The sequence below is a fragment of the Canis lupus genome, chromosome 10 (assembly GCF_048164855.1).
Source record: "Canis lupus baileyi chromosome 10, mCanLup2.hap1, whole genome shotgun sequence".
Lineage (NCBI taxonomy): Eukaryota > Metazoa > Chordata > Mammalia > Carnivora > Canidae > Canis > Canis lupus.
Genome location: NC_132847.1, coordinates 61,167,552 through 61,239,640, shown reverse-complemented (window position 1 = coordinate 61,239,640; position 72,089 = coordinate 61,167,552). Strand labels below are relative to the sequence as shown.

Sequence of the window (72,089 nt, the reverse complement as noted above, 5' to 3'; positions counted from 1 at the left end):
TATCTCCATTCATCATTCTTCCCTTCAAATGGATAAAAGCTTGTGAGGCCACATACTTTTCCTAGTGATTCTTGAGTACCAGAAAGTTGTGTAATTATTATAAATTGCCAACATGATCTCAATTCAGTAATAAAAATGTTTTACTTATGTAATAAAAACTCTGAACTTCTCAGCACAGTCCTGCTGCAGGCTAGACTTCTTATTAATTGACAGTATATGTTGTCAATTAGTAAGGGTATAATTAGTACCCTTACTAGTTAAGTATATAATTATATACTAGTAAGTATATAATTCTCTCCTTCCTTAGTGTTTATGGGGAAATGGGAAGGAAATAGAAGTTAAAAAGGCAGAGAATTTCTTTATTAATGTTGTTGAACAATGCTTTCCTATGTCCAGGTTTAGCAGTTGTTTAAATCTCACTGTCACCCAAATGGGGAATTTTGTTGGTATTTTTGAGAAACTCCACCCTCTCCAAAACACACCTATCCAGTCTTTTGTTGGCAAATCATGTCCAGTGTTACAGTTGCTTACTCCTTTCTCATAGCCATACATTCGGTAGGCATCTTTTCCTTCTCATGACCATGTCAGCCTTTAGCTAGTTTGCAGAGCATGAATAGGACAGAGTGGGACTTGCTAAAAAAGAACAGGTTTTTTTTACAACTTTTTTCTTCTTCGACAACTTTCTCATTTTCTAGCCACACAATGTAAATGTTCATGAAAGTAAATAATCTAAATAACTCCCCCAATACTTTCTTTTGTCAGCCCTCAGGGAGATCTGCCATTGAGTTGCTTTGGAATTTGGTATCTGCTGAGAATTTGTATCTTATTCCAGTTTCAAATTTTAACATTCTATTGTGATAACATAGATCTACCTAATGTCTGCATTTGAGTGATGTTAGGCACATCCAAATTCATATGAAGGCAGGTAATTTGCACTTCCTCTTTCTTCCAAACTCCAGTACATATTTACATGTCCCATTTATCTAATTGTGAAGCAAATGACTTCAGGTAACAGTCTATATTCTTCTTCCTGTAACCCATTTGCTGTGTAACCTATCAGCAATTCTTATTCAGACTATCTTAAAAAGATGTAATGAAATCTACCCACTTCTCCATCAGCAGTGCTTTTACCTTAGTTCTCTTTCAGTGCTTCATTAAAAGACTATAATAACTTAAAAAAAACATTTATTTGTTTATTTTAGAGAGAGAGCATGAGCAAGAGGAGCAAAGAGAGAGGAAGAGAGGATCCCAAGCAGACTATACACTGAGCACAGATCCTACACAAGGCTTGATCTCACGATTTTGAGATCACGACCTGAGCTGAAACCAGGAGTCCAGCACTTAACTGATTGTTCCCCCCCACTCCCGCACCCCTATAATCAATTCTAAGGAGACGGTGGATTGTGCCAAAAGTAGAGACACAATCTTCTTAACTGACAGTCCCCCCCTCCGCACCCCTATAATCACTTTTTTTATTGGTCTCCTGGCCCCTATTTTTGGCACAATCCATTGTCTCCTTAGAATTGATTTAGATCATCTAGAATGACTTTTGAAAATAGCTCAGATTATGTAACTTCCCTGTTTAAAAACTATTGAGGTTTTCTCACTGTCCTTATGGGATAGCATAGTAAAATCAAAGACTGCCTTCTATGACTAAACATATGAACATCTCCTCAGCGTCATTTTCTAATTTTCAATCACACTGTCTTGTTTTCATTTCCATAAAAATGCCAAATAATTCCTATCTCAGAGCCTTTAGCCTATCATCTATCATCTTATACATTTCTGTCTGGACTACTATTATGCTGACCCCCATTTATTATTCATATCTTAGTTAAAATGATATCCCTTCTAAAAGGCCTTTTATTATCTGAAACAAAACACCTTCTCCAAAAGCAATTACTCCATTTTATGTCACTCTAATTTATTTTTCCTAATACATACTACACTTATAAGGAATTTTGTGTAATTTTGGTTTACCTTTTATTGTTTTCTTTCCCTATAAGTCAATGTTACATCTTCAAAGAAAAAAGCCAGTACTCTCTTATCTACAACTGCAATTCTAGTTGCAAACATTTCCAACAGGAAACACATATAATTTGTTCATACTATAAAGCTTTTTATGCATTCACAGATCTGTAATGATTATGTACTGTTCAATATTATACTAAGCATTTTAAGTACAAAATAACTTGGTAATTGCAATAAGAAAGATACATAGATGATATGACAATAATAAGTGTGTATATAATTGGTAGCCATGTGGCAGAGAGAATAAAACTAGGAGGTAGTGTTTAACCAGAGCTGATTTCTTTAGGATGAGCATCAAAACAAGATTGGGTGAAGAGCCCATAAGGCAAAAGAAACACAATAGATCAGAGGCTTGGGGCTAAATAAAGGCATGTGGATATATAAATATGAAAGGAGTTAAAATGATGATGGAAAAAAAATTAAAAAAATAAATAATTAAAAAAATGATGATGGACAGTTACAGCAGGAAATATATTTTAAGAATATTGAACTTAAAATGATAAATGTAATAAATTATGGAATGTTTAAATGCAAATTATATCTGATCATATTTACCTTCTGCAAAGATCTACTTTGAGGCATACAGAAACTTGTAGATAAGGTCCACAACTGGAGACTATTTCAGTAACTGAAGTAAGAAATGAGGAAGACACCAACTAAGGTGTGATTCTAGCTTATCCACATACTTGTTACTATCTGAGTGGTTTTTGTTTTTGTTTCTGTTTTTGTTAAAGCTGTGAAATAGTATCTAGTGATTTTAATTTGTATTTCCCTAAGGACTGTTGAAGTCTTATGTGCTTGTTGACCATTTTTTTTTTTTCCTGTATCTTCTTTGGAGAAATGTCTTTTCAAATCTTTTGTCCATATTTTAATTGTTTTGTTTTTGTTGTTATTGAGAATAGGACATCTTGCATGCTGCCAACAAAGGGGTTCACACAAAGGAGAGTAAAATGTTCTTTTTTTTAATATTTATTTATTTATTATTTATGATAGACATAGAGAGAGAGAGGCAGAGACACAGGAGGAGGGAGAAGCAGGCTCCATGCCAGGAGCCTGACGCGGGACTCGATCCCGAGACTCCAGGATCGCGCCCTGGGGCAAAGGCAGGTGCTAAACCACTGAGCCACCCAGGGATCCCCAAAATGTTCTTACCTAAATAAGATCATTGGATTTTTAACAACCAAATAAATCTGTGCCGTATTTTTAGCATTCCTGCCTCACTCAAGAGAGGATCTGTTTTGGCATTTATCGCATTGAATTTTTTTCTTTGAATTTAAGAGGTCTTAAAAGTGAGGGCCAGATATCCTTCATAGTTGTACTACATATAGCACAAGATTTATTGATTTATTTGTTTATTTAACAATGACTTGTTAATCCAGTTTGTTAATCACTGTATGTACCTTCCATAAAGCTTTTGTATCAAGTTGCTGAAATACTTCTATAATGTCTATTTATATGTTGATATAGTGGTTATATAGTAAGTCAGAAGTGAACACTTCCAGCAGATTAATGATTACACTTTAAAAATTAGTTATTGGCTATTGGTAGGATACACTTATTTGGAAGAGTTTTATTGGAAAAAATTGAGGGGTTAGGCATGATTTTTACATAGTCCACATAATAGAATTCAGGTAAACAAAGCACTGAGCTAGACATACTCCAACCACATCACTTACTGAGTTATTCTTGTAGCACTTAAAAGTGAATTATCATGGCCTATTTGGAATGAAGAATGTTTTAATAATGTACATTTATATTCATTCAGTAGGAAAGGCTTTGAAACGTCCATCTGTGACAAGCAGAGAAAATATAACATTTAAATGGACTCAAACATTTTTTACAATATAATTTGCAGAGTTTGTGAAACTGTTACATTTTAGTCACCCAGGAAGAGAATCCTTAATCCATTTGTTAGGCCTGTCTTTTTATTTACACTATCTATGATCTCTCAGTATAGATAAGTGGATGAAATAGACTTGCATGTTCCTTCTGTGGCTGTCATTATTAGTCTGAATATAACCAGGCTAATGAAAGCAATTTCATTTTTATTGTCAAAGTAAAATGTAACCGATGATGTAGTTTTGATACGCTTGTGGCTATTTAAAAAGGAGTATCTCTCAGTGAACCTTAAGATCCCAGCATATGATTGAAATAGAAACCATTTGTTTTATTCCCAACTCCATGTCTGACCTTAAATATGTTACAAATAATCCCAGCAACTGGATAATGCCTATGAACAAGTGGCTAATGTCCCTTACCAGTTGGTAAATTAGTATAGTGTGCTTGTGTGAAAATTCTTGCTTTCCACCTAAACATTTGTTTGTTCAAACAATTGTTTCTTAGTGATTATTAAGTAAAAACACTCTTACTCCCGGAAGGAAAAGGCAGCAATGAAAGAGCATGCTTTTTTGAGTGTGAGAGTTGTGCATTTGAATTCCCATTCTTATGTTCTTGTCACTTTGTAACTTTGACAGGTTATGTAATTTCCTTAGTCTTCTATTTTTATTCATTTGACTAGTAATTTAACTTTCTACCTATAAGATGTTAATAACTCCACTACTACTTATTATTCTTCTGTCTCAATTGCAAGGGCCAATTCATGATCTCTTAGTTTACATTTATGACTCAGATATTTACTATACCTGACTTTACGGTTTCTTATTCTAATGAATGTTTAATTGCCTTTGGTTTCACATTTACAACTATCAGGTTGGTTTTGATATTAGTCTGTTTCTCAAATATAAATCATTAGTTTCTTTTGTAAATGTTTGTTATTTTCTTTGCTGAGTATAGATTATTAGAAAGTCAACACATTTTTTTCCATTTCAATGAGAAATTGAGGGAATGGTCCTGTGTACTGGAAATTCTTCATTTACATCTTATCTATGAGAAGTAAAATGGCCATTAAAATGTATAAATTTATATTGATAACTAACATTTATTAAATGCTTTCTATGCCACACCAGGATCTAAAAGTTTTACATATTCTCTCACTTAATCTTTACAAATCTATGAGGTTAGTACTAATATAATTTACATTTTATAGACGGCATAGAAAGGTAGCCATCATGTTAGTGATAAGTTTTACTTTTCTGAGTAGTTTTACTCAGTAGTTAGTTAATTCCTTGTTATTGAATAGCTAAAAACAATATTTAAAAGTCTCTTGGGAGGCCTGGGTGGCTCAGCGGTTGAGCATCTGCCTTGGCTCAGGGCATGATCCTGGACTCTCCGGATCGAGTCCCACATCGGGCTCCCTGCATACAGCTTGCTTCTCCCTCTGCCTGTGTCTCTCCTCTCTCTCTGTGTCTCTCATATCCAATTTCTATAAATGCTTCTGAATATCATTTTCTATATTATAATGAGTTGTAATGCTACTTAACAGTAGAAGTGAGGTTCAACAGTTTAACCCAATTTTCAAGTTAGGAATGTCAGAGGAATTTATCTTTCATAGAAAATTAAGAAGTAGCTATACAGTATTTAATGACCTAAGAAACTTAAACTGTTTCCCAAATCACTTGACTTACTATCTAGGCTTTTTTCTTTCTTTCTTTCTTTCTTTCTTTCTTTCTTTCTTTCTTTCTTTCTTTCTTTCTTTCTTTCTTTCTTCTTTTTTTTTCCACTGAGGAATATCAAGTTCAATATCTTATCCCTGTAGACTTCAAATGAAATCAGATTGTCTTTTCTTTCTAACATAAATCCAATAATTAATATCTAGTCATCAGTCTCTTATATGGATTGTTTCTTGAAAACCAAAGACAATAATGGAGTTTAAAGTGCTGTGCTTAACATTTCAGGGTGATACATGGCAAATGCAGTGAAGAATCTTTTTCCATCACTGTGGATTTCGTAATGGAAATTCACTTAAGTGAGGGCCTATCAATTTGTAGTATATTATCTCACTCTAGTTAAGACCAAGCTTCATTGAACACATGCCTGCCCCCTACACAGAATAAATTACATCTTGGCAGTGCATTCCTTTAAATAAATATTTTCCCTCTTTTAATTTTAAATTAGACTTTACCATCTGTTCTGTCCTTTAGTTACAAATGCCAAAGAACATAACTTAACTATTGTGCCATTTACAAACTGTAGACAGAGAAGTGACTTAGTACTTGGCATGCCTTTGTCTTAATTCTATACAATATTTGTTTTCCTGTTTTCATGCCTCTAATATAATGGAAGATATTATTCTATACTGACATCTAGAAGTCTTTCCCAGCAAAAACAGAGTGCAGTAAAGGAAGAATGATTAATTTGAAAGACTTAACCAAAGCCATATCTGCAGAAATGTGATGTACCAGGATTGCAATCATATAGAGGGGTTGTTAAACATAACTGTATCAGGCAGATGCAATACAGATTGCATTATAGCCAAGACTCTTGGTAAAGAAAACTCAATTTGTCTTCTAAGGGGGACAAGAGATTTTTTCCAAAGAAACCAAGAATTGAAGCTTGCATTCATCCTGTCTACATCTTTGATAGGCTGCATATTCCAGAAGCAGAGCAAATATCACCTGGACATTAAAAAGGCATCAGAGCACTGAGTAGAAGAGTAGTATAAGAAGTTTAGGTAAAATGTAAAAGTTACAGTCAGTTTAATTTGTCATTCATCAAGCCCTTTCAGTGAACAAAGAACATGGTGAGGCACTTAGTTGAATAGATTAATAATGAAAATAAGAGCTGCTGATTAATTTTTAAATAAGCAACAATAGCAACGAAACTCCCAAACCTTTGTAAAATATTTATATTAAGATGTCATAAAGAACTGAAGTCAATAGGAATATGATGGAATTTTATAAAAACAGAGCACATGAACCTTCAAAGTCTTGGATTCCTTGCTCACACAGAATTCCTGGGTTGTGACTGAACACTTTCTTGAAATGTTTCTTCTGTATTGCTGTCTCAGGTTTATATTCCACAGCTGACAGAGACAGTGGAGTCATCTGTTTAGGATATTTACTGTACCCTGGCCAAGACTAGGCTGATCTGGGCCTCTTGGTCTATAATCAGGATCAGACACAGTTAGGATGATTAGTCTTATAAAATTAAGGACTTAGACATACCAAAGCCCTCTCAGGCCTTGTTGTCCATAGTTGTATCCATTGTTATTATAGTCCTTCCTTTAATTAAAATTATTTTTCACCTTTTATAATTTTTTGAATTGTCATTGACATACAATATTACGATATGATATTAATTTCAGATGTATAACATAGTGGTTCAGATTCTCCATACATTATGCTGTGCTCACCATGCAACACTATTACAATACCATTGAGTAAGTTCCCTATGCTGTGTCTTTTATCCTCATGACTTATTCATTCCAAAACCAGAAGCCCATACCTTCCACTCCTCTTCACCCATTTTGCCCATCCTTCCAACCCCTTCCCTCTGGCAGCCATCAGTTTGTTCTGTGTATTTATGTATCTGTTTTGTCTTTCTGTTTGCTTGTTCTATTTTTAGATTCACATATAAGTGAATAACATAATATTCATCTTTGTAGGTTCACTCATGTGTTACAAATAACAGGTTCTTATTTTTTTAATGGCTAAGTAAATTCCATTGTGTATGTGTGTGCTATACAACACATCTTCTATATCCATTTATCTATTGAGGGATACTTAGGTTACTTCCATATCCTGGCTATTATAAACAATGCTTCAATAAACACAGAAGTGCATATATCTTTCTGAATTAGTATTTTTTGTTTTCTCTGGGTGAATTATTTTAAACTCCACTTAGTAATAATCACCATAGGTCATTCCATGTACTCTAACTCTTTCCTTTGCCAAATCTGTTTCTCTCTTTCATAACAGATATGGTGGGAAGACTAACATTAATCTTTAAAACAAAATAAAACTAAAAGCTATAGGTAACCCCGGGCACTTAAGAGAAGTAAAATGATTCGTATAAGTTCTGAAATGAATAATGGCATGGAATTTGTCCCTCTCCTTTTTAAAACTCCCTATCATGTGTGAAACCAGAGTTGTATACAATACAATTCCTGAAATCAAGGGCTAGAAGAAATGAGTTTTATTTTTGATAGAACCAAATGCTACCTAACCCAGATTGAAGGTAAATTATTATGCTCATAATTCAAAAATTTCCCCAGTTGCTTCAAAGGCAATAGGAGAATAATTATCACTACTGATGTCAAAGACTCCTTAGGAAATTAAATAAATGACCAATAAGTGGTGGAAATGAGATTTGAATCTGGTTTGACTCCAAGGCTGCTAGTTTAATAACTGCTATGCATATACTTCATGTTTTGTGACTAGGTTATCATTTAATCCACATAAGAAATGAAAACAGTGGTCAGGCAGGAATCTTTCAAGGTCAATGCAGAACTAAAATGATATATAATGTCCAAATATACTTTTTACTTCTTATTTTAAAAAGCAGGAAATTAATGCTAAAAGTGATGTAATTATTTAACTACCACGCAAACCATTTCTTTCCTCTGCAGTGCTGTCTACCTACTGATGGGGAAGCTGTTTTCAATCCTCTATAGGTTCTGTACCCCATTTTTAAATTTCTATCCTGATTTTTTCTACACTTTATATCTAAAACTCTTCACTGAACACTAGGATATTTCTCATTCCACCTCTCTTCATTGGTGGCTATTAGAAATGACATGCACCAATCTACTCTGTTCTTTTACTGTCAATAGTAAAACTTTAAATATTTATCAGAGTTTATTATTTATTTTTTAAATTTAAAATATTGATTGGATTTGAACAAGGATACCTACCTACTATGATGGGTATATTTTGCATTCATCTATCTCCCAATTGACTATATTTGAATTCTATTTCATTTCAAATGGAAGATCCTATGAAGAGTCACCAAAGCATTCCTTTCACTTTCATCAAAATGTATTACCTGCCATATTCTGATAGCCAGAAATTAATTTATCAGTTGTTTTAATAAATTCTTTAGAAGGACCAACTCTGTACCCAGAACTACTTTAATCTGTTATTTTTAAGAAGTATAGAAATATGTAGTAACATACTCATCTAAAATAATGAAGTATGTGGATAACATATATTTCTAGGAGAAATCAGGTTTTGATTTTTAGCTGTTTGCTTCATTTAACTAATAAAATGAAAGTATTAGAATAATATTTTGAATAATTCTTCACAAAGAAGGAAGGAAGGGAGGAAGGAAGGAAGGAAGGGATGAAAAACATTGTTATTTGCTTAACCTCAACCCCATACTTTTAGATAAATACTAGTTTTTCTTGCCTTAATTTTTAGATAGGTATTGCTACTAATTGCCATTCTTATGTCATTATTATTTAAATTAGTGTTGAAAGAGGAATCGAAACAAGAAGATATAAACTACAAGAAGAATTATAAAGAGAGTGAATTAAGAACTTCTGAAGTAGAATTAAAGGGAAGAAAAACTATAGTAAAATGAAGTTTCCTCTCTGTTAGCAGAATCAGCAAATGATGGTCCAAAACCATGTAAAGAGCATGACAGACAACCAGGCACAAGTGCAAGATTGTATGATTTCCTAAAAAATGGCAAGGAGCTAATAATATTGAGGTAGATCAGAAACATGTTTTGAACTAACCTTAAATCGTGAACATTGTGTTCCAGGTTAATTCAATAAAATGGATACTTTTTATTAGTAGGGTTGTGGATTGGCAGGATCAAAGGAAATTTTAGGTATCTTTGAATTGAAAAAAAAAATCACAAAATTACAGTCTGTTCTAGGTAACAAATGTTTACCTATTAGTGAATGAATTTTGAATGTGAAAACATCTCAGAAATGTCTGGTGCATTTGTTCATTCTACACATTTCATATCAGCTCTATGCATGACATCTGATGTTGATTAAACTCAGTATAACCTGGACTCAATAGTGATCACATAGTTCAGATATTCTTAGTACCTCTGATAAATGGGAATATGACATCCAGAAATATTTCACACTACTGGTTACTTTGGAAATAATGCAATAAATTCTTATATTAATATGAAATAAGAATATATATAATTACTAATTCAATATTAAATATATTCTCTCCTAATATGAATTTTACTAATGATGTGAAACTAATGGTTATTTTTAGTTACAAACATTTATTATCAGTTCTTCCTGATAAAATATTCTTAGTAAATATTAGTAAATATTCTTAGTTTTGTTTTCTATGTAAGTCTTAAATTTTGTGATAAGTGTTTATGTTATTTATTTTCACAAACATTAAATTAGATACTATTCATAATTCAGGAAATCCTGAATTTACTCTGCTGCTCTAAAATATTTTCTTCTCTCTGAGAATATGAAGAGGTCTGTATTATAAGATTCTACTGTTTTGTCTCTAGCTATTTGTTGCAAAGATTTAGCTCTAGAAGGCCCCCTAAGAATACTGCTCCTTCTCTCTATCCATACTCACTTGCTTCTGTGTGGTCCTTAGTCCAACCCAGGTCTATTAGAATCCCAAGATTTTAAAGGAGGAACTGGAAAGAGTCTTCTCTCTGGGTAGGTAGCCATGTTTGTGAAATTAAGGAGCCCATGGTAATCATGTGGAAAAGTGTGCAATGCCCAAAACAACGCCTCTTCACAGAAAGAGCAAGCTGTGAGACTGAGAACAATAGCATACTAAGATGTTAATTACTTTACCATGTTTCTTTATATTTAATCAGTATTTGTATCATAAAAGTTCTAATTCAAAGTTACCCTTTTTAATCCTAAACACATAACATTCTCTACTCTCTAAAAGAGAATTTTACATTGTGCTTAAGAGCTTGAATGAAGACGTTAGACAAACATTGTCTTTGGGAATACAAATGATTTTTTACACAAATGATATCGTATGTAATGGATTGAGGGTATCATCAGGATAATTACTTGTTCAAAAATATTTCTTCAGTGCTATATTTGAGACATTGCATCCTAGTGGCTAAATGGGTTTGTCTAAAAGGCACTTTCCTGTCTGTTAATACTGCCAACTTCATTCTGCCATTGCCAAGGTAGAGAGTTTTTATTCAACCAGATAAGATCCTGTTTGATGCAAAAACCTACTTGGAAATATGCAGTACCAACTATGAAAGGAAGAACTGTAAGAAAAGGCACATTATTTAGGTATATTGAAGATATGTAGTGTAAAAAACTTTTCCACTTAATTTTTCTTTTCAACTTTTTTAATAAAAAAAAGGAAGCTGTGGAAATTACAAGGAAGAATGGTTGATGGGTTCTGAATTAGAGGATGAGACATGTGGCTTTATTTTTTTTTTTCATATTAAGTTAGTTATTTAGTATCTTCGAGTGTCAGGTAAGTGGAAACAATAATGTGCTCTACCAACAACAGGGGTTTGTTGTAAAATCTAATGAGAACAAATTTGGTGAAAAAATGTTGTAAGCTCTAAAAGATTGTAGTGGAATCTAATTTTACATGTTGAATTGAAATATATTATGAAATAAAACCATATCTCCCTTAACATATTTAATTCGTATTGAAATGTTACACAACAAATCCTGAAAATCACGGGTAGACATAATTGACTAATACAGTTGCTGTTATTATAGTCCTCAGCAGGAAGATTATGCATATTCAGAATTTATTTTTTTCCCAATTAAAAAATGATTTACAATGCCCATGTTCTTTTATTTGCTTTGCTATAAAAATATCAAACCCAACTGTTTAGCTTATTAAAGGAACTAATTGCTCTTTCAGTCCTTCATCTCTCATTTCTGCTCCCATGTAGCAATTCTTAAGTTTTTATTATTACATTAATGGTTTCTTGTTACCAATTGGGAAGGTTCCCAAAGATTACCTGAACCACGGTATATAGTAATATTTTAAGCATCTATGTATTTAGGACTTCTTGAGATTTTTAATTTTATAGATTGTGAAATGTAATTCAATAAAAATTATGAATCCATTTAATTTTACATTTCTCAGAAGTTTTTGGAGTATAAGTCATGCAGGGAATCAAAACTCAAAATCTTGCCTTAAGTGTTAATTATTTCTCACATTTGTCCTTTGAATGTACAAAGCACTGCAGAATATCTGAAGCCAACTAGGGAGTAATGAATTATTGTTTTATTTTGTTTTTCCTGATAGCAGAAGTTCAATTCCTCAGTTCCTGTGATTTGTCATGCTATTTCTTGTATGTGCTGTCTAGAAACTCTTCATTTTCACTACTACCTCATGGCGCCCCTAGGATTTATTTATCTCTTTCACTTGCTAGGTGACCTATCCAATATGAATCCAGATTGCATTTCTTTGTATATTGCTGACCAGTGTGACCCCTTAGCACTTACCATAATCCAGAGTTCAAAGAAGGCCCTCAAATAATATTTGTCAGAAAGATCAATTTGAACACAATTCTGATTAAGTGGGAAAAAAACAAATGAAATATAAGATGAAATATAAGAAAACAATTATCAACAGTGATCAAAGGAAAATACAGTATCTGGAAAACTATAAGTAATATATTTTTAAAATAACAGAATGAGCAAAAGAGTAAATGAATACATAGTAGGCTTAAAATTAAGCACCAACTTTAGGTTTTAAAATGGGAACTGACAATTCACTGTATTGCAAGTGAATTTGGTAACATGAGTATCGGGAAAATTGGAAGTTTTGTCACAGTTTATTTTCTGTTCCCTGCAGAAAAAACAAATATTTTTTTCCAGTGGTGTAAGGCTGACCCAACACAGTAACTTTCAAACATATGTCTTGATATGTTAATGTGCTGGTGATCAGAGGAAGAGAAAATAGTGGGAAAACAGTTCCTCTCCAGAAATACCATATAAGCTTGAAGTCTGACTGATTTGCACAGTAGTATGTAAAGAGCAGCTATTACAGATTAGAACATATTTCACAAGTAAACATAAAATCCAGGAAAGGCAAGGTGGTACAAAGAATTTTTTGAAAAGCAGATTAAAAACCTCATGCCCGGGATCCCTGTGTGGCACAGCGGTTTGGCGCCTGCCTTTGGCCCAGGGCACTATCCTGGAGACCCGGGATCGAATCCTGCGTCGGGCTCTCGGTGCATGGAGCCTGCTTCTCCCTCTGCCCGTGTCTCTGCCTCTCTCTCTCTCTCTCACTCTGTGACTATCATAAATAAATAAAAATTAAAAAAAAAAAACACCTCATGCCCAAACTGCTTAAAATCCAGCTTAATTCTCTTAAGTAATATAGCATTATTGAGTATCAGAATTTAGGAATATTATTTTTATCCTCAGCAAGCTGAAAGTTTTATGCAAATGCAATAAGTATGATTTCAGAGAAACTTCTCTAGAGACTCACTGAGAACGATTCAATGGGTATACATAAAACAGAGTGGTCTTTACAATGTAGTTATCAAAAATAAGCATTTGAGAAAGAATATCTAATTAATCATATTTCTGTCAAAATACTGATCGAAACCCAGCTGTTTTAGATCCAAAGTTCTTTTAATTTGTGTTTTTAGATAAAGAAAAGCCATTGTCTTATGCATTCATCAGTGTAGGAAATCATAATCAGCAACTCACAGGATTTTAGAGAGGGCAGGGAAAATATGAAATATTGCTTGCAAAGCCCTTAGAACTGGTTATGGCATACTGAGCCTGAGAGCACATTAGCTAGTAGCAGATATAGTAGTAATATTAAAGCCTAGGCATAGCTAAAAATATAATCAATTTATATCATAAATCCAAGACTTTCTAAGGAAAAAAAGCAGGGAGAAAGAGGGATTTTCTCTTTATTAGAAAATAAAGCCTAATTGATAGTAATCCTTTTCTCACAGAAAAGTGTTGGCAAGGGCACCATCATTAAATGTATGCTTTGTGAACCATTTCTGATAATATATTTTCCTTACTTTAACGGCTTGCTGCAATTCTTTATATTTGTGTCACTTTCCATTTGTATCCAGCAAAGTACCCTCAAATAATCTGTGTGCTATGGGAAACATTTTGTCATTAAGCCAAAACCAGTAATGCAAATCTGATTCACTTTTACACTATATTAAGTAAGTATAGATAATCTTTAATAGTGTTTAATATCTGTTTCTAAAGTGTGATACAACCTAGAACCATAGGAAATAGTTATTTATTTAAGTTTCTAGAGTTGGAGGAAGTATAGCTTATAAACTGCAAGTAGGAATGGAATTCAGATGATGGGCAGTATGTTTTGGGAATCCATCAGAATATGGGTCCCTCCAGATGCAGCGTCTTCCACATTCTAGACTACTCTATTGCCAAAGCTCGGAAGGTCGAATACAGCATGAATGTGGTCAGGTAACCTAACTTGACCAATTTGATCCCCCCAACAAAGATTTTAATAAATCAGTGTAAAAATAAACAGAAACATCTTAAAATTAATTCTTCTGCTGCTGACAATGATGTTTCAGTAAGTATGCCATACTTCGTGTCCAGTGGTAGAGTCATAGAATCAAATTGTTCCTGAGTTATATTCTTGGAATTCATGAAATTCATGACTTCAGTTGCCTGCATACTCCTGATTCTTGATAGTTTTCACAGATGCATTTTCTAGCACTTGTTTCTATGAGTGATTCGATAGCTGTCTAATAAATTCCATTTCAGAGTCGGTTACTACTGACATCCAAAAACTTTGTTATAGATAGTGACACCTAGATGGAAGGAATTTGAGTGGGATGGTTATCTTGCATATTTGAAGCTAGAGGTAGCACAAATTTAATAATCAGAGTTTGAATAAAAGGATATGTACTACACAGTAGATAAATAGCCAAGTAATCATGTATATTTATAAATAATTTCCCAATAAAAATAAATCATTGGGGAGAGAATTGCCAATTCCATACAAGCGTAAGAGAGGCAGAAGGAATATCAGAATTAGATATCCATAAATATTAAACTTGGATAGCTTATAAAGCAAAAACAAAGGCAAAAAAACTGAACAAAGAAACCAAAATACAAACCCAAAACAATTCAGGCAATTAATAATCTGAGACACCAGATGAACAATTCAGACTTTCTATTTCTATCCAAAATTGATCTCTTACACTCTAATGCTGGAAGTGGAAGTAACTGAAAGGCTAATGTGAAATTTTATCTTTCAGGTTACTAAATTAAAATGCTACTTGTTTTGCAAACTTGCTTGGGCTGTTCCATAAAATATGGGGATTTATTGTTTTAACTGTGGGATACCAAGAAATGGAAATAAGTTAGAATTTAAGGATTTTTACCTCTCTCAAAATCCCAAGAACATTACTGAAATTAAAAAAAAAAAAAAAAGAAAAAGAAAAATAGGGAAAAAATGTGACAGAAAGTTCTTACTAACTAAAGTGCCCTTTCTGTTGATGAGACTGATTTTTCTCTCTATTAAATAAATTGTAATGTCCTTGAATGTAGGGAATTATAAGGGAGATAAGGCAAATTCTTCTCTTGTTTTTGCATTATATTTACTCTTCTTTATCTATGCAACTGTATCTAGAATTAAATTCAGACATGTATGTTGGGAGTGAAGGAGTAGTTCCAGAATATAAAAGAATACATAAAAGTAGCTGGAAGATTTTTCTGAGATATATATATATATATATATATATATATATATATATATATATATTGAAAATGTGTGTGGGGATAGATTTTGTCATGCTTGATTAAGAAAAGAATAACATTTTTAATCAAGCTGAATTTATTAATGAAAGTACATTTATCAGAATCTTTGAGTTAGTTTTGCTAACACTAGCAGTGGGGCATTGTAATTTTTGTGCACATACTGGTTGAATATTGGATGCAAAGACAAAGTTGAAGTACCAGAATTTCCTTTATTTTATATGGAGAAGTGAATCCAGTGAATTGGGGAAATAGAAATGATGTAGCAGACTTTAAGTATGTAACTCACCTATTGCCCCTCTCATCCTAGAGAACTCCATAAACAATTCCTCTACCAAACCCTGAAGAAATATATTGGTGTGTAGGGAGTATCCAAGATCCTTCCCAGATTCAATGATTCACTATGAGAACTCACAGGATTCATGATGTGGTTGTACCCAAGGCTATGATTTATTAGAGAGAAGGGATACAAAACAAAATCAGCAAAGGGAAAATATGTATGGGAGGAAAGTCTGGAGAAAACCAAGCTCAAGCTTCCAAGAGTCTTCTCCTGGTGGAGGCCCAAAGGACATGTTTAGTTTCTCTAGCAAGGAGTTATGTCAGCATGTGAGAAATACTATCAGGGAAGCTCATTAGATTCACTACTCAATGTTTTTACTGGTACCTGGTCGCATAGGCACCCTCTTCTTAGCAAGTACCAACATTTCAGACTTCAGAAGTAAAGGTGTTCAGCAAAAACCATATTGTTTATACAAACCATCTAGGCATAGTGAGGCATTTTTATCAGTTCTAGGAATTGGGTGAACCCGTCTGAAATCCAAGTCCCTGGAATCTAGCCAAGTTCCAACTTTACATGTAGGTCTTTCTAAGGAAGGCAGTCTCAGGCCTGCTATGTTAACTTTTTGCTGCTCAGTTAATGAGAGAACAGCATTTTTGAAAAATGCTTAAATGTCTCTGTTCTGTAGTCTTGTTTTCTGATTAAGATTCTATAATATAGACCTCTAATTTCAAATGAAGGTGAGAGGATCGCAGGGTACCAGATGAGAAGTGGAAGCACCAAGTTTCTACTTGTTCAAAGGCCAAATGGTTATGGTTTACCTCAATAAACAAAAGGATAAACATGGTAAACAAAACAATCTAACCCTGAAGGATCTTTTTTTTTTTTTCATTACCATTGTTCATGGTGTCCTAAGGAATAAAAGAAATGAACAGGTGAGGTGCTCCTTGGAATTCATAATCAAAATAGGCAAAATATTTTCAGTTGCAGTGAATCTGATTATTTAACCATCAAAATAGTAAGCTACAAACTTTCAGTAGTTATCAATTCAAGGTATTTTTTGTAAATAAAGGGAGACTGGGTTCATCTAAAGAAGCATATTGTAATCAAATAATAGATACTATGACTCTCCTTCTTACCATGCCCTAAAGTGATCTGTACCTCTGTATCCAAGGTACAGCATAAAAGAAAATAAAGAGTTTATTTGGGGGAATTTTGGACATTGCTGTGGTAGAGGCACATCTTTACTTACTCTTTTATTCATATATATTTTAAATTCCATATTAGAGCCTGTATTCTTATAATCCTTGGTGTGTGTGTGTGTGTGTGTGTGTGTGTGTTGTTTTAATTGAACTCTGACTAATAAACTTGTTCTGAGATAGTAATGGTTCCTTTGGTACAAATTTGTCACTCAAACCCACCAGGAAATGTGGAAGAGGCTCATGATAAATAAAATGATACAATTTTTAAACTAGTCAATCATACATTAGGCCTAGTGGAATCTGTCCATTAAAATGTGTTCCATTTATGAGTAAATAGTAAGGATACATCTTCTCAACTAACCACATCTTCATATTTAATTTTCTCTTGGAAACTCATGACTATGAGAAAGATCAAATGGAGATTCCTGGAATAGTTCTGCATGTCGGTATTGAGTCAGAAGCAACACTACGTTGCTGTGGAAATCACACGTCATAAAATTAGCAAATTCCAGAAGTGATAATCCTTATTACATTACCATTTAACTCCTCATTTTTTGGCTTAGATAAAACATAAATTTGTCCTTGGGAATTACAGAGCTTTATCATGAACTTAATTAGGTAGTTTTCCAATTACAACTACTATCCCAAATGTACTTTCCTTACTAAAGCAAATCAATACAGCCCCTGGCATCCATCTGGTAGGCTGTTATTGATTCAGAGATAACGTTTCCCCCTCTGAACCAGTAAACAGCAAACATAAAAAGCTTTCTGCTTTCACCTGGCAGGGACAGCAGCTCAGTAGGGTACTTCCAAATCTTAAGCCACCATCAAGTTTTTTTTTAAAATCTTGAAAACAGGAAATAGTTCTCTTTATTAAAGAAAAGTTCTTATCTAAGAATATGTGACAGGTGATGAAAATACAGAGATTTTCTCCCTGCCAAACTTTCTTCAAGTACAGTGATTTGCAGCATACTGGGATATCCCCTTCAAAGGTACAGATAAATGCATCGTAGAACCAGTTTCAGTAAAAATGAGTTATAACACCTGGTGAGTTTAATAAACATTTGGATATAATGGGGATGCAATGTACAGCATGACAGCTATAGTTAATAATTCTGTATTGTATATGTGAAAGTTGTTAGGAGTAACAACTTAGAAGTTCTTAAAAGTTCTCATCACAGAAAAAAATTGTGACTATATATATGTTAACTAGACTTACGGCTTTGATCAATTTACAATATTTGTAAATATCAAATTGGGTTAGATACCCAAAACTAATGTATTGTTGCATTTTCTGTTATACTTTTATAAAACAAGAATGAAAAAAAAAATAGATGCAATTCAAATTGCTTTCGAATATGCTACTCCATTTAGCTGTTATTGAAAAGCTTTAACATTTAATTCCTTTACCTGTTATGTTTCAGATTGAGCAATTTGGTGTTCAGCTTTATGATTCAGCAGATCTACTGATGCTCACAATTCCTGTAGCAGAAGGGGGTGTTTTATTTAAACTATGACAAAACCTAATCAGAGAGACTCACCTTAATGGCCCTAGTTTCTTTCTTTCATTAAAGTCATTCCCTCTTTAATAGTGATTCTCCTTTTAAGAAAGGCCTTTTATCTGCTACTAAACCCTTGAAGTTTGAACATCTGACCCTGGGACAAGAGAACCTTCCCCCTACCAAGCCATCCATTATCAAGGAGATGGTATCTGTCTGCTTGGCCTTAAGGCAGTTGTGCCTTGAAGCATTCCTTTCTTCAAGTGAGCGTACTTTTTATGACACCAGACCCAAGGATGTTCTGAAAGCATAAATTAGTTGAGGGTAAAAAAACTTCTTATATCTCCAACACTTTGCCTTCACTTTTCCTCTGCCCTTAACTTACAGTAAAGGATTCATGTGGATGACTTATAAATAATTGAATGAGTTAGAAAATATGAGCCTGATTTATAAATGACTTTATTGATTGTAACAGCAAAAAGTTCACTGCTGTGCCATTAGAATCTCATCCAGAAGTGTCCTAAACATATACATGGAAGTTCTTTTATTTGTGAAAAAAAAAAAAACAAAAAACAAACAAACAAAAAAACCTTTAAGCAGGAAATAGCATTGCCTCTGCCTAGAAGATGAGATGGCTTGTAATAAGAATCTTCAGGAATTCATGGACAGTAAGTAGTTTTTTGAGCTGATGATCAGAGATTTGGGAGGAACAAAACTGGAGAATTAGTGATAAAGATGTTTCAAAAAAGAAGTCTTTGTGACTGGACCTCACAAAAATTGTAAAATATGTGTTTTATATACATATTCATTAAATGTCCTACTCTGGAAGTGGTTCTTAATGTTAGATGGATAAGAACATCTGCTTGTATAAATATCCATATCTGAGTAGCTTAAAATCAAGTATTGCTCCATATAACAGAAAAAAATAAAAGACCAGAAATTAAAAAAAAAAAAAAGAATTGTATTTTTCTCAAACAGAAAACACCTTGAGCTATGCAGTCCATGACTTATGGGGGCTTCATTTTCATGAGTGAACTACTTTCCGTCTATTTTCTGCCTCACTGTCTTATTAATGTTTCTTCCACTTTAAGGTTCAGCTCATGGTGAAGAATTGTTACTTGAGGGATCCCTGGGTGGCGCAGTGGTTAGGTGCCTGCCTTTGGCCCAGGGTGCGATCCTGGAGACCCGGAATCGAATCCCACATCGGGCTCCCTGTGCATGGAGCCTGCTTCTCCCTCTGCCTGTGTCTCTGCCTCTCTCTCTCTCTCTCTCTATGTGACTATCATGAATAAATAAATTAAAAAAAAATTGTTACTTGAGCTCTCGCCATCAATTTTTGCATGCCAAGGGACAGGAATGAGGGTCAGCTGGAGTACAAAAGGACCCAAATATCAACTAAGGCATGTTTTGGAAATCTTTCACAGTACTTTTATTTTTATATTCCTGATCAGATATTAAGCATGTACTTTTACCTGGATGAGGGACAAAGAAAGTCTTTCAGCGAGTGTTTTGCTGCTCTAGATAAAATACAGATTCTATTCTTAAGGATGAAAAAGCAAAGGTATAGTCAGTGGAAAACAGCAGTCCTGTGACAACCTGTTTTGTTTGCCATCCTTTGGCTTGATTAGTACCTTGAAAAAAAAAAAAAACTATTTTGGCAGAGACAGATATATGTGTAGAATCAACAACATGGATACACCCATTGCAAAGGCTTGCTTATCCTACACTATAGCTATGTCTTATAGCAGTTTGCAAGAATAAGATGATTAAGGTAACATCAGTATTAAGATATATGCTCTTATTCATCTGTTCATATATAACTTATTTCTTCCCTTAGCCAAAGTACTCAGGTCTGGGAACCATGAGGCTAACAGACTTGGATGACTTCTGTTACCATTGTATCCAATCACTTATACATAAGTTTCTAACCTATACTTTCTGGAGTCTATTTTTTTTCTTTTATTTAAATTCAATTTCCAACATATAGTATAACACCCAGGACTCATGTCATCGTGTGCCCTCCTTAGTGCCTGTCATCCACTTACCTCAGCTCCCACCCTCTTCCCCTTCTGCAACCCTTTGTTTGTTTCCCAGAGTTAGGAGTCTTTCATGGTTTGTCCTCTCTAATTTTTTGACACTTAGTCCCACCCTTCCCTTATGGCATCTTTTACTATTTCTTATATTGCACATATGAGTGAAATCGTAAGATAATTATCTTTTTCTGGTTGACTTATTTCACTCACCATAATACTCTCCAGTTCCAGCCACATCAATGTAAATAGTAGGTATTCATCCTTTCTGATGGCTGAGTAATATTCCATTGTATATATATACTACATCTTCTTTATCCATTCGTCTGTTGACAGACATCATGGCTCCTTCCACAGTTTGGCTATTGTGGACATTAGCTCTATGAACATTGGGATACAATGTTGTTGTTTCACTACCTCTGTATCTTTGGGGGTAAATACTCAATAGTGAAATTTCTGAGTCTCTTCAATAAATGGTGCTGGGAAAATTGGACAGCCACATGCAGAAGAATGAAACTGGACCATTCTCTTACACCATATAAAAATATAAACTCAAAATGATTGAAAGATCTAAATGTGAGAAAAGAACCCACCAAAATTCTAGAAGAGAGCACAGGCAGCAGCCTTTTTGAACTCAGCCACAGAAGCTTCTTGTAAGACATATCTGTAAAGGCAAGGGAAACAAAAGCAATGATGAACTATTGGGACTTCATCAAGATAAAAAGATTCTGCACAGCAAAGGAAACAGTCAACAAAACTCAAAGGAGTTTTACAGAATGGGATAAGATGTTTGCAAATAATATAACAGATAAAGGGCTAGTATCCAAGATCTACAAATAACTTAATCAAACTCAACACCCAAAAAACAAACAATCCAGTCAAGAAATGGGCAGAAGACATGAACAGACATTTCTCCAAGGAACACCTATACATGACCAATAGCATGTGAAAAAATGCTCCACATCACTTGCCATCAGGGAACAATAAATCAAAACCACAATGAGATATCACTTTACTCCAGTGAGAATGACTAAAATTGACAAGTCAGGAAACAATAAATTTTGAAGAGAATGTGGAGAAAGGGGAATCCTCTTTCACTATTGGTGGGGATGCAAACTGGTGCAGCCACTCTGGAAAACAGTGTGGAGGTTTCTCAAGAAGTTAAAAATAGAGCTACCCTATGACCCAGCAATTGCACTCTGGAGTCTATTGATTAACTTAACAGAAGAAATAATTCTACCAAGGGATACAAAAAAGTTTCAAATAAATTGGAGATGTTACTTCTATATATCAAACTGTGTGACTGGGCTTGATAGTGGGCCAGGGGCGGAGTAGAGATGGAACATAGAAAATCATTCCATGGTTTTCTTCTAATACTGCCACAGCTGAGGTAAATGTTAACAGAGACTACTAAAACTATTTTAAAATACAGGGACAAAAAAAAAATAGGTCTGTACACAGGAATGCAGATTTGGTTTAATCTTATGGAAGGTATAATAATGGTCCCCCCAATATGTCACATGCTAATTCTCAGACTCTGTAATTATTTACCTCCAAAAAGTACATTACAGGTGCTGTTAAGGTAAGGAATACCCAGGTTTTCCCAAGATAATCATGGGTGTCCTTTAAAAGAGAGGTAGGAGCGTAAGAGAGAGTTTTGAAGATGTTCTAAACCTGACTTTAAGATTGAAGAAAGGGAACACAAGCCAAGGAATCAAGATTCCTCTAGAAAATAAATAAAATAATAAAATAAAATAAAATAAAATAAAATAAAATAAAATAAAATAAAATAAAATAAAAACAGAATTGGCTGTCTCCTAAAGTCTACCGAAGAAATGCACCTTGATTTTATTACAGTAAGACATATTTAAGGACTATAAAAGAATGTTTATGCGTGTTGTTTTAAGCCACAAAGTTATATCAACAATAGAAAACCAAAGCATGCTATTTGGTTGAAAACTTTAAAACTGATATTGGTTGAAGGGAAAGGAAACTTGGAATGCCAACAAAAAAAAGAAACGTTTGGAGGTGATGGGTATGTTTATGGCATAGGTTGTGGTGATGGTCTCACATTATGTACTTAACTCCAAACTCAACAGGTTGTATACATCAGATTTGTACAGCTTTTTATATTAAAAAAAAACCCAAATTGTTGGATTAAAAAAAAAGGAATTTGAAATACGAATTACAAGCATGTAGCTAGTTGTAAAAATGAATACTGCAGCCTCTATCTAGCTCTTTTTATTTGGGGAATCATACATATAATTTATTAGAACTGATTTTATGTCTAGTTTCCTATTCTTTTGCTTCTTTTTTAAATAGGGACTCGTGGTAGTGAAATGTGTGTGTGTGTGTGTGTGTGTGTGTGTGTCTATATGTCATGGGATATGAAAGTAGAAGGTGCTCAAACTAGAGAAAGTATTTATTTCACCTGGAGAGCTTGGCTTGGAACTGGTCAATGTAGTTAACAAACGAGATTTTGGGTAAGGTCTCCAGGAATATGGATGATTTCATTTTCTGTCTCCATGATGCTGTTTGAGGACAGACTAAATCAATAGAGGCAAATAACCACATGGGGCAAGGACATCTAAATTAAACTTGATCAATCTGAAGCTCCCATTTGGAATTTTTAACTTGGAGTGAAAGACACAAAAGAACCAGGGTGTTTGAGAGCTTATTCGTGTTGGAAAAGAAAGATATCACTACCAGAGGCAATATTCTTTCTTCCGCGGCAATAGTATCTTAACCACATTGTTTGTGTTCATGCTTGGCACCATACCTTCCTTTTAGGATTTTACATTTATATCAGTACTGTTTCTCCAGTCTTTCCATAGATGCTGTTAATCCTGTGGTATTCTTTCAATAAAATATGTGGGGTTTTTTGTTTTATATTATGCAGAGTCTTTTATATGGGTAGAGGTAAATTTAATTTAAATAACATGACAATTGTTAGGTTATATTTTGCCCCAGGTCCATATTTCCAAAAGTTTTACCATGACTTAAGCAAAGCATATCATAATATATTTCAGATCACTTTGCTCTAATCCTGTGCACTTTGGATGAGCGGTATGGCTAAGATCGTCCTTCAGGTTCCTGAGTGTAGAAAAAGGAACTCCTCAGATAAATGGCATGGTTCATTCACAGGGATAGCCATCATAATTTACATAAAAATTGAGATTTTGATTTATTTTATTTTATGCACATTTCTGCATAGGTACATTTATCGGTAACTGAAACACTGTTCAGCTCTGAATCTACTGAAAGCAGTCACTTTCTAGAAAAGTAAGATGAGGACCATATTTAGGCTGTGATAGTTCAATCTGATAATTATTTCCTGGAAGGTTTTTAGATAGTTTTTGTCTTACTGAAATGTTTTCTTTCTCCTTTCTTTATGATTTCATTTATTTGAGAGAGAGAGAGAGCATGAGTGGGGAGAGGGGCAGAGGGTAAGGGAAAGGGGAGGGTGGGAGAGAGAATCTCAAGCAGACTGTGCTGAGCTTGGAACCTGTGGTGGGGCTTGATCTCACGACCCAGAGATCATGAGCTGAGCCAAAACCAAAAGTCAGTGCCTAACTGACTAAGCCACATAGGCACCCCTTGAAACGTTTGTTTTCAGATTTTAAGGGTAGAAGATTAAAATCATCTAGGATTTTATTTTTCTGAGATCATTATGGCCTAAATTACTGTGGTACTCAGTATATCTCTATGGCAACATTTCTCAAATTTTTGATATCAGGACATTTACAAATTATTGAGGAACACATGAGACTTTATATGTGTGGGTTATATCTATCAATATTTATCATATTAGAAGTTAAATCTGATAAATACTTAAAATACAATACTATACAAATAAATATTCCATTAGTTTCCAGGGTGATAATATCACATATCATATAACCTCTGGAAATCTCTTTTGTCCATGTATGAGAGAAAAAGATTAGAAAAGACAAACCATGCCTTAGTATTATGAAAAAAGTTTTAATGACAAGAACTTCTTTGTCCTAGACACTCACAAGAGTCTACAGACCACATTTTGAAAAATGGTATTGTAGGCATTTATAAATATGTCTGCATGTTTCCAAGATTTCATAGAGGCTCAATTTTTAAAAAGATTTCTATTTATTTATTTGACACAGAGAGAGAGCATGTGAGAGAGTTAGAGCACACAAACAGGTAGAGGGAGTAGGAGGCTTTGTGGGGAGCCCAGTGGGGGGCTCAGTCCCAGGACCCCAGGATCATGACCTGAGCCAAAGGTAAATGTTTAACCAACTGAGCCACCCAGGTGCCCCAAAGTTCAAATATTTTATTTAAGCATTGACACGCATCTGAGTGTACTTGCTATGTCTCAATTTTGTAATAAGTGCTTTTTGTATAATATTTAGCCTTATTTTATAGATAAAGGATTGAAACTCAGAAAGGCAAATAGTTGGTCTGGAATGATAGTGTTGGTGGATTTTATTTTATTTTTTTAATACTACATTTATTTTTTATTGGTGTTCAATTTGCCAACATACAGAATAACACCCAGTGCTCATCCCGTCAAGTGGCCCCCTCAGTGCCCAACACTCATTCCCCCCCACCCCCCACCCTCCTCCCCTTCCACCACCCCTAGTTCGTTTCCCAGAGTTAGGAGTCTTTATGTTCTGTCTCCCTTTCTGATATTTCCCACACATTTCTTCTCCCTTCCCTTCTATTCCCTTTCACTATTATTTATATTCCCCAAATGAATGAGAACATACACTGTTTGTCCTTCTCCGATTGACTTACTTCACTCAGCATAATACCCTCCAGTTCCATCCACGTTGAAGCAAATGGTGGGTATTTGTCGTTTCTAATGGCTGAGGAATATTCCATTGTATACATAAACCACATCTTCTTTATCCATTCATCTTTCGATGGACACCGAGGCTCCTTCCACAGTTTGGCTATTGTGGACATTGCTGCCATAAACATCGGGGTGCAGGTGTCCCGGCGTTTCATTGCAACTGTATCTTTGGGGTAAATCCCCAACAGTGCAATTGCTGGGTCGTAGGGCAGGTCTATTTTTAACTCTTTGAGGAACCTCCACACAATTTCGCAGAGTGGCTGCACAAGTTCACATTCCCACCAACAGTGTAAGAGGGTTCCCTTTTCTCCACATCCTCTCCAACATTTGTGGTTTCCTGCCTTGTTAATTTTCCCCATTCTCACTGGTGTGAGGTGGTATCTCATTGTGGTTTTGATTTGTATTTCCCTGATGGCAAGTGATGCAGAGCAGTTTCTCATATGCATGTTGGCCATGTCTATGTCTTCCTCTGTGAGATTTCTGTTCATGTCTTTTGCCCATTTCATGATTGGATTGTTTGTTTCTTTGGTGTTGAGTTTAATAAGTTCTTTATAGATCTTGGAAACTAGCCCTTTATCTGATATGTCATTTGCAATTATCTTCTCACATTCTGTAGGTTGTCTTTGAGTTTTGTTGACTGTATCCTTTGCTGTGCAAAAGCTTCTTATCTTGATGAAGTCCCAATAGTTCATTTTTGCTTTTGTTTCTTTTGCCTTCGTGGATGTATCTTGCAAGAAGTTACTGTGGCCGAGTTCAAAAAGGGTGTTGCCTGGTTCTCCTCTAGGATTTTGATGGAATCTTATATCAAATTTAGATCTTTCATCCATTTTGAGTTTATCTTTGTGTATGGTGCAAGAGAGTGGTCTAGTTTCATTCTTCTGCACGTGGATGTCCAATTTTCCCAGCACCATTTATTGAAGAGACTGCCTTTCTTCCAGTGGATAGTCTTTCCTCCTTTATCAAATATTAGTTGACCATAAAGTTCAGGGTCCACTTCTGGGTTCTCTATTCTGTTCCATTGATCTATGTGTCTGTTTTTGTGCCAGTACCACACGGTCTTGATGACCACAGCTTTGTAGTACAACCTGAAATCTGGCATTGTGATGCCCCCAGATATGGTTTTCTTTTTTAAAATTCCCCTGGCTATTCGGGATCTTTTCTGATTCCACACAAATCTTAAAATAATTTTTTCTAACTCTCTGAAGAAAGTCCATGGTATTTTGATAGGGATTGCATTAAACGTGTAAATTGCCCTGGGTAACATTGACATTTTCACAATATTAATTCTGCCAATCCATGAGCATGGAATATTTTTCCATCTCTTTGTGTCTTCCTCAATTTCTTTCAGAAGTGTTTGATAGTTTTTAGGGTATAGATCCTTTACCTCTTTGGTTAGGTTTATTCCTAGGTATCTTATGCTTTTGGGTGCAATTGTAAATGGGATTGACTCCTTAATTTCTCTTTCTTCAGTCTCATTGTTAGTGTATAGAAATGCCACTGATTTATGGGTATTGATTTTGTATCCTGCCATGCTACCAAATTGCTGTATGAGTTCTAGCAATCTTGGGGTGGAGGCTTTTGGGTTTTCTATGTAGAGTATCATGTCATCGGCAAAGAGGGAGAGTTTGACTTCTTCTTTGCCAATTTGAATGCCTTTAATGTCTTTTTGTTGCCTGATTGCTGAGGCTAGGACTTCCAGTACTATGTTGAATAGTAGTGGTGATAGTGGACATCCCTGTCTTGTTGCTGATCTTAGGGGAAAGGCTCCCAGTGCTTCCCCATTGAGAATGACACTCGCTGTGTGCTTTTCGTAGATGGCTTCTAAGATGTTGAGGAATGTTCCCTCTATCCCTACACTCTGAAGAGTTTTGATCAGGAATGGATGCTGTTTTTTGTCAAAAGCTTTCTCTGCATCTAATGAGAGGATCATATGGTTCTTGGTTTTTCTCTTGCTGATATGATGAATCACATTGATTGTTTTACGAGTGTTGAACCAGCCTTGTTTCCCGGGGATAAATCCTACTTGGTCATGGTGAATAATTGTCTTAATGTATTGTTGGATCCTATTTGCTAGTATCTTGTTGAGAATTTTTGCATCCATGTTCATCAGGGATATTGGTCTGTAATTCTCCTTTTTGGTGGGATCTTTGTCTGGTTTTGGAATTAAGGTGATGCTGGCCTCATAGAATGAATTTGGAAGTACTCCATCTCTTTCTATCTTTCCAAACAGCTTTAGTAGAAAACGTTCTTTAAACGTTTGATAGAATTCCTCTGGGAAGCCATCTGGCCCTGGACTTTTGTGTCTTGGGAGGTTTTTGATGACTGCTTCAATTTCCTCCCTGGTTATTGGCCTGTTCAGGTTCTATTTCTTCCTGTTCCAGTTTTGGTAGTTTGTAGCTTTCCAGAAATACGTCCATTTCTTCAAGATTGCCTAATATATTGGCATAAAGTTGTTCATAATATGTTTTTAAAATCGTTTGTATTTCCTTGGTGTTGGCAGTGATCTCTCCTCTCTCATTCATGATTTTATTAATTTGAGTCTTCTCTCTCCTTTTTAATAAGGCTGGCTAGTGGTTTATCTATCTTATTAATTCTTTCAAAGAACCTGTTGGTGGATTTTATTTTTATTTTTATTTTTTTTTTAATTTTTATTTGTGATAGTCACAGAGACAGAGAGAATGAGGCAGAGACACAGGCAGAGGGAGAAGCAGGCTCCATGCACTGGGAGCCCGATGTGGGATTCAATCTCGGGTCTCCAGGATCGCGCCCTGGGCCAAAGGCAGGCGCCAAACCGCTGCGCCACCCAGGGATCCCTTTTTTTTTTTTTTTTTTTTAATTTTTATCTGTTGGTGGATTTTAAATTTAATCTCCCTAATTCCTTCTAACAGAGGTATTGCTAGTTTCACTACATCATCCTTTACCATTCCAGAAGGAATAGGTGACATCTACAATTAAAGTTCAACAATGTGTACTGGATTATCATTTTCAAGAAATTTAATAATGATTTAAAATATATATTAAATTAGAATGTAGATTATTTTTGTTACCAACTCACTCTACCATCAAAAGCACTTTTTTTTTTATTTGTCTTTGAGAATTTTGACTGATGCCCTAAAAATTCTAGTGGCAAATTTTTGAATTTGTATTGTGTAGAATGATCTTTCCATGAATGATAGAATGAAATGAGCATTCCGGTTTTGATTTTCATTCTCTTATTTTATAATGAAATCTGAGGTTTATCTTTTTTAAAAGGATCATCTTTGGTAAAAAAGAGAGAGAGAGAGAGAGATTGAGAGAGAGAGGAAAGCTATTTTGTCCTTTAGGTGTGTTTGTTTGTTTGTGTGTTTTATCCTTTAGGTTTTTTGTAGAGTTATGTAATCACCAAGGGTTTCTGTCAGGAAAAAAAAAAAATTCATGCAAATGGTCATTTAGATAAAAAGTTTCTACTTTCTCTGGATTTTTGAAGCATCTCTGACCCTCCAAGAAAATGGGAACATTATTGGCACCTGATATTTCCACTGTTACAGATCAAACCACTAAAACTTTTGACTTTATCACACTGTATGCTCACAGTGTGTGGTGCTTCTTGCTGAAAAGGTCACTTTGATTGCCTTTCTTTTTTGTTAGTGCAGTAAATAAATTCACATTGGAAATATCTTGAACTCAATCAGAACTGAAGTTAGAGGGGCGCCTAGGTGGCTCAGTCCGGACTTCGGTTCAGGTCAAGATCTCAGGGTCCGGTGATCAAGCCCCACTTCCAGCTACCTACTCAGCAAGGAGTCAGCTTCTCCCTCTCCCACTGCTCCTCCCCACCCCCACCTACACTCCTGCTTGTGCTCTCTTTCTCTTTTTCTCAAATAAATAAATAAAATCTTAAAAAAAAAAGAAGTCAGAATTCCACTTCTAATGCTTAATGGCTAGGTTATCTTGGTTGCATTTTCTTTGTAAAATTCAAGTCAATTCAACAAACACCAATTGGAGTGTTATCATGGTATTTTTGTGATTATAAGCACAGGATGTCCTCTTCTTTGTTGTTATTTTGGTTTCAGTGTTGCTGTTGTGGGTTCAAAGAAAGGACATACATAGAAAACCTTGCACCATAATTGCCTCATATTTTTAATTAGTCATCCGTAATAGTTAATTACATTTTCCTTTAGGAGCTAATGCATTTTTCATGGTTAATACATTGTTTTTCTGCATGTCTGTTAGGAAAATAGATATGATAACCACTAAAGTTCACTTTAACCTTACTATTTCATTTATGTTGAAAATGTGTTGTATGAAAATTCAAGATAATAATGAGCGCTATCTATATATATCATACTAGTGTGATTCTGTACGTCAACTTATTAGTAAAGTCTTAAATGTACAGAAAACATTGACTCGTTCCAGATAAACCAATTAGAAACATTTGCCTTTTTGTATTTTGTTCTAACTGTAAACATCCTTTACAAGTTATCTTTAATTTATATTTTATTACTTCTGTGGTAAAATGTGCTTTAAATCCTAGGATAACACAGTGGTTTTAGGAAAAAAGCTACTCTATTGTTTTATAGGATGGTCATAGAATGATAATACTGATTCCAATATAGGAAATATAACAACTCAGAGACTCTAAGTAATAAATATATATGTTATATATATATTGTACTATATATTATACTATATATAACTATATATAATATATAACTATGATATATATCAGTTATGTATTTAGAAATGCTTTTATCTATCCATCATCTATCAATTTATATATTTAGAAAATTTATATATCTATAAAAGATACACACACTCATATTTACATGTCCTGCTGCTACTGTGTTTTCAACCTGAGAATCATGTCTGCTTGTTTACCAATATACAGCTTGTCCTTAGATTAACACATAGTAAGAATTCAATATATATTTGTTGAAAAAATTGATAGATGAATTAATAAGTGAATGTAGTTAGGAGAAAAAGAGTGTTTTGGATAGTGCAGAAAAGAAAGCAATTAATTCTTCCTGGAAATTTTTTTTTAGATTAGATGTTACTTGAACTGGTTCTTAAGGAATGAGAATGCATATATTAGGTAAAGCTGAAAGAGAAATTCTTCTGGGTAGAGGAAATAGACCAAGCATTAAAAAAATAGAACACATGTATTTTGGGGGATAGCATGGAGTCTAGTTGGGAAAGAATACAAAAGGAAGAGTGACAGATATGTTCATAAAATTATTGGAAAATATATTAGCTTAGTTTTGAATGTTTTCAAAGAGTGGGATTTTTTTCCATAAGTGATAAAAAATTAATTGGTAGCTGAAGACAAATACGAAGTTCAATATGCTTTTTTCTCATTAAACTTGTTTTAATGGGTCTCAAATTTCAGTGATATATTTAGTACTAATAAGTTAGTACTTTTTTAATGGAAACAACTTGACCAAAATTATTTCACCCCTATGTGGAATTTAAGAGATGAACAGGTGAACATAGAAAAAAGAGAGAGAAATCATAAAAGAGACTCTTAAGCACAGAGAACATACTGAGAGTTGCTGGAGGGGAGGTGGGTGGGTGGATAGGTTAAATGGGTGATGGGTATTAAGCAAGGCACTTCTGATGAGCGCTGGGTGTTGTATGAAAGTGATGAATCACTAAATTCTGTTTCTGAAACTAATATTATAATAAGTTAACTAGAACTTAAATAAAAACTTGAAACTACACAAAAAGGTACTGATTATAGAAATTAATAACCTAAAATCACTGAATATGCACGAAACCCCACAAATGGTCCACACAATATTCTCCTTTTCTTCTGAATGTTTTGCAATGCATTAACCAGTCTTTTACAATAGTAAAAGTTTTATTAAGTTTAATAAAACTTAAATGGCCAATTGACACAAACAGTTCTTTTTTTTTTTTAAGATTTTATTTATTTATTCATGAGAGACACACACACAGAGAGAGGCACAGAGACACAGGTAGAGGGAGAGGGAGAAGCAGGCTCCATGCAGGGAGCCAGACACAGGACCGAACCGGTCTCCAGGATCAGGCCATGGGCAGAAGGTGGCGCTAAACCGCTGAGCCCCCAGGCTGCCCAGACACAAACAGTTCGGACTGTTCTTCCACCACTGATTCTTCCACCACTGATTAACACTAGGATGTTCTTCCACCACTGATTAACACTGGGATGGCAGGTATTGGGGATAATATTCACTTAGGCTTCTGAACTTTCTGGGCAGATTTGGTGATCTTGCCACCTTCTTATCCACTGCTTTGATGATATCCAGAGCAACTGTCTGTCTCATGTCACAAACAGCAAAACAACCTGGAGGAGGATAGTCAGAGAAGCTCTCAATACAATAGGTGTGCGAGGAACCATATCAATTACGGCAACATCGCCAGATTTCAAGAACTTGGGGCCATTCCACGTTTATCCAGAATGATGATTAATCTTTAGCTCAGCAAATTTACAAGCAATGTGAATTCTGTGACAGTCCAGCACAGATGCATATCCAACACTGGTTTAGTCGGTTGGTTCAGGATAATCACCCGAGCTATGAAGCCAGCTACTTCCATTGGTGGGTCATTTTTGCTCTCACCAGTCACATTACCATGACAAATATCTTTGACAGATATGTTCTTGACATTGAAGACCCCATTGTCCCCAGGAAGAGTCTCACTCAAAGCTTCAAGGTGCATCTCAACAGACATTTCTTCAATTGTAACATTGGTGTAAAGGTGACCAACATGCTGAATTTAAGAACACCAGTCCTCAGTCGGCCCACAGGGACAGTACCAATGCCACCAATTTTGTGAATATCCCAAGGAGCGGAAGCAGTGGCTTGTAAGTTGAATGAGTTGGTAGCAGAATGCAGTGCAGAGCTTCAAGCAGCCTGGTTATACTGGCCTTGCCATCCTCGTGGGTGACCGTCCATCCCTTGAACCAAGGCATGTTAGCACTTGGGTCTAGCATGTTGTCACCATTCCAACCAGAAATAGGCATAAATGCTACTTTGTTGGGGTTCTAGCCAATTTTCTTAGCCTAGGGGCTGACTTCCTTAAGGATTTCTTTGTATCTCTTCTGGCTGTAGGACAGCCCAGTGAACTCCATTTTGTTAACACTGACAGTTGTTTCACACCCAGTGTGTAAACCAGAAGGGCATAGTCATGGGTCTGACCATTCTTGGAGATACCTGCTTAAAATTTACCATCAACAGGGATCCCTGGGTGGCTCAGCAGTTTGGCACCTGCCTTTGGTCCAGGGTATGATTCTGGAGTCCCAGGATCGAGTCCCGTCGGGCTCCCGGCATGAGCCTGCTTCTCTCTCTGCCTCTCTCTCTCTCTCTCTCTGTCTATCATGAATAAATAAATAAAATCTTAAAAAAAATTACCACCAACAGCAGCAACAATCAGGACAGCACAGTCAGCCTGAGATATGCCTGTAATCAAGTTTTTGATAAAGTCTCTGTGTATTGGGGTATCAGTGATTGTCACTTAATACTTGACGGTCTCAAATTTCCACAGGAAGAAATCAATGGTGATACTGTGTTCATCCTCAGCTTTCAGTTTATCAAGACCTAGGCATACCTGAAGGAGCCCTTTCTTATCTCAGCAATCTCTTTCTCAATTTTTCGATAGTTCTTTTGTTGATCTCTCCACATTTATAGATCAGATGACCAGTAGTGGTAGACTTGCCCAAATCTACATGTCCAATGATGACAATGTTCATATAAGTCTTTTCCTTTCCCATTTTGGTTTAGGTTTAGTGGTAGTTTTCATGACACCTGTGTTGGTGGCAAACCTGTTGTGAAAAAGTGAAATTTAGTATTCTGATAGAGAACCCATAATTGGTGTTTAGTTTCTGCACTTAAAGAGTGAAAAGATTGGTCTGGCTATGGTCATTCAAGCTTTAATGTAGTACTAATTTATCATTATCATTGGAACCAAAATCATATGATCTAAAATAATCATTCTTTTGCAAAATGTAAATGGTACTTGTATCTACTAAATGATTTCATAGAATATTCTTTAAGTCATTAGTATATGACCCAACTTAGCTTGACCCTTATTAGCTTGGAAGTAATATTTCCATAGATAATTCAATTTTGTCTTTCTCTTAGCTAAGAAATTTTCTCAGATCTATGGGAAAATTAAAAAATTAAATTTATGGTCCATTATTATTAATAGGTATGTTATTGCATATCTACTTTAAATCCTTTATGTAAAAAGGCAGATCATAAATGAAAGCATAACAGGGTTCCTGGGTGGCTCAGTCAGATTCTTAGTTTTGGCATAAGTCATGATCTCAGGATCCTGAGATCGAATGCCAAGTTAGGCTTGGAGCTCAGTGCAGAGTCTGTTTCTTCCTCTCCCTCTGTTCCTCCCCTTGATCTCTCTCTTTTTCTCTCAAATAAAATCTTTAAAAAATTATTGAAAGCATAATATTAGATGCATACTTGTATTTTAGCACATAGTTTTTGTGTAATATTCATAAATAAATGGTTCGGAAGACTTATCTAATGATGTTAATAGCTTAAAACTGCTTTACTATTTGAAAAAATATTTATATTCTAATAGTGTTAACTTTTTCCTGATTGAAACGTTTATATCCTCATTGATAGTTGCATGACTGAGTACAGCACAGTATTTGTATCAGATTCCACATAATTTTAGAAGCAATTTTGTTATTCTGATTTCTAATCAAGATTGAAGACTGCTTCAAAATTCAACACCTTATTTTACCAAAAAACAATGCCAACTTGGGGTCTTTTCTTAACCTCATATCAATTCCGCCCTAAAGTAAAATCAAAATCTTGGATACCCTTTATCCAGCTTCAAAGTTAACATCATGTGTAGTCATGATACTATTCTCAAAATTAAGATAATTGGGATAATGCTATTAACATTGGTAAAATACTATTAACCAAAATATGTAATTTATTTAGATTTCCTATCTTTCTTCTCTTTTATATATATATATATACACATATACATATATATGACTATATCATATATGTTATTATATCTGTATATATATATATATAGTCTTACAGATTGTAAATCAGAAGACTGCATTATATTTAGTAGTCCTGTCTTAGTTGTCTCTGGTTGGAAACAGTTTTTCAGTCTTTGTCTCTCATGACGTTGACATTTCTGAAGAGCATTTGACATTTTTGAAACTATTTTGTAGAATATCATTCAATTTGGATCTGATGTCTGTCTAATGTTTTCTCATGACTATGTGGAAATTTTGAATTTTGGGAAAAAATACAAAGAAGAGATGGGCCCTGCTGATATGAATGAATCACATCAACAGCTACATGATGTCATTCTAGCTTATTACCCAGTTATTAACCTAGATCTTTTGGTTAAGGTGGTGTCTACCTGGTTTCTCCAGTGTATAGTTACAATTTTCCTTCAGGTAATTAAGTAGAACCTGAGGGAAAATAATTTGAAGTTCTACAAAATATTTTTGTCTTCATTGTTTTACCCACTAATTTTGGCCTACAACAATTATTACAGTGAGGTTCTAATCTTTCTCACTTAGTTATATTTATTAAATGAAATTCTTCTTTAATGAAGAGATTTCTTTATATCTATGGACTCATGAATATTTGTTCTAATCTCTGAGTTTTAATACAAAACTATTATTGTTTCTCAATTTGTGTTAGCTTTGGCCACTGGGAGCTCTTTCACATTGGCTTCTGTGAACCTTTAGTATGCCATCACCATTGCCATCAACTTCATCTCTTGGTATGTTGAGGTTATCCTGGTTTATATTGCATTTTCTTTATCTTTGCCTTGGATTCAACTACTTCTCCAAGAGTTCCTGGTCGTTCTTATTGAGGCTGGTATTTAGAAACTAAATCTGTGCACTAGTTCACTACTTTCCCAGGTACTACATGGGTATCACTGCTCTAGGTCCTCTCATTAGATATAAGCAGGAAATGTTTCACATTTCTGTATTTCTTTTATATACACACATATTTTTAAAACCTGTGAAATCATACCGAACTCTGAATAACTAATAACTCAAAATACCTGATAGCTCCAAATCTAATCCAACACTTCAAGATATATTATATCATTCTCTCTTTATTTCTAACTTCTTCCATCAGCAAGAAACCTGGCTTTCATTTTCTACAATATATGTATTTATTTTTTATAAATGTAATGTACATTTGACCCTTGAACAATGCAGGGGTTTAGGGTATTGACCCCCATTCAGTCAAAAAATCTGTGTGTCACTTTTGACCCCCCCCTCCAGACTTAACTACTAATAGTCTATTGTTGAACAGGTTACTTATAATAAATAGTTGATCAAGACATTTTTTATTATATACTGTGTTCTTATAATAAAGTAAGCTAGAGAAAAATATTATTTTGAAATTCATAAGGAAAATAAATTTACAGTACTGTACTTCATTGAAAAACAAACCTGTGTATAAGTGGACCCATAAACTTCAAACCAGCGTTGTTCAAGGGTCAACTGTGTATCTCTATATATTCATTTTGTTAAGTTATGGCAGAAATGAGGGCAATAACTGCTAGCTGTATAACAGATGTCAACAGTAACAGGTGCGAAGTACATTGGAATTCTGGGTTGAGCCAGTGGGTTCAATTGAAAGATTATTATTTTTTTTTTGAAAGATTATTTGACTTCATGACTTTTTTAGCTGTTTCTTAGCTCAGTAATTAAACAGAACATAATGCCTTTGATTTTTCAAAGTCCAATAAAAATGGAAACATGTACCATGGGTAACCAAATGCTAATATTTAATATCAATATAAATATACCTCTGATACAATTTGCATTTGAAAGCATGCTTTACCTATTCATCAGGCAAAATTTAATAATAATCTTGATAATAATAATAGCAATATTAACCTAAATTTGTATGATACCTCACAATTTCTTAAAGCACTTTAACATATTCGGTCAGTATGTTGGCAGTGGAAAGAGACAGAATAGTTGTGTTTAAAAACACCAGGTTCCAACACTGGCTAAGCCTTGAGCTGATATTCACCAAGTAAGCACCAGCATGGCACAGGGATTGACATCTACTGTTTGATAATTTTGCATCTGTATTAGTCAGGATTCTGTCAGAAAAGTAGAACCAGAAGAATTTGGACCTCCAAACACAAGATAGAGTCCGTGACTATGAATAGAAACTCATGTCAGTTCTTGTTGCCTCTGATCTTGATGATACCCCAGGACCTTTCTTATGGGGCTAAACCCATAGACCTGGCCCTGGAGTCAGAGAAGAGAAGAATCCAGAGGAAGGCTCTGCAACTACCTCCTGCCAAAAGGATGAGCCAGCAGGTATGCTAAAATGTGTGTGAGCTACTAAATGGCTGCTATTTCAATTCTGCCTTCCATAGAAACCTCCCATAGATGGAAACATACAGAAAAAGGCATTTGGGGAAATGCAATTCAGTCTAATCTAGCTAATACTTTACAGAGCCACCACACAGTATCTATTTGTCCTTTAGCAACTTCTAAGATTTATTTATTTTTAGTTCATATAAAATTTAAAGCTAATAAAATTAGAGTGCCATTAAAAGCACAAAATTTGTGCAATATGCAAAGTATATACTTAAGTATTTCAGTAATTGTTTTAGTAATAATAAATCTTTTCCTTCTATCTACAGATCCTAATACTTTATGTGATAATTTCCTCCTATCTTATATCAGTCATTTCATTGACTGCCTTTACTAAGAGTCAAAAAAATGATAGCAATTAAAAGCTTTTAATTACTACCAAAAATAAATATATACAATGAGTATATTTGAAAGATGAAGTCAAGAAAGACTTCTATGGAATTATTAAGAATAAGAAAGAAAAAAAGTTGATTCAGTTTGCATACATAATTACATAATTTCTAAAACAAATTCTTTGTGTGTGTGTATATATATATATATATATATATATGTAATTCTTAATTTTAGGTTCTGTGCTTATGAGATTAAAGATTAAAAATATGTAATACCTATTTTGAATACTAGTTGGAAACCAGATAATATCCTCCATTTCTTCCCTCCTCCTCCTCCTTTCCCCTTCCCACAGAAACTTGATATTCTGGATGTGAATAAATATACTAAATGAAGTTACTAACTAGTTCAGTTGCTTTGGTTTTGCACCAAGGTTATTTTGAGTTAAGATAATGCTAATAAATGATAAATGTATGCACTTAAGCTTTTCATATGCAACTCCTGGTATTTTTATTCAAAATAAAACAATATCAGTTATCTCTGTTTACCTTAACAATATCATTTATATATCTACATGTGTTTCTATGGTTGATTGTCTTTAGATAATATCAAAATAACTCTACAACATTAATCTTTTATATTGAAATATTGACCATAATGTGGTTACGTTTTATTTTAATACCCTTGTTTGTTCATCAAATTATTAGGTTGAAAAGTTAATGTTCTTACGTGCAAAGCTCATACAAATTGATAGGAATACTACTTTGGCATTATCAGGAAAAACAACTTCAGTAGAAAATTCACAGGGGATTTTAAAATATTAAAGATGGGAAAATATTTCAACCTTATTTATAGTAACTCGAATCATATCAAATTGCCATTCTTGTGTATAAAAATCAGTCTATATTGATAATTTAATATGTTTTAACCTAGTAATTTAAGATGTTTAAGTGGAATGGAGAGGAATTTTATTTGATGTTTTAAATTAACCAAATATAAAAAGTAACGTAACTAATTCTGAAAAGGTCGGGGAGTGGTAATGCATTGAGTATAGTGAACATAAACAACACTACTCCTCCGAAAGGAAATTTGTTACGTGGTACCAACAAATTAAAAGTAAAATTATTTAGTCAGAGAACAAGACACAATATGGTATGTATAGAAAGCCTGAATTCAGATATTTAGTTGGCCATTTATTTTCTATTTATCTTGTATAGGTTTCTTAACCTCTGTGTGCTTCCATTTTCTCATTTGTAAAAAAGAAATAATTATGAGAATTATATATGACCATGAATATGAAAAAAGTGCCTCACATATAAATGACAGATTATTGGAAACATTCTAAATGAGCAACAATAAAAGAATATTTAACTAAACCCACTTTTTTACACTAAATGGATTAATAAGCAGCCTTGTGTACTTAGATCATCATATATTTCTAAAGAAACAGAATAATACTTTATGTGAAGCAGAGTTAAAGTGTGATATAATATTGCATATATAATATGATTTCAATATGGAACTCATTCTTTTTTTTCTTTTTTGGAACTCTTATTCTAAAGTTTGATAGTGATTTAAAAAGACTCAAAAATTTACTTGACTCAGACCACTTTGAAATGCTACAAAAATATTCATATACCAAAAATTTTTAGATATACTAAAAAGATAAATATTAAAACATGAAGTCATAACTAGAAGAAACTCTAGTAAATATTTCTATTATAGTGATATGTTAGTCTGAGAAACAGAACCAATAAGAGCCAATATGTCCTATTATATGTATATACTTATAAAGAATTGACTCTCTTGATTATGGAGGCCAAAAAGTCCCAAGATCTGAAGTCAGCAAGCTGGAGTACCGGGAGACATGGTGATAGAATCAGTCTGGGTTTGAAGGCCTGAGAACGAAGAACACTGATCATGTAAGATTCAGTTCAGGTTGTTGTTAGAGACTAAGTCTGTAAGAGAAAAGGAAAAGCTGTACTCTTGGTGTAAAGTGTACATTTTTTTTCCATAAGAATAGCATGGGCTAAAATATTTTTAAACCCTAGATCTCTGGATCCTATTAATTAGCATATATATATATATATATATATATATATATATATATATATTTCATTTATGAATAATACCTAATAGTGTCTATCTAGTCTTAGATTTTGAAGGAAACAAGACATGATTTATAGGAAAGCATGACCTAAAATTCTCTTGAGTTTAGATTATCTGGCATTTCAATTTGGTTTTTACCCTGATCTCAAGGTAACCATATTTAGTTAGTGCTCATAAATCAGATTAATAAGGTAGTCTGTTATTCTTATTACATAGTGGGTGAGGTTTTTCTACCACTTTTTTGGTACATGATTTCAATAAAGAAGTACACACTGAAATAATTTATTAACAAACACCTTACATTATACAGGGTTAGTTTATCAGATGAACAAGTTTAACATTGTAACTGGGTGATGGGCATTAAGGAGGGCACATGATGAGATGAGCACTGGGTGTTCTACACAATTGATGGATTATTGAAAACTACATCTGAAACCTAAGGATGCACTATATGTTAATTAATTAAAGTTAAATTTAAAAAACTGTAAAAAAAATATACCTTGTGGATATTTGATTTCTGGGAAAGTCCCTAATTTGTGGTAAAAATGATATTAAAATATGATTTTTGAGGTTTCAATTTATTTTGCAATTCAGAATATACTACTCTTTTAAACCAATAGTATATAAATGAATTTAATGGGGTTATTTTTTTTAAATTTATTTTTTATTGGTGTTCAATTTACTAACATACAGAATAACCCCCCGTGCCCATCACCCATTCACTCCCACCCCCCGCCCTTCTCCCCTTCCACCACCCCTAGTTCGTTTCCCAGAGTTAGCAGTCTTTACGTTCTGTCTCCCTTTCTGATATTTCCCACACATTTCTTCTCCCTTCCCTTATATTCCCTTTCACTATTATTTATATTCCCCAAATGAATGAGAACATATAATGTTTGTCCTTCACCGACTGACTTACTTCACTCAGCATAATACCCTCCAGTTCCATCCACGTTGAAGCAAATGGTGGGTATTCGTCATTTCTAATAGCTGAGTAATATTCCATTGTATACATAAACCACATCTTCTTTATCCATTCATCTTTCGTTGGACACCGAGGCTCCTTCCACAGTTTGGCTATCGTGGCCATTGCTGCTATAAACATCGGGGTGCAGGTGTCCCGGCGTTTCATTGCATCTGTATCATTGGGGTAAATCCCCAGCAGTGCAATTGCTGGGTCGTAGGGCAGGTATATTTTTAACTGTTTGAGGAACCTCCACACAGTTTTCCAGAGTGGCTGCACCAGTTCACATTCCCACCAACAGCGTAAGAGGGTTCCCTTTTCTCCGCATCCTCTCCAACAATTGTTTAATGGGGTTATTTAACTGGTGTTAAAAGTCAGTTTAGAGTATTATGGAACTAGATGCTATGTGGAAGAACATAGTAGGGAGTTATCTTTGCTTTTTCATAATTTCCGTATCATCATATTCATTTAAGTATGTGGAATGCATAAAACACTTTGATTTAATAAATAGTAGTAATTCTTCAAATAAAGTAATTGAGTAGGATTTGGTCCTCACTTAGCTATTGTCCAGGAATACCTGATTGATCATTCTAGTAGAACTGACCACCAGAAATCTGTGTACCCCCCTCTATCACACAGTGTTATTACTGGATGGATGCCTATGTTCTGTCTCTCTTGTACTTAGAAATTTTCATGTGACTGAGTTATAGTGAATGGAATCTAAATAGTAGTAATGTGCATCAATTACAGTCTTGGAACAAACAATTCCTTTTCATTCTCCCATGAACATTTTCTTTCTGGCCAATGTCAGTGTGCACTCCCCAATTGATCTTGAAATCTGTGCATTGAAGATGGCAGAGTGTGTCAACTTAGATGCCTGAATGAAAATGTGGATGTATGGAGTCCAAACTTGGTTATTTTCTCAGTAGGGTTTTATTAGAAGAAATGATTTTGTTGTATCTGTACATGTATGAGATGTTAGGCCACTGAAGTTCAGTGACTACACAGATTCTGCTTGTATTTTACAGGCATCAGACAATATTTACTACTGTTTCAGATATTGGAAAGACTGAACAAAGGATCTATGCATCATTATAACTACTTCTGATGATGTATGTGTGCTCACGTGTGCATGTGTATATGCATGTGCACCTGCATGTGCACACTTGAAATGAAGTTATTTTGAATTCCCCCAAATCTGAGAAAAAAGTTCTAAACCATAGGTAAATCTGCTGTAGAACAAAATCCCAGAGCTTTAGGGAGAGTCAAGCTATGTTATCTTGTGACCAGATATTTAAGCAGATGACTACCTAAAATTTTAATTGTTATGTTATACTATATTATACTGTAATAAGCTCTGGAGATTCAGGTAATACTTCATCTCTGCTCCACACATCGAAAAATGAATCTTATGTGGGAAAGTCTAACGTGGGAACCAAAATATATATATATATATATATTATATATATATATAGTATTTTCAATATAGAGTTAAAGTGAAAGATTTTTCATAAAGAGAGATTAGCGAAAGGATCGATAATGAGACAAGTTTGTCTTATGTTTAGAGAACACTACTTAGATGACCTTGAAACATAAGGAAGTTGGTGAAAGCCAAGTTTGGAAGGATAATTCAACTAAAAGTATGGAGAACTTTCTAAAAAAAAATCTTTAATTCGGTTTCAGGTTTTAAACTTGCAAATTATCCTTTGGGAAGCAGCTCTTAAAGTAAACTATACCTCTTGAGAGGTAAAGATGATTGTAGCTTAGGAGCATAAACTTCTGGGAAGCAAAACAGATTTATAAAGGAAACAGCAGAAAAGGGAGTCCCTGTAAATCATAAGGATTTGAAGGTACCTGGTTTAAAAAATACACATATTTTTACAGAATCTTGTCTAAATTAAAAATATGCAGAATAGCTAAAATTAATATTTTAGTGAATTCTATAATATATAAGTGACTGTAGTCCTTTACTTCTTATTTGTCAACCTAGATCCAAACATATTAGAGGGAAGAGGAAATACACAGGTGAGAGATTGTATTTTTCAAAATGGCTGTAGAAATATTTATGGTCCTACTTGCTCTTCTGGAACAATGGCAGTCCTCCATCAATAGATTGAGTCTCCTTTTCCTCCCCTGTGAATTGGGTAAGTTTGTGATTCTTCCACACAATCGAGTGTGGTGAACATTAGGTTACATGTTATGAGGCTACATTTTAAAGGGAAAACAGCATAAGGCTTCTCCCTTGCATGATTGTGTATTCTTGCATGTTCTCACACTCACGCTCGTGATATTCACACTTGGAACCCAGCCATCAGATCCTGAAGAAGTCCATACTGTATTATGTGGAGAGACAAAATGGAAAAACTCATTTTTAGAACTGAGGAACCCATCTAATACTTAACATCACCCTCCAATCACATAAGGGAATTCTCTTTACATTACTCTAGCCCCTATTCTTTGAGTCCTTTCCTTGCTATTTCTCTGGGTTCTCTGCTAATGGTATCAGTGCTGAAACCAGGCTGTATATTCATCTGGAAGCTGGTGTAGGGAAGAACCTATTCCAGGCATCCTGAGACATAGCCAGAATCTATTTCTTTGGAGTTGTCGGATGCATTTCAACTTGTATATTCTAAGCCAGCAACAAAGAAAACAGGTGTTTATCCCTGCTGATTTGAGTCTCTGTTCTCTACACCCTGTTTTGAGGGGCTTCTCTGATTGGGTGACATCCACCAAGAACAATCTATCTCCCTTTTGAATAACTTGAAGTTACATGGCCTACCCAAACTCAAGGAAAAGAAATTACACAAAGGCAGGGATACTAGGGTGTGGAAAAAAAAGAAAAAAAAAAAAACAACTAGAAATCAGGGCATCTGGGTGACTCAGCTAAATGTCTATCTTTGACTCAGGTCAAGAGCCCTGGGTCTTGTGACACAGCCCCACATCGGGCTCCCTGCTCACTGGGTCACCTGCTTCTCCTTCTCCATCTGCCACTTTCCCCACCTCCCTCCCTCTCTCTCTCTCTCTCTCATAAATAAATCTTTTAAAAAATCTAAATTCAAAGTCTAGCTTTAGATCTACCCACTGTGTGTCTTTGTACAGTGTTTTACCTCTCAGAATCTCAGATTTCTTTTCCGTAATCAGGAGATTTCATTTCTGTGTTTGTATAGATAAATTTAGAGCAATTAAATTATTATTTCAGGCTACTTAAACTGTGATGTATGTAGCATACTTCAAATTTCCCCTGCCTGTATTTGTTTGTAAATGCACTAGAATTTTGTGAACTCCTGTTGGCACTAAGAGAATTATTTTATAAGTATAGCAAAGGGAGAGCTACCCATTATCTGCTGACTGGGGCAAATCTATAGGGTTTTTATATTTCTGTGTAATTTAGTTATCAACAATTTCAATGAACTCTGAGAAGCTAAATGGAAAAATTTTGCATTTCTTCACCATTGACCTTAGTCATGATGAGTAGATACTTTTTTTTTCCTTAAAGCATACCATCATTTTATTTGGTCTTGCTTCGATGTACAAAAATGACAGAAATATATATCCTCATGAAAATACCCAGGAACGTACAGAGTTGGCTTAGGATGCATGTGGTAAACTTAATTAGTAGTCAGGAAACTTCATGAGAGGAAAGGATGGAGAAATGGTAAAAGGGAGACAGATTTAAAGTTAAAATGAGATAAAATATTCTAAAAATTAAATCTGCCTCACAGTAGTAATCTGTAATCTGAAAAGTTACAGGTCTCTTCTTATCATAAAAATTGTATCTGTGATATATTGGGGAAAGAGCCATTTCCACCCCAGAATTCCTGCTTGTTTCTAAGATCTTTCATGAATCATAAATGCCAAGTTTATCTAAGCCTTTTTGAGGAATAAATCTTGCACTAACCTTCAAAAGGACAGTTGGCATAACCTAGAAGTCCTCCCATAGACTGTGTTTCATTTATCCCTGCTAACTCTGACTTCCATTCAGCCCACCATGGACGGTTTTATAGAAACACATCACAAACATTATATGTGCTTTTTATCACTAATGTTCTCTCTCTCTTGGCATAATGAGGTAGTGTTCTATTATTTTATTCAGTGTTCTCAGTATTGATGATTCTAAAGTCAGAAGTGACTCTAGAAACTTCAGTTGTAGTCTGAGGACCTTCATTCATGTGTTTTGCCATTGACATGATTCAGCTACATTTTGTGTGCTTTCCTGGCATGTTGTCAACAAGCAAGTCCTATCTATCCTCCCAATTCAAACCCAGCAAAAGTATAGCACTAGTAACTATTAGCCAGGCATTGCCTTTTATTCTAGGCCACATTGTATGTCACCGATCATCATTCAGTCACCCTTGATGTGCTCTGCTGCTGTGGTCTAAAGTCAACATCCCCTTCTCTACACTGATTCCTTTAGTGGATGTCTGTTATTGAAACATCTTACACAAGAAAAAGCTGTATAAGAAATAATTGCATATGTTCAGTTGAGTGAGCTCTTCTTTACCATACATGACAATTATTAATTTAATAAGCAATGACTTCTACCAGAGCCAGGATCTGTATAGGTGTCCCCAAAAATCTTTTACCCTTTAATATCAAAGTAATAGAAATTGTGGTCAATAATCATATGATACAGACACCACAGAGATCGTTTTCTACAGTATATTTCAATCCTCAGCTGTATCCCAACAATGTGTCTCAGTGTACTGACCATAATTCCAAGAAGTAAAATACATACCCCCTGAAACTTGTGCTCAGTAAATAATTTGACTCAAAAACATAAAGGGAAATATCTGAGTACATGGATAGAAAGGTAGTATATTGAAGTCCAATATTATGCATTCTTAAAGAATTTTTAATAACAGGTTTGACAGTAGGTGGTTATTGCTTTGTGTGTTTATTTTAGAATTTAATCTTAATATAAAATTTAATTTTGACTAACCCAGTAATAGGATGTTCCAGTATATTCTTTATCCAGACACTTAGTACATGGCAGATTTTTTTTTTTATATAAGGAGAAAAGCTTCCAGCTGCTTCTTCTACCTGGTGGGTATTAAAACTTGTCATGATTTTCCAGATGATTAAAGACCTAAATGTGAAATAATACTTTATTGTAAAACTATAAGAGAATGTAAATGCCTTAAAGTAGAAAACTTTTAAAGATGTTTTATAAAAAGCATGATTTAAGAAATAAAATACTGGCATGTTTTACTATATCAAAAACAATTTCTGTAGGGTGCCATATAACAATGCTAAAGGACAAGTCATAAAGTGGGAGGTGATAATGTATATTAACATATATATGACTGTAGATGATATATATTGAGAATAGTTTTTTGAAACTACATGAGAAGAAAATTAATATAAAAAAGGAAAAATATAAGAATTATGGAGAAAGAGGAAGCCAGAAGGATCAATAAACATTTTAAAAATACTCAACTCACGAAATATGAACAAGAAAAATTAAAACCACAATAAGCTACTATTTCAAATCTATCAGAGAGCAAAAAAATTAGAAAGTTTGGCAATATCAACTGGGGAAAAAAAGCCATTCCTGTGAGTGTCTACATTGGAAAAATCATGCTGCAGAGCATTTAACAATATCTTATGAAGGTGAAAGTGTGAATTATTTATGACTCAATAAATCCACTTCTAGTTAGATACCCTAGAGAAAGTCTGATACACGGGCACCAGGATTCATTGCAGAACTGAATTTAATATCAAGAATAATGGAAATAACCTATATACCCCATCAGTAGTAAATTGAATAAAGATGTTGTGGAATTTTAACAAATTGAACATTGCATAAAATTAGAATGCATTATATACATCAAGCGACTAACGTACTTTGAAAAATGATATATGACTATCATTAAAACAATACTATATTTTTGTGAACTTGTATTTAATAGAAAATAATAAAAATATGTTCCTGAAAAATACTATAGAAAAGGAATGGAAATAACAAAATAAAATAGAACAAAGGAGGTTTTAATTATATCTGTGGTGGTAGCGGTGGTATTTGGGTGTGTGTGATGTGAAGCACATGTGATAACATCTAATTAGTAGTCAAATCATAGGTGATTTGGAATTTCTCTCCCTTTATTTAAAAAAAAATTGAAGTTTTTATTTAAATTCCAATTAATTAACATACTGTGTAATATTAGTTCTAGTGTACAATATAGTGATTCAACACTTCCATACATCACCTGGTGCTCATCACAAGCACACTCATTAGTCCCAATCACCTATTTAATCCATTCTCCCACCCACCTCCTCTCTGGTTGTAACCATCTGTTTGTTCTCTATAGTTAAGAGTTTGTTTTTTGGTTTGCCTCTCCTTTTTTCCCCCTATTCTTACATGTTTTCTTAAATTCCACGTTACTCTCTCGAATTCTGCATATTCAATTTTAAAAATTACCTTTCAAAAAGATATTTTTTGCTCCAGGAAGAATTAATTATGAAATGTAGGAGAGATAGGCATCACTCTTCTTGAATAAATGTGTATGAATGGGCCCAGTAGTGAGCAGAGATGGGGTTTAGGAAGAATGTAGTGAAAAATTACTTTGGGGTCAAGAAGATTTTTAAGAGAAAAAGTTATAAACAGGTACTTTTTTGTTTCTCAAGTGATATGCTATTTTTAAAAGAACTTCCACTGGTGAGAAAGAAAGAAAAGAAAGAAAGAAAGAAAGAAAGAAAGAAAGAAAGAAAGAAAGAAAGAAAGAAAGAAAGAAAGAAAGAAAGAAAGAAAGAAAGAAAGAAAGAAAGAAAGAAGAAAGAAAGAAAATAAAAATCCCTTTATTCATCAATAGGAATTGCAATGTAGGGCTTAGGAGTCTAGACTTATGTCTTTACTCCACCTGAGAGCCTGAGAATAGTTGAAGTGGGTCTGTTCTGACCCAGCCTATGGCTGAGGGTCAAAGTTACTTCACAAAAGCTTTTTTGTATAGTGTCATAGGTTTGGAAAATTAGCTGGTTTATGAAGGTAAAGATAGAACTCAAAAACAAAACAAAATACAAAAGAAGCACAGATAAGAGGCACTTCTGTAACCAGTGTGGAAAGATTAAGATTAGTTAAACCATTTTCTTATACCAAAGTAATGGCATTCATTCTGTCAGAATTATATTGTTCTTGAATTTATAAAAGAAATCTGCTAATGGGAACTATTTTAAGATCTTCACTTCTGACTCCTTCATTTTAAAGATAGCATATTGCTTCTCATCTGAGATTTGGACTTTTAAAAAATATTTTATTTATTTATTCATGAGAGACACACACAGAGAGGCAGAGACATAGGCAGAGGGAGAAAAAGGCTCCCAATGGGGAGCCTGATACGGTACTCGATCCCAGGACATTGGGATCACTGAGCTGAAGGCAGATGCTCAACAACTGAGCCACCGTGCACCTGAGATTTGGACATTTGATCACATATTTAAAGAGAAGTAGAGATCTTATACTCATTTTGTTTGCCCTTTTACGAGTATTAATATAGGTTTCACAATCATCCTGAAGATAGATAATATTAATATTATTTTTGAGTAATGAAATGAAACTTGCAGAAGTCAAACTATTAAACCATCTACCTATAGTTTTGCAGCAAATTAGGCGGGACATATTTACTGAATGAATGAACAAATATTTATGAGCCAAAGTAATGGTTTAAAGCATGGTCTGTGTATATGATTCATGTTCTTCAACTATCTCACAGTTGACATTTTATATATATATTCTAAAAAACTGACTATATTCCCTTAAAATCAATAACTACCATTAGGAATGTTTTTCCATTTAATTTACAAGATGTTCAGGTGTTGGGTATTTTTCCCTCCACAATAATATATAGTATAAGGAATTTTTCTGAATAAAGCTATGAATTGCATTTCAAAGCTTACCTAATAATGATTTTGAAATTATGTATAACAGCCAGACTTTTGGAGCAAAATTTCTGAAATGAGGAAAATATTGAAAAGCTTGCTCTCTAGTTTATGAATTATTAGGATTATCTTGGACTTCCAGAACTTGTTTTGTGTATTCTGTATTCATTTAAATCATGTCAAACAATTGGAGAGAACTGTAGTAATAATTTACTTTTGGTTCCCACATATTAATCTTTAGTTTAGAGCTTATCTGCCGAATCAGTGATTTTGGAGTCACCTTGACATTTGCAGAGATTAGAAAATGCAATAGAGATTTGTGCAAATGAATGCACTGAAAGTTTCATGTGGTGGTCATTATAGCCATACATCATTCCACTTTTCTTGACTACACTTGAAGGTGGGAACCAGACTCATGTCTTCACAGTAGCAAAAGAGGCACTTCTGAGAGAGGCCATTTTGTGCTAGCTGGAATCCGAAAATCTTTTGGTAAGACCAAACAATATTTTTTTTTTTTGAAGGAAAGGATTCAGGGTTTAAAATGTGAAAATGAGCTCTGGTAGGACCTCACTAATATTTTTTTTCCTTTTCTTTTAAATGAAGTATAATTGACATACAATATTAGATTAATTTCAGATATAAAGCATAGTGATTTGACAACTCTATAGTTATGCTATGCCACCACAAGTATAACTATTATCTATTACCATACAACACTATTACAGTACCATTGACTATATTCCCTTGTTGTGTCTTCATCCTTGGGACTTACTCATTTTATAACTGGAAGCCTCCATCTCCCACTCCCCTTCATATTTTTTGCCCATCCTGTTATTCCCCTCTCCTCTGGCAACCACCAGTTTGTTTATGTGTATGTTTCTGCTTTTGTTTGTTTTGTTTTTTAGATTCCACATATAAGTGAAATCATATGGTATTTGTCTTTCTCTGACTTGTTTCACTTAGTGTGATGTCTTCAAGGTCCATCCATGTTGTCACAAATGGCAAGTCTCGTCCTTTTTTTATGGCTATATAGTGTGTGTGTGTGTGTGTGTGTGTGTTTGTGTGTGTGTGTGTGTGTGTACACCATGTCTTCTTTATCCATTCGTCTATGGATGGACATTAAATTGCTTTGATATCTTGGCTAGAGTAAATAATGCTGCAGAAACATCTTTTCAAATTACTTTTTTTATTTCCTTTGAGTAAATACCCAGTAATGGAATTACTGGGTTGTATGGTATTTCTATTTTTAATTTTTTAAGGACTTCCATAATGTTTTCCATAGTGGCTGTACCAATTAACATTCCCTTCAACACTGTACAAGAGTTCCTCTTCCTCCACATCCTTGCCAACACTTGTTACTTATCTTTTTGATACTAGGCATTCTGACATGTATAAGATGATATCTCACTGTAGTTTTGATTTTCATTGCCCTGATGATAATTGATGTTAAAGATCTTTTCATGTGTCTGTTGGCCATTGGTGTGTCTTCTTTGGAAAAAGAAATATCTATTCAGAACCATTTTTAAAAATCAGATTATTTGTATTTTTGATAGTGAATTATATGAGTTCTTTATATATTTTGGATATTAACCACTTGATGGGAATATCATTTATAAATGTCTTTTCCCATTGAATAGGTTACTTTTTCATTTTGTTGATGGCTTTTTTTCACTGTGAGAAAGCTTTTTATTTTGTTCTTGTCCCAATAGTTTATTTTGTCTTTCTTCCCCTTGCCTTAAAATGTTGCTAAGGCTGATGTAAAAGAGATTATTTCCCATGTTTTCTCTTAGGAGTTTTGTGGTTTCAGGTCTTACTTTGGGCCTTTAGTTTATTTTGAGTTTATGTATGGTGTAAAAAGTGGTCCACTAAGCCATATTTTTTGAAACATTGTATCTTTTTGGTTAATAACAAAAAGAGCTCTGATTTTGTAATTGTAGTTTATTTTCCTTCTAACAAGTAAATAAAGAGTAAAGTTGAATGCACATATACACATGGAAAAACTAATTAAGATAATTAAGATGATAATACTGAAGCCAAATCCTTTGGTACTTGGGCAGAGATTATAAGTGAAAGATTATACTTTTGATGAGCAACTCTTCCATGCACATCCCATGACAGATTCAATTCTCACTGAATATTTTACCAGTTTGTTTACTAAATAATCACCAACCATTATTCCTCTTTCTTCTTGGACTATAGCTAGGCTACCTTTATCTTCCTTTCTTTCATTTTTGAGGGGTTATATGATTGGATTTCATGCTATGCAATATGAGTTGGCCTGGCCAACAAAATGGATTGTAGAAAAGTGGGAAGTAGAACAGGTTCTAAGGGTCTCTTACCTCATTGCTGTATAGATGTTTCATCAATGCCAATAATATTTGATTTCTCTGTTGGCAGTGATTAAACAGAAACAAGGGATCCACTATACACAAGAGGAAGTAGAAAAGAATCAATGTTCCAAGGAGTAGAGTTTGAGTTTGGATGTGACTAAAGAAATGGTTTTACATTATCTGGAGTGCTGCTTAAGGCAATTAACCATAGAGAAAACACATTCTAGCCCAGATTTCTGGTGCCACATTACAGGACATTGGAACAATCACAAAACATGCTTGAGGTTTAGAAATGGGATACACAATGAGGAAAGTGAATCATTATCTATCCCATCTCACCAACTATTTTTCTCCTTTGGTGCTACTCCTGCCAGCCTCTAATTCTCTACCTTCCCTGTGCCTTTTTTCTCAAGTCTATCCTTTCTTTGTACATTACAACGTTTTTGTACTGTTCTGTTTATTTCATTCTAATGAGGAAATATTTGTTAGCTACTCTACTGATGCAATAATTTTATTGTCCTTGAAAATGCATTTTTTCCCCAAGAAAATTTGCTAACATATTGATTTCTGCCTGGAGCCTCCTCTGCTCTCTACTCTAGCTTCCCCACATAATGTTTTGTTTTGACATGCATCAACTTAGATCAGTTTCTAAACATTGTCACTATTGATGCTTTGGATTGGTTACATATTGCTTTTTGCTTCAGGACTGTTTTTGCAAAATATAGTATGTTTAGCCTCATCTCTGGTTTCTACACACTAGATAACAGGCACACCTCCCTTCTTCCCTAAAACAACCATCAGAATCTTAAAATACTGTCAGATGTTTTTGGATGGCAAAATCATGATTGTTTCAGAACACTTGACTTAGATCTAGATACCTGTCCCCTATGCAATACTGCCCAAAATATCTTTAAAAATACCTTAAAAGTGATACTATCAGGGTTGCTTTGATTACTGCTGATTTTCGCCTAGTGTAAGCAGTTTGACTAAGTGACTAAGGGAGGCATAAAAGACTCCATGGAACAATACTTCTGTATCGAGCCCTTATGAAGCCAAGATTCATTTTATGGATCTTGGTGGTTCAAATGGAGGAAGCAGAAAAGAGATACAAGGGTTTAGAGAAGAAACATGCTAAAATAAACAATATTACAGCATTGTGAATCTAAACCAAGAGACTAAGAAAGCACTTATTTTCTGGTTTAGAAATTGCTACTAGTAGTAGTGGTTGTAATAGCAGCAGCAACACTACCACCAGCAGCATTACTGATAGTTAGAATACTAATAGCTTACTTCTAGTGGATTCTTCTTATATTGCAAGTACTTGTCTAAGTATTCGTATAGAAAGTGTAATTTAATCCTTATAGCAACCTTGTTATATATAGATGAAATAGCTGGTATTAAAAGAGATTAAAATTTTTGCCCAAGTAGAAGGAAGAATCCAACACAATAAAATTCCACACAGAATTAACTGATAATGGGTATAGGCTCAGGTTGTAGACACCTGCATGAGTCATGGTTGGGGAGTTAGTTGGGGAGCAAAGGAAAGAAAGAATGTAATACCAAACACTTTCTTGTTTGTGTTAAACTTAGGAAACTTTACTGTATTACTCATTTCAGCATGCAACTGATATGAAATAGACTAAATAATAAATTTATTGGATTTTAGCAAAAATTCACTGGTTATCTAAAACTTTGAGATTCCTTGACATTTTAAGATAGAACATCTAATGGGAGGGATGAGTCAGGTAAGTTTGGTACCAGAAAAGTAGTGCAATAAAATCCTCTTAATTCTCATAACTATCAGTTTTCCCATATCTGTCAAAATGTCTTACAATCAAGTTGCATGTGTTTCTTCAGAGGTCTTTTGGTGCCTGTGGCATTCCCAGCATTGCTCTGCTCTTTATACTTTATGCTGTGAGGATGGTGCCTTATTATATGAAATGAGGTTCCTATACTTACTGATCCATTGAAGGAGTCAAACCCAGACACAAATCACAACTATACAGAAACAGAGGCATCATGAATTTGAATAGTACAACATAAGAATTTTAAAAATTATGAATTTTACCCTTCAAACTGGAAGGATTGTCATACAAATCTTCCAGGTGAATGTGATATTTACTGATTTTCCTTCCCTTGTAGCTTCTCCTCTATTACCACCACCACTCCAAAAATAAGTAAATGAACAATATATATAAGTCACCCACAGGAGCAAGGTGTGTAACATGGGTATTTTCTTTGAGGTTTTCAAATCATTCCCTCTTAATTGTGTGGTAGCTGCTTCTCAAGGATTCTTGTCTTTCTCTTTTTATCGTTGTCCTTTTCTGTATACCAGCATCTCTCTGTAGTTTTAGATGTGAGAGGAATGCTGTGATCCTGTCCCAGCCTGCACAGATTAAAAGTTTTTGTGAAAGTTTCTCCACTTTTATTGTTATAAACAGGACCTTTCTTAGAGCCTTAACTATTTTTCTCTTGAAATTACATCTGCAGGGGGTGGGAGTGAATGGGTGACAGGCACTGGGGGTTATTCTGTATGTTGGTAAATTCAACACCAATAAAAAATAAATTAAAAAAAAAGAAATTACATCTGCTATAATGGTCACACCTTACAATCAAGTATCCAATTCATGCTTCACACAGTTGGTTTAAGTAGGTAACCATTAAGGCTCCTTCTAACCCCAATATTATTTAATTCTAAATGATTTTCTCTGAAAGGGAGGAACTCCAGGGACTGGGGCAGTCAGTGGGTGGACAGGCAAGCTTTTACATTTAATTCCCCATAATTTTCTCCGGGTAAGTGCAATGTCAAAAAATGATGATTGAACTAATCTGTATCCTAAAGGAAGGAAAAAGAAGTAATGCTTTCATTCCTTAGTGAAAAATTATGACCCAGTTTTAAAATGGATATAATAGAATGTTACCAAGATAATTACAGTATTTATAATCAAAGTATCTCTCTAAATATCTTATTTGCATTTACAATTTTTCCCTAGATTATTAACTAATGTTAACTATTTACATGCTTTTTTGAATGCCGTCTAAATAAAGAATTTGTTACCTTGGAGAAAGTGTAACAATTTAGGATTTGACCTTCTTGTAATTAGTATTGGTTCACTTGTTTCTGAGATCTAAGGAGAGCTGTTTCTTCCCACCCATACCTTATTCAATTTCCTAATCTTTTTTTTTTTTAAAGGTTAGTAATTAGAACCTATAATTCTCAGAAATTTTTTAAGGTAAGAATGCTATGTGTCCTTTTACATTCCAAACATACAGGCAGACACATACCTACCCACCTCTAAAATATTATTTTTGAGACAATTTTAAAAATTGCTTAAAATCTGAGAAATAAGGTACATTAGAATCTGAGGTTCTATTTTTAAATCCTTTGCAGCTAAGAAAATTTTGAAGAACAAGGTATATTTCAAGGGGTCTTAGAGAGTTTAACTTAATAGGCCCATGTGCCTTCTGATGCATTGTAACTGTGGCCTGGCAGCCTAGGATGTAGATGCAGGTAATATATTTTAGGTGCATGTTTATATCCATCTCTCCTAAGTTAACATAAATTCTGATCAAGCTCTAGGGAACAAGTTATCCTTCATAATGTTGTTGAGAATTACTACTATAATGTTCTACTTTTGGCTTCACAGACTACCCTCAGAAGTTTAAGAGGAGTCTTGTTAGTATGTTTTTCTATGGACTATAACTTTTGTGATATTCTCAAGTCATCTTGAAAATGTCTAGATATTTAAAAATCATTCCTCTAGTGAAAACTATATGGCCTTTGAGATCATATTTAGCTGGATTTGTGTCCTGGATCTGCCATTTACTGCTTGTGTGGGTTTAGGAAATTTGTTTAACCTATCTAGGACTCTTTTTCATTAGACTATGGTATAAACTAGATGATAGAGCCTAAGTAAAATGCACATATAGCATCTTTCTTATTGGTCCATTACCCAATTTCATGTCTTTCTTTCTGCAATAGTTACAGAATTTATGTCTTTCACCTAGACATGTATTGCTTTGAGTAAAGACTTTATTTGCCAGCTTTCTTGGTTGTGGTCATGGAAAAATCAAAGCGTTATATATAGGATATGGGAAGTTTTATGAATTACATTAATAAATAAGTTTATTTGGTTAAACAGGTACAGAATGTGTCAAGCCCTCAAACATATAGAAACACGCTTATTAAGCAGAATAATTTAAGGGTTCAGAAATTATCTCCTAGGCCTGGCCAAAGAGTAGTCTAGCTTTTAAATATTCAAAGATTGAATAACTCAGGCCAACTGAGTCAACTCTCCTACTTATCTCTGCATCTTCTTCCTTATGGAATCAGTGGAAGTTCTACTGGTGTGTGACCTAATTCTCCATCTATATTCTCTCTTGCTTTCTTCTCATCACAGACTTCATTTGTCCATGATATCTCTGTTCCTTTAACTTCTCTTTCTTCACTACTTCTTCTCAAGTCCAATTCAGAAACAAAACAAAACAAAATACCCCCAAAAAACTGAGAAAATTCTCTATTTTCTTCCTTCAACCACAATCCTATTTCCATCTTCTTTATTTATTGTCAAATTGCTCTAAATATGTTTTTATACAGGTTTCTCTCTATCCATATCTCACTAATTCATACTCACCTATTACTGAATTGATGATATTCTATAAAATCACCAGTGACTTAAAGTCTTGGTTAAAGTCTTTGGTTTCTTGAACCAAAAAATAATATTTCAGGATTGTTCTTGTATGGATGCAATTAAAAGTCATAGCATCCCACTAAACCAAAATCTTTTTTCCCCCTTTGGATTCTGTGATAATTCAAATAACATTCATGCATTCAGAAACATTAATTAGTGACTTACTGTGTGTCAGATTCTGTTCTAAAAACTAAGCATGCATTGCCCAATAGGTCAGTTTTTTGTGCTTGGGTACCTCATAACAACCACTACCACCATTTTTTTTTTTTTTTCATCTAGCACTTACTCTGAGCAAGAAGCTGAGAATTAATTATATGATTCCCTGTAATTCCTGTAATGTTCCTTGTGAAAGCCACTATTATTATCTACATTTCACAGAGGAAAAAACTTTAGTCAAAAGAAGTCAATGAACTTTACTAAGGCTTAACAACTATTTATTAAATCTTAGGACTTGAGCCACTATATATTAAATACCAGAGTCCATGACCCTTACTTTTCTTTGGAAAAAAGTAATCTGTATTCTTTATTCTCAGTTTTCTGGGCATTTGGAAGGACTTGAATGCAGCATGATTGTTGTTAGTTTCTATGTTTTGCATGTGCTATTTCTGCTCTTTTGAATACTGCTTCCCCAGCTATTAACCAGCTTAGTCTTAACTTATTTAACCTCTGGGTAACTTACAATGGTGACTCTACTATGTGTTTGTGTGTCCTCCCAAATAACTTACCCTTAATGTGGAATTTACCAGAGTAAAATTTAATGCCCTGTTTATTAGTCTACATTTCCCAATAAACTATAGTTTTCTTGGTAACTTCAATGGCTCACACTTGCCGAGACAACTATTTTTTCATGAAGGAATGAATGATTATAATTTTTGCATTATTTGTTCCCCAAAGAATGCTACCTGTTCATGTTTTCAAAATAACTTCTTAGTTGATTTTTCTTCCTTTCCAACCATTTCTTCAATAATATTCAAATATTTCTATGCTCCTACATGTACACAATGCTCTCTTTTTTTTTCTTATCCACAAAATGTTCTACTCATACCTAGTGCCACTCTTGAAATTCTTAGCCTTTAAGACTTGTCTCAGACATGAATTCTCCTAGGATTCCTTTAATAATTTTATTTGTTTATGTAAGCAATAATAAGTTGTTTTGTCTTATATTTTATTTCCTCTGCTTCTTTTTCTAAAAAGTGAGATCTTATATTATTAATTCTTAATAACCAAAATCCTTAGCATAATCAGTGAAATAACTTCTTAATAAATTATAGCCATTATTATTTCTCAGAACCTTTATAATATAGATGAGTATAATCTACAAATTATTTAATTTTATCTTTTAAAATCTATTTTTATAATATGTTTAAAATTTTATCAAGGACTAGTTTAGGAAAAAATTAAATACCAATCGAAGTAGAACTGAGATTGAGATGCTTTTATAATGCAGTTGCCTTCTACCATATGTTCCATATGTTCATGTACCTTATTGAAGAATCAACAACATTTATATCCCTAAGATACTTCCTTTGACAATTACACTCATAATGTCTTCTAATGAGGCTGGTTTTATTTTATAAATTACAGAAATTAATTATTTTTATTAGATAGTTGAGGATTTGAAACTCATTTTTTTTTTGGATTTGAAACTCTTACATAAACTCTTATTTTAATTTTGTGACTGAAAAAATTTTCCCTAAAATATTTTTACATGCTCTCCAGACTCCAGTTTGCTAGCCTACAAATTAAAAAACAGTAATCATTTTTCTCCTTATGTTGTTAAAAGGTGTTTTAAATTATTTATAGACATATGATAAGAAAAGACAATTCATCATGCTGCAGAAACCCAACACTAATTACTAAAGATTAGCCACTTTTTCTGAGACTGATAAATTATTTTCAGTTGTTTACAGACAAACAATACAAGCAGTCATGTCTGGGCAGCTGAAATAAATGACCTGTATATAAACAAATGGTGTTTTCTGTTGTGGAAGATTTCATCCTTTCTAGCACAGGCATACATCCACTATAATTTTATAAACAATTTTAAGTGATTTTAAAAAAAAGATAAATTCACAGTAAATGAGGATCAAGGATGGTGTGCTTGACATATGCTCTCTCTAAAGTTCCATTAATATGGAAAGTAAACAATATTTAGTAGCCAGTGAATAACATTCTGCATTCATTTTGCTCATTTAAAGTCTTTATTATTCAATATTATCACATTTCTTTCACAAGTTATAAAAAGTAAACTTTTAGTGCATTTTCTGTTTTCAGAATTTAGAAAGTTTGTAGGGAGTGGATACAAGGGAAATAGCAAGTATAAATTTGTGGTTATAGTATAATGGTCTTTGGAATCACATGGTTTTATTTCAAATCCCAATTCTGCAGTATACTAGCTGTGTGATGCTCCCGCTCTTTTACTTAATACCTGTAAGTATGATTTTATTTATCTATAAAATAGAGTAACAAATGCTATTTCTTTATGATACTAAGAGACTCAAATAAAGCAATGTGTATAAAGTACAAGTAGCTGGTAACAAGTAAGTTCTCAAAAAATTAGGTACAATTATTATTAGGTCTATAGTTATTTTTTAAATTACTGTTATTACAAATGCTATGATTTGCATTTTTGTTTTAATGAATGGCCACTGATTAGATTTTGCCTTGGCTTATTTAATACACTTAATATAGTGGCAAAATAGTTTATATTCATTAATTGATTGTAATTATTGCACTAAAATGTATAAATAATCTACTGATTTATTTATATGGATATCTTAAGAATGGGATTATTTTTCCATGGCAGAGAGAGGTTAAAAGACATCCCTGCCATAGACAGATAGATGTACAACCAAAGCTGTATCTATAAATTTTTTGGCTTTTTTAAAATATTCTTTTTTTTTTTTTAATTTTTTTTCTTTTTTTTTAAAATTTATTTATTCATGATAGTCACACAGAGAGAGAGAGAGAGGCAGAGACACAGGCAGAGGGAGAAGCAGGCTCCATGCACCGGGAGCCTGACGTGGGATTCGATCCCAGGTCTCCAGGATCGCGCCCTGGGCCAAAGGCAGGCGCCAAACCACTGCGCCACCCAGGGATCCCTTTTTTAAAATATTCTAATGTACAAATCAATAGTAGGAATGAACTGCAGTTGACAAGATTAAAACAACAGTAGTTCATTAATTGTATCAAATATAAGTTATTAATAGTATTAATACAAAATGTATTAGTCAAATACAAGATGTTGTTACTAGGGGAAATGTATATGAGGGAAGAACAATACATAGCAATCTCTGTACTATTTACTAAGTTTTCCTGTAAATTTAAAACTGTTCTAAATACAAATATATTAATTTATTTAAAAATGATTGTTTAAAATCTTTATGTTTAAATTTGATGATATATAGGAAGAACATTGAATGCATCTGTATGCTTTATGGCAAGTCAACTTCTGGTGAATTCCTCTTTTTTAGAAAAAAGTTCAAAAAAATGAAAAAAATCAGAAATATTTATTATATAATTTTAATGGATAAGTTAAATGCACGCCATCATTTATATATTTAGTGATATTATTTACCCAGTAGAGACTGTTAGCCAGATAACCAAATTGTGTTTAAGGAAGTTTTTAATGATTCAGGAATGTATCTATGATGAAATGTTAAGTAAAGAATAATTTTACTGCAATATTAAGTATGTAACACATGCTGAAATAAGTATAGGATTAAAACCCTTTTTAGATAAATGGATGATATGTACAATAGCCATAATGTATTATGGACTTCATATTTTCTAGCTTTTATTCTAAAGCCCATGTCATTTCCAATATTTCTTTTTTGTCTCAAGTAATCATTTGTATATAAAATATAATATCCCATATTTAGAAATTGGATTTCTATTTACAATTTGGATATTAAATAAATATAAGTTAATGTCCAAATCATGGCTTTAAGTGCCAGAGTCAGTATTTAATCCTTTTTGACTCCAAACTCCATGTTCTTAAAAATGTTAATTAAAATAATTACAATGTCTGCTTCTAGGTTGTGCTATTAAGAGAAATTTAAAGATTTTTGCAAGCAAACACTATGAAATTTCTATACTGACATGGTAGTTAATAAATAGAGAAAAAAGGATCCTAGGAAGAGTATAACTAATTCTTTCTTCTCTGTGTATGATTATTTCTGAGAAAAATCCAAGTATAAAAATATAACCTAAATGTTTTTATAGTGTTTAGATTTTTATAATTTTATTCATTGAAAAAAGTAAATTTTTTCAAATTATCTTTGTGTTTGGAAAATATGCTTACCAAATTGGGAGGCAAATGTAATATAATAGTAATTACCTAATCAATTACTACTAGGAATCCACAATTTCTAGTGTTTTAAGTCTGGCTTTTCTATTCTCTATTTTATGTCATTGCCTTTCAGTCATCATTCTTCACTTTTATCAAATACCCATCAATCTATCACAAAGCTCCTTCTGTTAGAATTAAAGTTCACGTCTGCCACAAAGTTTCTGTATGGAAATGGCTAATAGCAAGTGATGGTAAAGATGTGGAGAAATTGGAAACTTCATGCATTACTGATGGGAATGTAAAATGATACAGCTGCTATGGAAAACAGTTTGGTAGCTCTTCAAATGTTAAACAACTGAGTTACCATACGACCCAGTGATTCCACTCTTAGATATATTACCAAAAGAATGAAAAAATATGTCCTCAGAAAAACATGTTCATTGTAGCATGATTTGTAAATGCCAAAGTACGGAAATAACCCAAATGCTAATCATCTCATGAATGGATAAACATGATATATATGTTTAATGGAATATTAGACATAAAAAGGAGTAAAAAACTGATGTTATACATGAATGAACTTTGAAAAAATTATGTTAAGTATAATAAACCAGGTCACTTATTGTACGATTCCAATCATATAAAATCTTCATATTAAATAAATTCATGGAGACAGAAACTAGATTATTGGTTATTAGCAAGATACGAAGAAAGAGGGAAATGGGAAGTGACTTTTAATGGGTGCAGGGTTTCTTTTTGGGGTGATGGTATTCTGGAATTAGTGGTGATGGTTGTGCAACTTTGTGAATATACTAAAAAATCTACACTGTCCATGTTAATGTGTATTAATATGTTAAGAACCAAATTATGCTGTAAGCTTATCATATGACTCCCTAAACAAACAGATCCTGAGATTTGAGGAAGCTACTAACTCTGGGCAACCATTAGATTTATCATGATATAGGAGTAATATTACTAACATCCCTGGCCACCAAGAAACACTAGAACACATTGCTAAAACCTCTGTAACCAGTAATAATAACCAGAAAACAGCAACATTATTTGCTTCTCATTTCTTCTCTGTAAGTTTCAAAAGAGTTTTTCTATTAGCAGAATATTCAGATTAATAGTTGCAAAGGAATCTGGGAAGTGTGGTTTGTAATTTTCTAAAATCTCAACTAGATGCTATATGAGAATTTGAGAAAGACCATTTCAATGTCTAACATTAGCTATTACAAGTATTTTGAACCTTCAAAATAGAAAGGTTGAAATGCTTTAAATAGGAGTCTCATCTATCACAATACTATAATAATAATAATAATAATAATAATAATAATAATAATAATTAGAGTTGGAATTAAAAATTTTATGGAGGTGTACTTGATAAAGCAATATGAAAATCAGGACCTGGCAGTCATTACCAAACTTTTGGAGAATTATTCTTCCCCTTTATTCTAAAATTCTCTCTGTGAAAGTTCTTTGAGCCATCTGGTTATTTTAATTCTAACTACTCCAGTATTTATTAAGATTATTTTAAGAGGGGCACCTGGGTGGCTCAGTGGGCGAGTGTCTACCTTTGGTTCAGGTTGTGATCCTGGAGTCCTGGGATAGACTCCCACATCTCCCTCTTCTTGTATCTCTGCCAATCTATGTCTCTCCTGAATAAATAAATAGATCTTAAAAAAATAAATAAATAAATAAATAATAAATAAATAAATAAATAATTTTTAAAAAGATTGTTTTAAGATCCTTCTAATTGATCTGATTTAGCTTCTTCTTGCACTCAGTCCTGCAGATATAATTATTTTCCTTCAATACTCTAAACTTCCCTAATTTGAAAAGGTCAAAATACTGTAATATCTATACTAATCTTGCATTATTTGATTCCAACTTAATTCTCCTCCATAAATTCTATCCCTCTGTACTTATTTCTCCACAACTCATATAGACTGTGCCTGGAATTCTTCTCTAACCATAGGGTAAAATTTTCCACTACTGCATATTTCTTTTGCTTGGCATTCATTCCCTCTCTTCAGAAATGTTAATCTACGCATTTTTCAGGCCAACTAAAATATATGCTTACTTAATGAATCTTTCTCTGATGCCTCCAGAGAGTTGGATCCCATCCCTCCATCTTCTGATTCTGTGAGACTGTTTTGCACAGCATTTCTAAACTATCTTCAAAGCAGGGACAACATATTACTTTTATTTTTATTTCCACATTCCAATATTTAGCTTGACACAAAACAGTTACCCAATAATTGTCTCAATGAGAGTAATGTAAACATAAGGGTAAACAAATGGAGGGGTGCTTGGGTGGCTCAGGTGGGTAAGTGTCCAACTCTTGATTTCAATCAGGTCACGATCTCATGGGTCATGAGATCCAGCCTACATCAGCTCCATGTTCAGCAGGGAGCTTGCTTGAGGATTCTCTTCCTCTGCCCCTCCCTCTGACTCACATAAACCCCCTCTCTCTCTCTCTCACTCTCAAATACATAAATACATAATTTAGCTGTCCCTTCTCAGGTTTATAGGTAAATCTGTTTTCAAGCATTAGACTACAATCCAATGTTATACTCCCCATTTGTAAATTTTGGCAAAGTTCAAGCCTCAATTTTTAAAGTTTATATTAAGAGCCTGATTATCAGTTCTGCTCAACTTGATTTGGGTTTCAGCCTAGTAAAAATGACAATACTGCAATCATGAGGCTTCAATTAGACTTAAACACATTCTTAGAAATATTAGTAAAAGTACATTTAAAATATTGTGAGAGGGGATTAGTGTCTGACTTGTGTTATTTCACATCAATAGGTGAAATGAAAGACACTGAAGATAATTTTTTTTCTCATGAACTTCTCTGACCTACTATTAGGAATAAAAGTTAAAGAATTACTTCTTATTTAAAGAAGCATTACTAAATGAAAAATGCACACACTAAAACATATATGCACAGGAACTCACTTGGCAGTACTTACTATTTATTTTTAACCTCAGAAATGAGTCTTTATGCTATACATGCCCTTGGTGACTTTACATCATCTTAAATGAGGTTATAAAGAAAGAAAGTGCCTACAGCAGGAGACTATAAATTAGTGCTTGTAGGGTCTACAGAAGGACCAACTTTAAACATCTTAAACTGCAAAACTTGAACTTCATTTTTCTAATTATTATCAGGTATTATCAACAAAAACATAATAAAAATCCTGCTATGCATCTTAAAGTTTTATCTCAGAAGCCCAATAACAGGGTTACTGAATTTTTCTAGTCAAAATTGCTGCTACTAACAATCTAATTAGAGATGGCCATGCATACCTGTAGGTGACTAGTCACAACTAAAGTCCCAATTAAGTGATTTGTATCATCGTCTTTGAAAACGGTAGTCCTGTTTGACTTATCTGTGTATACTTTGGATTTTTCTTAAGAGTTTTTAAATAGAAGAATAAATGAGCTATATGTGTGGTATTAATTGATAAACTTACATTGGTAAATATAAAAAAATATCCAAATATCCATCAACTGGGCATTAAGAAAATCCCGCCTAATGCACTATTATACCTACTTTTTTAAAAAGTAATTTTTAAAATAAGTATAATCGTTAGTTCTCAAATACAAAATGAACAAGTGCTAGTTATTTGATTTGACCTATTAATTAATAAAGGAGGCAATAATGGGTTAAAAAATAATTCAGAGGAGGGATGCCTGGGTGGCTCAGTGGCTGAGCATCTGTCTTCGGCTCAGGGTGTGATCCTGGGTTCAGGGATTGAGTCCCATACCAGGCTTGCTGGATGGAGCCTGCTTCTCCCTCTGCCTGTGTCTCTGCCTCTCTCTCTGTTTCTCTCATGAATAAATAAATAAAATCTTTAAAAAAATAATTCAGAGGGGAATCCAAGAAATAGACACATACATGGACAGTCACAAATGCTGAAATAAATTTGTTGATAAAAATTCCAGGGTGGTTGGGGTGGAATTGAATCGGTTTTACCTTTACCAGAAAATCATGTGTTCACATCTTTAGGACTGTATAGGCTTCCTGATTGGAGGGGTTTCCTAAGCTACATTATAGAGATAGAAAAATCTGGCAAAATCCAGGACTTGTTGAGTTAAGGTAATGGTTGGGAATGCAGTGATCTATGGCAGTTAGAGATTGCAAAACAGAATACCTGAGAGGAGAAACCTCCTCATAGAGAACTTCAGAGACCTGCAAGGGCCCCATCCTATTTTTCAGCTGAGTATTAATCAATGGATATAAGTAGGAAAACTTTCTGAGACTGGGAAAAGAAGTGGGCAAAAGGAACAGAGAACAATCCCAAAGCTCAAACAGAGATAGGAGAACTTCATTTCCCACTAATTAGAGTGGAAAATATCATTATTCATGGGACATTGAGTAGAATAATTGGCCAATTTTACCTAAAATTATCCAAAGACCATTGGTCTCAACAGTAAAACCAGAAAAGGAATTTCTAAGCAATTTAACTTAACTTCAAACTAAAGGTAAAGATTATTTATAAAAATACAATATAACTAGCTTCCAAGAAGATAAAATTCTTAGTATCAAATATTAAGAAATTAAGAAAAATATCAGGAATTCAAAGATACAGGAAAGTTGGATGCATTATGGGTAAAAAAACTATATTAATAATCCTTCAAGTGCATTCATAATATAACTAGTTCACAAGGCACCAGAATGTTATAAAAATATAGTTTCTATGTTCACAAAGGTTGAGAGAGGATTGTATATCAAGTAGAAATATGGGAGAAATAAAAAGGCCCAAATAAACACCTAGAGATGAAAACAAAAATATTTGAGATAAAAAACATGCTAGATGGAACTAAGAGATTGGACATTGCAGCAGGAAAAGTTAATTTGAAGGCAGTGCAATGGAACCTATCCAAAATGAAACACACCGAGGGAAAAGAACTCCAACAACAAAAAAGTGAACTGAGTATCAGTAAATTGTGAGGCAATTTCAAATTGTCTAACATAAGTGTTACTGAAGTTCCTTTAGGAAAGGGAAGACAGGGAAAAACTATTTGAATAACTGATGAAAAATTTTTCCCAATTTTATTAAAGGCATAAATCTACAGGTATACAAAGGTCAAAATACTCCAACCAAAAATAAACAAGAATACTATTTAAATTTGTTTCAAAAGATCTTTAAATATTAATGAGAATATACATCAGGGATAAGAAGGCTAAAAGATTTTATCTCCAGCAGCCTCTCACTTACAGATATGTGAAAAGAAGTCTTTTAGGCAAATAATGTAGGGACATCTGGATCTACACAAAGGAATGAAGAAGAGGAAAAATGATGAATATCTGTGGAAATGTTTTCTAGCAATCTATTTTTCCAATTTTAAAAATCTTTTGAAGATAATTAGCTACTTAAAGCAAAATCAATAACAATATAATGTGGGGTTCTGTTATTTATCTAGAAATAAAATAAATGAAAAAATAGAAATAAAATAAATGAAAATAATAGATCAAAGGCCAAGAAAGGGCCAGGAGTTTTAGTGTAGAAGTATATTATTTTAAGTTTTGTATATAACACATAAAGTAGTATAAGGTGACTCAAAATGTCCTAAAGTAGGTTAAAGGTGTTTGCTGTAAACTGAGTAAAAACAAAGAATCAAAAAAAAAAACAAAACAAAACAAAAAAACTAGCTAATAGACAACAAAGGAGATAAAGTATTTTTTTTTAAATATAATTAGTTTTTTAGAAGAGGTAAACAAAAAAAGAGGAAGGTAACAAGATCAGATGGAACAAATAGAAAAGTTGGCAATTTAGGGAATTTTAAAATATGTCACTGATCATATTAAAAAGGTCAATGGACCAAACATCATAACTGAAAAAGAGATTATATTGGGTTGAGTAAAAGTGCAAGCTCCAAATAAATGGTGCTTACAAAAAACCTTTATTAAATATAAAGAAACAAATGAATTAAAGGAAATAGATTTTTTAACTGTACCATGCTGATATTAATCAAATGAAAGCTAAGGTGGCTATATTAACAATAGATTAAAGTAGATTTAAGAGAAAGATTATTACCAAGGTCATTTCTTATTGAAAAAAAAGGTCAATTCATGAAGACGACATAAAACTCCTAAGCATTAATGCACCTCATCAGAGAATTTCAATATACATGTAACAAAACTGATTTCAAAGAGCAATAGACAAATCCATCACCATTGTAGATTTCAGCATTCCTCTTGAAAAAATATAGAACTGGGGACAGAATATCAATAAGGTTTGTAAGGGAAAATACAAATTAAAAATGAGAGGTTTAATTCTCACTGTTAAAAATAAGGGAAAAGATTCCCTGCCTCTTTCCTTTTCTTAGAACATCTATTTTAGAAAACTTGCAAACTCTTTGATTTTTGAAATGTATATAAATCTTTTTAAAGGCTAAATAAGCCTTTTGCCAGAGACTCTAGATTTCACTACCAAACCACAGTGAGCCCCTGTCTAGGGAAAAGGTCCTCAGCTTGATCTCTTCCTGCTGGAAGGTTGGTAGCATTTTAACAGCCCCATAATGTCTTTCTGTAGGACCAGAGAACCATCTCTTTGAAATGTAATCATCAAAAAGATAGTGCCCCTATCTCTCAGTTTCTGTGAAAGACAAGGAATCTAATTAGGTAGGTACTTCACCAGAACTTGCAAAACTACATCTTATCCTAAAGATATGAGAAGTTTATTTTTCCTTTGGAGAGTCAATTAGCAAACATACATGACCACCCCAATTGCCAGATGAAATTAGGATAAACTCTATGTAACAAAACAGAGCTGTCAAGTTCTCTTACCTGAGGACTAGCTATCATGTACTTTTTGAATATGTGTGTAATGAGTTGTATCTGCTTGGCAATATACAAGGATAAGGTTTCTTTGTCATTGCAATCTCTTAGGGGATTGCCAGAATTGTACATCACACTCTAATGCCTACTCTAAGATAAAACTGAACTTCGACCACACCATGCAGCATATACTAAGATCAGCTCAAAATGGTTCATAGATCTAAATATTAAAGATATCCATTGTAAAAGAAATCACAGAAATAAATCATTGAGACCTTGGATAGGCAAAGATTTCTTAGATATGATACCAACTCCATGTACCATACAAGAGAAATACAATGATAAACAGAATTTCATCAAGATTAAAATCTTCTGCTCTTTGTAAGTCACCATTAGAGAATGCAAGACAAACAACAGACTAGGAGAAAATATTTACAAATCATGTATCTTACAAATGATTTGTATTGAGAATATGTAAGGACCTCAAAATAGAAAATACATATCTTTGAGTCTGTGCTAATATAAATCTATGATTTGCTGCTTATTCAAAATAGAGGGAAACAGACAAATCTCCATGCAAAGAATCCTAAATAATTTGTTGATATCTCTTCCTCAGAGAGGCGGAATTTAATTCCCCATTCCTCAAATGTGGGTAGTACTATATTGACTTCATTCTATTTTTTTATGATTTTCTTATTTATTCATGAAACACACACACATACACACAGAAAGAGAGAGAGAGAGAGGCCAAGAAATAGACAGAGGGAGAAGTGGGCTCCCTGCATAACTTGATCTCAGAACCCCAGATTCATGCCTGAGCTGAAGGCAGATGCTCAACCACTGAGCTACCCAGGCATCTCTACTGACTTTGTTCTAAAGAGTGCAGTAGGGAAAGGGAAGAAAGTGTAACCTCACAGACAGACATTACCTCAATCAGGTGATTAGGGTCAGCGTAAAGATAAATCATGGTGACGGAATGTGCTTCTGATATGTTTTTAAACAGCAGTTTAATTATCTGCTTTTCCTTCTCAAAATATAAAACCCAGGCTAGTTATGAGATAGCGTAAGAAAAATCCCAATAGAGGGCATGCTGCAAAATATCTGACTGGTACCCTTCCATAGTCTTAAAGCCATCAAAAGCAAAGGAATATTGTATTGTATACCTGAAATTTGCTAAGATGATAGATCTTAAGTTTTATTACTATAAAACAATAAAAAGAAATAGTAACTATGTGAGGTGATGTATATGTTAATTAGATTGTGCTCAATATTTTTCAACATATACGTATATCAAAATATCAAGTTGTACACCTTAAATATGTGACAACTAAATGTAGAATCTTGGCTAGAGATCTGGAACAGAAAAATGGCATTAGGTTAAAAAGTAAAGAAATATGGATAAAGTTTGGATTTTAGTCTCTGATAATATATCAGTATGGGTTCTTTAATTTTGGCAAATGTACCACACTAACGTAAGATGTTAAGAATAGAGGAATCAGAGTGTGAGATATATGAGAACTCTCTGTATCATCTTTGCAATTTTTCTGTGTTTCTAAAACTTTATATTTTTAAGGTGTTTAGATACTTTCCACATGCTACAAACATTATTACTAGGTAATTCACCCAATATTAATTAAAGCATTATGTTCCTACCAAAAGTTTTACACATATTTTTAGCAGCTTTATTTGAAATAGACAAAAACTAAAAAACAATACAAATGTTCATCAACAAATGAATGGTTATATAAAATGTGGTCTATCCATACAATGCAGTACAAGTCAGCCAAAGGAATCAACTATAGATACATGCAACAAGATGAATGAAAATTAAAATAATTCTGCTGAATGAGAGAGTCAGAAAAATGTTTTACATACTATGTGTTCCTATTTTGGAGAAATTCTGTAAGATACAAACTAATCTGTAGTGACAAAGCAAAACAGTAAATGCCAGAGGACAGTGGATAGGGTTAAGAAGGAAGAGGAAAGGTTGTAGTGGTAATGAGGATATTGCAGCACCAGCCAAGAGGGTCCTTGGCTTCATGCAGGAAAAGAATCAAATGAAATTCAGAGAACGTGAAAAGAGTTTATTGAATAGTGTAAGTGACAGGTAGAGAATAACAGAGTGTCTAGCAGACTCAGGAAGGGAGAAGGAGTCTTCATTGGTAAATATCCTTTTTGGAATCTAAGATAGGGTCCAATAAAAGGTGGCTGACAGGTGAATAGTAGGTGTTATTTTAGAAATCATGAGGCTAAGGGCTATTGATACCAGTGTTGGCTGTTTTGCTTGAAGCTAATGAACTGGCACATGTTTGGGATCTAGCACTTCTTAGATGTTATCTGATGTTTGGGGGACTGGGACAAAGCTCAGAGAATGATTTACTTTCTTGCTTCCCCCTTGAAGTGGGAACATAGCTTCTTTGGCTGGTTCAGAGGCAAAATATAAAACATGAGTAAATAGGCCTAGCAGAAAAACAACAGAGTCAAAGCCTTTCTAAAATGGAGTCCCCTCAGCCTTCCTACATCAGTTGCATGGAAATTTCAGCAAGTTACAAATATGTTGTTTATGGTAATAGTTACAAAGGTTGAGATATATATATATATATATACCTTATCAAACTATACTCTTTAAATATGTGAAATTTATTTTTTTATTTTTTTTAAATTTTTATTTATTTATGATAGTCACAGAGAGAGAGAGAGAGAGAGAGTGGCAGAGACATAGGCAGAGGGAGAAGCAGGCTCCATGCACCGGGAGCCCGACATGGGATTCGATCCCGGGTCTCCAGGATCACGCCCTGGGCCAAAGGCAGGCGCTAAACCGCTGCGCCACCCAGAGATCCCTAAATATGTGAAATTTATTATGTTAGTTATACTCCTCATAAATCTATGAAAAGTAAAACTAAGGAGCTGATAAAACTCAAAGAGCTAAAGATCTAACTGTATAACTCATAATTTCATCTCAATAGTAATTGTTTAAAGTTTTATTCCCCCCAATTTTTACTTACTGTATATTATTTCACCCAGATTTTAAATGGACAATCTTTGCCTACTTGTTTGGACTACATTTTTTATTAAAATGGCTGAACAAAGGAATTGATTTCCCCAAACATATTTTTGAAATAGTTTTCAGTTACATTTTCCTGTTCAACAAACACAATCATCTTTCCAGGGAACTTCACTTAAAGTACATTAATATTCATAATCTATCTGGAAATCGTCACAGTAGTCATTCCTTCCACTTAGACATTTTATTTTCCTGTTAAAATGCAAATATATTATCTGGGAGGATGAGCACATTAAATCATTAGCAACCATTAGAAATATGGTTCAATTAGCTCAATAGTCTCTCTCTACTTCTTGAAAGAATTAGGAGGAGTTAATGGTATTAGGGAGTTGATACTCAGGACAGGAAGTAATTGACTTTGAAGAATCCGCTCTCTTTAAGCATCTTGGTAAACAACCAAATGAGAGGCATCAGAGAACCTGATTACTTAGGGAGTTTACCAAGCAATGAGGAACTAGTCATAATCTTAACTAAAACATCCTTGTCCTTGGTCTTAAGCTGTTTTTGGTATGTGAAGATATTTAGACATTCAGACAATCTCATGCTTAGTCTTCTTAAAAGTATACACTTAAAAATTATATAATTTTTAAACATTGGAAAACATGGTTGTTATTTCAAATCTCTTAGTATAAAATTGGCATTTGTTTTTGATCTTCTATTAATATAAATATTATAGCTGCTAGGCTGGAAATATTCTGGTAATTTTATGTTATAGGGCTGAAAAATGTTATGACATTTTAGATTTGAGGTATTATCATCATTCTTTTAGTCAATATATTTATGGAATGCCTGTTCTGCTTCAGGACTAATAATAGGGAAATAAACTTAAATCGCAAAATTTCTATTTCAATATATTTGATTGGGGAGTGTATAATTTAGGAATTCTTTTTTTAAATTTTATTTATTCACGTGAAACACAGAGAGGCAGAGACATAGGCAGAGGGAGAAGCTGGCTCCCCACAGGGAGCCAAATGTGGGACTCCATCCCAGGACCCTGGGTTTATGACCTGAGCCAAAGGCAGACACTTAACCACTGAGTCACTCAGGTAAGCCCTAGTTTAGGAGTTCTAATCACGTATCAGACCCGAATTACAAAATGACCTTAAAATATATTCGTTATTAATATATGAGATGTGTTATTCTGTTAATTTTCAAACAAATATAATATTTGATAGAGGAAAGATCCACAAAAAACTGACAAAGCAATAAGGAATAAAACCTCTAGCAAAGGAAAGGTAGGATTCCTAAAGGTAAGGATAATTGGATAATTGGCTCTAGTTTTTTGTTGTTGTTGTTTTTGTTTTTTGTTTGTCTGTTTGTTTTTTACCTCAGCCTTCTGTACTTACTCTGGGATGGAAAATTACATTTTGAGAAGCATAAGAAGTTAGTTTGTAGGAGGTGATTGTCTTCTCATTAATTAACAGCATGTGATTACACATAAATACTGCTAAATGTGGATTTATTCCTAGCCAGATTTTTAGGAGAGACAGGATCCCTGAAATCAACAAGATCATGTATAAACTTCAGATAATGGCAATAAAAGGGTTTATTTTAAGATGTTTTTAAAATTTCTAAGTATTTATGGGGCACCTGGATGACTCAGTCGGGTAAGCCTCTGATTCTTGGTTTCGTCTCAGGTCCTGATCTCATGGGTCATAAACTCAAGCCGTCAGTGTGGCTCTGGGCTCAGCAGTGAGTTGGCTTGAAGATTTTCTCTCTCTGCCCCTCCCCTCATTCATGCTCTCTAATATAAATAAATCTTTAATTAAAAAAATAAAATCCAGGATCCCTGGGTGGCGCAGCGGTTTAGCGCCTGCCTTTGGCCCAGGGCGTGATCCTGGAGACCTGGGATCGAATCCCACGTCGGGCTCCCGGTGCATGGAGCCTGCTTCTCCCTCTGCCTGTGTCTCTGCCTCTCTCTCTCTCTCTCTCTCTCTCTCTGTGACTATCATAAATAAATAAAAATTAAAAAAAATAAAATAAAATCCCTAAATATTTATTTATGATAGCATGTGTAAAATTTATTCATCGACTTTATTAATATGTGACTTAATAAGCTGAATCACTTAAGTCAGCACATTTCATTTAAAGCAAAGGAAATTTTATATATATATATTGATGTCGACAGTAGAAGAGAAGATGTGAGGGCAGCCCCGGTGGCTCAGTGGTTTAGCATCGCCTTCAGCTTTTATAAATTAAAAATAAGTTAAATTTCCCTGTTGAAAAAGAAAGGAGATTTTCCCCCACCCATTTTCTTAGACCATTTACTGTAGAAAACTTATAATTCTAGTACTTTTCCCTCTTCAAATTCAATGTAAGTCCCTTTGAAAACCAAATAGGCATTTTGTCAGCTTTATGACCCAGAAATGTCTTTCTCAGGGCCTAAGAACTACTTCTTTGAATGTAAATATCTTTACGTTATTTTTTACCTGTAAACATCAAGGGAGATAGCACACCTATCTCACAGTTTCTGCAGCAAGGCCCAAGCCTAACTTCGGTAGACACCATGCTTCAAGTTGTAAAACTACCTCTGGAAATAAAGACACAAGTTTTTTCTCTCCTGGGTAAAGTGACTTAGCTAAGAGATGGTGCCCAAATTTTTGTTCTGATATCACAATTATACATTATAATATAATCATAAAGATTCTGATTAAATTGTAAGATTTCTAGCACTTTACTGTTATCCTTCAAAAACTCTGCTTAAGAACTGTATTTGGGGGTACCTGGCTAGCCCAGCCAGAGGAGTATGTGACTCTTGATCTCTTGATTATGGGTTTGAGCCCCAGGTTGGGTATAGAGATTACTAAAATAAATACATTTTTAGAAACTTAAAAAACGAACTACATTTTTTATAGTCCTGAAGCATCATGAAGATTACTAAAAACTAAATATAA

At 33.9% G+C, this 72,089-nt stretch overlaps 1 long non-coding RNA gene across 1 annotated transcript; it reads right to left on the bottom strand.

Annotated features, from left to right (window-relative positions):
* Nucleotides 1–42,148: 42,148 nt before the first annotated feature.
* Nucleotides 42,149–71,759, bottom strand: LOC140641786 (uncharacterized). The gene is made up of 4 exons (XR_012038373.1): nucleotides 71,625–71,759; nucleotides 64,570–64,619; nucleotides 45,097–45,243; nucleotides 42,149–42,490 (listed from the first exon to the last, which is right to left on the bottom strand). It is a non-coding gene; the product is annotated as an uncharacterized lncRNA (long non-coding RNA).
* Between the last annotated feature and the right edge of the window lie 330 nt (nucleotides 71,760–72,089).